Raw genomic sequence first — 72,089 nt, forward strand, 5'->3', positions numbered from 1 at the left:
AGAAGTCCCTATCATTGAACAGGTGTAAACAGCTATTCTCCGTGCCACTCGAAGAATTTGCCAAATTTGAGCCACATTGGACAGTAATACAGTTAGTATGGGAAAACCATCAAAATATAAAGTTAGTTAGTTCTAGAATTCACCACCAGGTGGCATAATACAGCAAGTGACTCTATCATGCGACGGATTTCCAAAAAAACAAAATCCCATTAGGTAGAGTTACTGGCGATTGAAATGATAAAGCAGTAAATCACAGAGAAGATTCGTGTTTCAATCTAATATTTTCAAAACGAGACATATTATAATAACTATTGGAAAGATAACAAGATATTTGAAGGCTAGAAATAAAATATATTACGTGGTGTTTCTCTTAATAGCAGTCGCATATTGTAGCAGTAACCGAATTTAATTAACATGTGATAATCTGACATTTATAGCTGCATGACGTTGTTTGAGGATGAAGAATGCTTTGGCCAAGGGAAAGAAGGGCGGGTTTATCAACCGCCATTTGAACGTTGTCTTGACAACAAAATGTATTCCGTTATGAGTTTAAGGTAGTTTTCGTTAACAAAGCGCGAAAATTTAATATATCTTGGTTACTTTTTTTATGTTTTTCACGACATTCAATTAGCAAGGGACAGGAAAATGAAGCATATTTTTCAATATTAAGAGCCATAGTACTCAAGGGATAGCAAGGGGTTGAAGGAAGAAAGTTTTAGAAAAGCGTGGAAAGGGTCATATGAGCAAGCTTTGAGTTTACGACGACTTAACCCTTTGTCTGCTACCGTAGGAGTCAGGAGCTTTTGGCATTAGAAAAGCGAATCACCTGACGGAAACGATGCTCAATACAATTCTTGGTTACTTTTGATAGTACGGTTTCCACGAAGAAATTCTACTGATCAGTGTATGACAACCACGTTGATCGCGATATAGACGTCAAGTCGAAAAATGCAGACAATAGATTTCAATGTGAAAAGTTAATTAGTTTTTATTTGATTTATAATGTTGATTAGTTTTTATTCTACGGGAGTTACAAAAGTACACAGTAACATGGTCCCGTTTTGAGTTGTTCCGAACCTTTTGACTGTGGGCAGTACATTATTCCTAATATGATGAAACTGATCAGAGTCGACATCCAACTTCGGAGAAACCCACATATTCTCTTCCAATGAACATTCCACTTCGCCGAATCTTGCCACCTTTGATATCAATCGATATGATGTTGAGTCTAAGCGAGAACAACGGCTTGAAGTTCAATCACGTTCCATCCTCGCTAAAGGAATATAAACGGTTCTTTGCAATTATTTCTCTTTGCGTGTGAATTTTTCGTTGTGGTAGGTTTTTTTTGTAAAATAATTTAATAGAAGTTTGGTACACACGTTTATTACGACCGGCTTGTAAAGACGTAAAAATGAACTAAATGATACATTTTAACTAATAACAATCTACCTACTCACATTTTAATGGTGGCTTGACTATGTATTCATCGTATGACTGTAAGCTGAGGTTTTGAATTTAACATATATAAACTACATTGTGAAATTAAAATAATTTTATTTCAGGATCACAAGATTTCTCTATAATCAGAAAAAAATTATTATTAGTGACAAAAAGAATGGCGTTGCTCCTTTTAAGCACGATAGGATGAAGTTCTGGAATGATTGAAGTTGACCTCTTTAAGGCCAATAACAACATTATTGGTTCCGTACCAGTTAAAGAGGGTCCAGGAATAGTGGAAAATCAGAATTTTGAGGGGTTTACTTTTGGGAATGTGTCCGTTGTGAAGAAAACCTGCATCATTATTCCGCATCCGCAGAACGCTTGCCAGACACAGATTTGTTGGCCATCATCTTCTGTTTGTCGCTACGGTTCGGTCTCTTCCAAACTTTGTATAGTTGCAGTCCAAAATATGTCATTAGTTTTCCTTAGACTAAATGGAAACTTTAACCAAAATGTTTGTGCGACGCTTGAATTGGTTCAATGCCATCCTGACCTTGCCGTGATGCGTTTTCTGCCGCTAGAATTATTTTGCTTGGATGTCTGATGCACTTTGAAGGTTTAATCACATGGGATACTGATCAATGTGTAATTTCGCATTGGGATTTTGAAAAAACAATGCAAGTAGAAACTTTAAATTATAAACGACTTTCAAGTCAAATTTCTGCCGTTTTAAAAACACACTGATGAGTTACGAACATTCGAGTTTACCTTTTTTCGAACACAGACGTTAGAATTTATTTATATCCATCCCTAGTGCGGGGCCCCCAAAATGCCGGCCCCCCTGGCCTAGGCCCAGTGTGCCCATGCGTAAAGACGGTACTGGCAAGAGTAGTCGCTGTTACAACGCTGTCAACCGGATTGTCAAACATCAATTGATACAGAGCGATGTTTTTGTTTACGGTGCACTTTGCAAGTTCATCAAAAATGATTTGTAACAAAAAGTGGTTAGGTTTTTAAACGCTAATAATGCATCCATGCTACGATAAATTTTCGAAGTTGTTGCACAAGTACTTCTAAGAACAGATTGATTAGCCATTGATTTAGTCTTGTTACGCTATTGTGTGTGCTAGAAATCGAAACATGTGCGCGACAGTGCGGCGCATATGTTTCGATTTCTATTCTGCCGTTTACAAGAATGTTTAAAATTGAATGATTGTTTTCATGTTGACTAAAAAGCAAATGAATCCTATTTTTGAGAGAGAAAACAAATAGACCCCAAATCTCAAATTCCTATCAATCCAAGCCAACTTCGATTCAACTCCTACCGCTGGCTTGCAACCAAACACCAACGCCGGCATACCCTCAACGAATAACTAAATGTAGATTAAAGAAGAAACGAAACACCTCAATTTTTACCCCCTTAAAAATCATTAATTGCCCCATATGCGCAATGTGAAACACCTTATGTGCTTGGCACACGATCGAATGAACTCGCTCTTGAATTCTCCCAGCTGGAGCCACCCAAAGCTATATCACACCGCTCGCTCTCTTCGCAACTTCTCCCCTCGATTGGCTTATGTACTTCAATTGCTTTTTCGTTTACCTTTCTTGTATCTGTTTCATCACTCATTACCTGAGTAAACTCACTCGGTATGACCGGCTGCAGGGCAGCATAAAAAGCCTTCTGTTTTACTACTCACAATCGTCGCGGGCTCGCGTGCTTCCATAATGTTAGCTCTCTTGCTCTTTCTCTCTGTCTCTCTTTTGTTCTATCTTTATCTTTTCCACCGCGTTTCTCTTTTGTTCTTTTGTACATACATATCTCCCCATTTGAACGAAATCCCGGGCCGTTGAATATTTCGGTCGGCCGCAGAAGAACCCTTGCTGGCTGCGATCAACGCCACTGTTGGGATCAGTCAGGTGCGAAGCACCCAATCGAGCGGACGCTTTTTGTTTACCATTCCACTTCGATCGAGTCGAGTGTTTTCCAATCTGAGGGTTGAGAGTTTTTCGAAAATCGGAACTCTACGGTCGTTTTTTTCCGTTGTTGATTGTTGATTTAAATTCTGAGAAGTATTGCGTAGAGCCGCGGTGATTTATAGACGTGCTAGTGCTGATTTCTGATTTAAGATGATTCGTGAATCTGGTAAGGAAACGAAGTGATTTTGGTTTAGTGATCTGCCGCGATTTGTGAAGCGAAACACGAATGATCGGTGAACTAAGGGGTCCTTACGGGGTAAAACCAAGTGATTGAGTGTGGGAAGTGATCCGCACGAAACGAAGATTAGGATTATCACGCAGGCAGCAGACTGACAGGAAATCGAAAAGTTGCACAACTTTTTTTAACCGGAAAGGACATCCGCAGCAATTTTCGTCTGATATTCCGTGTTAGCCGGTTCAGCTGAGAGATCCTGTTCGATCAACAGTTCCGGAGTTCAAGGTGAGGATAAATTAGAGGGTCATCTGCGGGTGGGCGAATGATTATCAGCGAATTGAGCCTAGTTTTCGTGAATAAGACTCTGAAGGGTACCGAAATTGCTTCCTTAATGGTGCGGCCAAAATCGATCGAATGCACCGTCACCTGCAGTTAAGAGTGGGAGAGACGAAGAAACCACCGAATACACCTGCCCTGTTTAGCATAAAAAATACCTGGTCTGGCAGCCACCAGTCGACCAGTGAAATAAAAAAAAAAGATTCAACCAGGCCTGGCGTCTGCTGACTCTCTTTTTTTCGGTTGTCGTTTTTTTGATTGCTTTCTTTCGCTTGGATTTTTTCGGCCGGCTTTTCGAGTTTCGGGATTGCATCGATCGATCAAGCTCAGCTGCATCGGGTTGCTGCGGCGACGGACGGACAGGCAGGCAGTGCAGTGTGGGGATGTGATTGTGATCGAAAAAAATAAAACATTAACTTCTTCCGTGATCCACCTCTGCTCGGCCCCTTCTCGACTGTCTCGGAGAGTGTCGCGTGGTAGAAGCGATTAATTTGCGAGTGAAGAGATTTCTGCTCGTTCGAGATGTAAGACACGGAAAGGAGCAGCCGGCAAGAATTGTGGTGAACACTTGAAGGAGAAGATGAATGTCGTCTCACCGCAGACGGCAGACGACCGGTTGTCTGGTGGGAATTTGCTGGGGGCACTGAGATTGTACGAGATATCCGCTTTTCGGTGATAAGTGTTTGTGTTGAAATGTCCTGTCAGCCTCGGTGACATGTTGAGAAAGTAATATGTACCGAGTTTCGGGTGTAGATCAAGGATGACGGGGACCTCGCTGGCGGGTGGAGATTAATTAGCTTTTCACGTTGATGTTGGGTGTTGGTGGGGATTTTGAGCTTTCGATCGGTTGTAATCCGATCTTTCGATCGGATCGGTTTGCGAACATTGCAGTTGAAATTGTAGTCGAAGAGATATATTTTTTATCGGTTTAAAACTTCTGACAGCAATAACATGGCCCAATTTCTTGTTTGTAATTTTTCGAATGAAACATGCAATATAAATTTCAAAAGAAGAAAAGTCTCCTGTTTTCTGGTGACGTTTGCTTCGAAACGGGTTCGTCGCTTGAATTTAACCAAAGTCTCGAAGTTTGAACCGTGCTGTCCTGGAATCGAAATATCTTTCAGCTGGAAAGAGTATATGATATTCCCTGATTAGCACGCAAGATCCCTGTCGTGACGTGAGCAAGAGAGAAATTTTGCGTGACCTTTGCTTCAGGTTAGTGCGTTAAAATATTGAGTGTGATGTAATTTATGGTAACGTAGTACGTTATAGATTATCTTGAACAACAGATTTGTTGTGTACTGGAATTTTACATGATATCAATTGCTGTTCGAGTTTTGTTCTGTTGTGGTGGATTAATTTACAGAAATGATTAACTTCACAAAATATCTTGTTTTTATCAAATGTTTCTAAAATGTTTAATAGAGATGATAACAAAATATCTAAATCCTACAAACATATTTGTGTGTTTCGCCATTAAATTTATTCGCCGAATGTCATCGCAATTGATAGGATGCTGACGGCAATACATAGTTACAGGACGTTGTTTGAGAAGGAAGAGTGCCTTGTCCGATATCTAAAATTAATAAGTTGGATTAGTTGAACTTATATCCACTATTCAAAGTCATTTATTAAGACCTTGCTTCATAATGTGTTTGGAGTTATTTTAGCGCTTTCCTATGTATAGTTACACAACTATTTCAAGTTGCGCGGTTTTCATATGTTGTATCTGCAAATTTAAAAAAAAAATTGTTCATGTGAATTATAAAATTTTTGGAGGTCTCTTCTCTTAATTCCAAAACTGATAACTGAAAACTGACGCACGATTGTAACCACAATAATATCACCCCAGTATGCAACAAAATTGCTCTCACATTACACGATGATAACCTATGAAAATCAAGAAGCAATAAGCCAATAAAATCCATGTCCTGTTTACGATTTAAACTGTTGAAGCATCTATTTTACAACATTTTGGGCACTAGTTTTTAGGCGACGGGATTTCAGTTTAGAAGTATTCTTAAAATTTTGAACATGAAATGAAACTCGACACAATCGACTTCCAACTCAGAGAAAAGCCACATTTTCTTTTTCATTTAACAGTACGTTAACAGATGGTCGAATCTTGCAATGTTTGAATTCAATAGGTAGTATGCTGATCTAAAAGATCTTCGCTTTTCGTATTGCTGGAATATAAACAACGGTTCTTTGTTGGTCTATTTATCCATATTCAACTAATTCATATTTTTACCATTAACGGTAGAATATTCAAAGCCTTTCTTTTGTAAATTTTTATTTAAAAATGCTTTCAAAGTGAAGTATCCAAATTACTCGAATCTATAAATATAAGCGGTAAAACTCATTCAAGTATTTTATGCCGTCATCCATAATTTCCGTGTAAAACTTGCATATATAACTAATACCTCAATTTACAAAACAAAACTGACGAAAGTGACGCACACATAACAAAAAAGATGCAAAAGAAATGCTATAATGGTAGCGTCTTAAGACGCCAGGTGTTCATTTGAACTAACGGATTGCAGGTACAGATTTTCCGACATCAAAAGGAATTAACAATATTATAAGAAAACGTAGTTGTCGCTACAAATTGTATTATAAAGTAGGTCTCATTCGTAATTAAAATAACATAAAATTATAACAAGTATCAACGAGAGATGCGTCTTACGTCTTAGCACGTTACGTATAGTCGAAAAAATATCTCGTCGCGCAAGCCAAATCCATATTTTATGCTTTACTCACAAGGTTTCGGTAATTTGATTTTAAGCACGTTTAGTTTACTCATACTTCGATGCTATCACAAGTGGTAAGGAAAAGTTAACTGCAGATGCCTTATTAGTAGCGATTCGAGTATGGGTGTGGCTTACGTGACAATTGAATTTTTAGGTATTCAGTAAGGTTTTCTAAACCGTACAATTTGTTTTGGACCGAATGATTTTTGTCTGTATCACAGTTTAATGTAGCAGAATTGCGCATTTACATTGGGAAATCTGGGCTGGATGGATTATTTTCTGTTATGAGGAAACCAATTAATTTAACCCGTTCTGTGTCGATAGAAGGCGACAATTGGGGTAATAAAAGAATGCAGCGTATTCTCGTATCATGGAATCAATTACTCTCAAACTAGAAAAGTGGCTTACATGGCTAGCAACTATTAATATGAAGAATATAATTTTTGAGTGAGAAAAGCGACCGGAAGATGGATATGTGGGTGCTGTTTTATGCTGCCCAACGCTTCGGCTACTGTTTTTGGGGAAACTGCCCAGTATAAAACAGCCCTTCTTATTATATAGTCCAAAATAGTCGAACATAATCATTTTTGATTGATGAAAATTATATACAAATTGTTTTTCTACCTGTATCAAAAGCGAAAAATTGAGTTTCATTCAATTTTCGAGAAGCACGTTGGATTGAAACTATCGGCCTACAGTGTATTTTACTTTTCTCGTTATATATGCTTAGAATACCCAGTACAGCACGACTTATTGAAAGTACTAATTGTGGGCCCTCAAAACTTCGGTGTCCCTGGCTCTAACCCAATGTGCCCATGCGTGAAGACGGTACTGGATAGTTCTAATTAGAATGCTAGAAATATAAAGCAAAGTGACATAAAATGGAGGACGTCGATTATCGATTTCCGCTGCACAACACACAGTAAATTGGCTATTTGTAGATCGATTGACAATCGTACTACTTTGGATCTAACAGAGCCAAATGAAAAAGCTGATCTACCAATACAAAATACTTTTGTATTACTCACCTCAAAAGCGAGGTATAGCATCAGCAGAATCCACGAACAGTCCTTCACTTTCATGTACGGTAAATAGGAGCTATGTTTTGGATACATATATCTGAATTAATGGTCCTAATCCAAACTCTTGTCTGAATCAAAGCATCAAGTTTGGATCTGGGCATGGATCGAAACTAGGTATCTGTCATTTTTTCGAATACGCTGTGTCAGGAAAATAAGTGAGCTATTGTATCATTTCGCCAGAGTTCCGTTTCGTCCCAGATTATTTCACCGAAAGTCCTTTTATCGCATGGGTCATTTCGCCGAATGCCCTTCCACCGATGGGTTACTTTCGTAGAATAGATCATTTTGCTAATCGATAATTCCGGCTTATATTAATAGTCACAAAAATTGTTCAAGTGGCAATTCTAGTTTATTGCACACTATAAGTGCATTCTTGGTTTTAAGAAGGTATTCAAGAGTATCATAAAACTTGAATTGTTACTAGGGTGAGATGGTCTGCGATCCTAAACTCATGACTCTTCTTGCTCGAGCCTTAACAAAAAAGGACGACAGTGTCAGAATCGAAGTGCCAGATTTTCAGTTACCCTGTAAGTCAACAATCAGCTGCAAAGTATGTTGAAACAATAGGTGAAATACAGCAAAGGGGCTTTAATGCAAAAACTTGGCTCTTCTAGCCTAAATTTCATCAACTTATGAAAGCACGAAAAATGGTTTTTGAGAACAATCATTCACGTTAAATCTTGATACAACGGATTGGCCGTATTGGCACGAGGACGACATGTTAGTACTGTTCGGATTATATAAAGAAACTACTATAAGAACAAGAAGCACTTAGAAGAACAAGAAACTACTATAAGAACAGAAGGTCACGAATTAATTTTTATAGCTGGTAACGGCGGAGTGTTGCAATAAAACTCAAACGTTCAATGAAATTGTAATTGATTGCATTAGTTGTTCCATTAACAATGCCTTATCTACATAAGAGCCATAAACTAAAGTGTAATAACTGTCGAGACCATACATTTCTCACCCGTATTCTGTTCAGTAAACTGCACTCGTTGATTTAATGCTTTGTCGGCCAAAGCGGGTCACGAGGAGTACGATCGGCGGCGGACCAGATGTTTACGCTGTCACAAATAAATTTTTGTAAAATGACTTACGAACTCATTATATTTTTGTGGATTTGTTGACAGCATACGATTCAGTGAAACGAAACACACTGTGCCAGATAGACCTTGAATATAACTTTCCGATAAGATTGATTCAGTTGATCCTTGTGGTCAAAATCAAGCGTCACGATAGTAGGATAGACATTCTTTAAATGGATTGAAGCGGGGCGATGTGTTCGCAGTACCCCAGTTTCGCTCTGCACTAGTAAACCCGAGAAGATTCGCTATAAATCCATAAAGCCATAGAAGCTTTCACAGTGTGATGCACTAAAAATAGACACATGAACACCACCGGACGCCACTACGAAAATACACAGGACAACCTATGTTGGACACAAACACACTTAACAGAAAAAAACGAACTGTTTCTATTCCTTGATAAAGGTGAAATAAAGTCACCGAAACTGTCGGATACAGAGACAATACGTCGTTTTCGATTATTTTTATGACTGATTTAGCCGATAACATCCCAATATTAAAATTCTACAGTCGTTAAATAGCTTAGCATCATAAGTAAAGTTCACGATAAAGCTCTGTTCCAACCTAACGTTGCGCCAGTTGACTTTAAATTTTAATCAATGCGACCGAGTTTTCATGAAGGTGAAGATGCAGCTTAGGCTTAAGAAAGTCGCCTATCGTCAGTAACATGATCTCCGCAATGCAGTATCGATATCGTCCAACACGTTAATCCAAATTGAATATTTTATTTCGCCGAACAACTTAAAACTATTGTTTGAAAGTGACAACGTTGGAATAAGGATTCCCGTGTACATAGAGAATGATTATATAGAGGTAAGGCTACATGACCTATCATCGCGTACCCGCTTCTGGGCTAATTGAAAAAAAGCATGTCGCAATACGGAGAAGTAGAATCTGTTACACCTGATACTTGGAGAAACTTCTTCCCGGGTCTTACCAACGGTATTCTTGTGGTAAAGATGCGGGGCATAAAACTTATTCCCTCCTACTTGATTATAAAGCTAACGGAAGTACTATTAAACAAACTACACTGTGCACCCATGAGGGGCAAACTCCTACATGCAAATATTATAATCAGGCAGCACACCATAGCCAGCATTGCGCGGAAGATGCAGAGGAGAAGGCATCTTAACCGAATGCCGATTAAGGAAGGGGATAACCACAATAGATCTAAATGTTGGTCGCAGTGGTTCGTCTCCAACAAAAAAAAAACCGATTGCCGACTCATCCACAGTAAATCAAACCAAAACAAAGTTATCAATATTAATAGCTGAACGACAAACAGTGGTCAATTTTTTGGCAGCTGTTCAGGCCATAATGAGAACCGCAAAAGAAGCATCCAGCACCCTAAAATCAACTGCAAGAGAACATCGGTGCGAAGGTTAAGAACAATGACGACGGTTTTACACTGTTCACCCGTAAGTGCAAGAAGCAGGGAAGAACATCTGATTGCGGGCCCAAAGACAGTTTCAACGATGATCATTTTGACGTGAAAGACATCTGGGCAAAAGTTTCTCCAAATTTCGAGCTCAACGGGCTCATACCTCTCCTTATTTCGGCATGAACATTCCAATTTCTTATCGCAAACAGGTGGGGAAAGATCGTGTAATCGAACATCGATTTTGTCATCGTCCATATAAGAGGGAAACCTTGAAACTAACAATGTCATGCTCAAAAACAAACGAAATTATGAATAATGCAACTTTTTGTCTTGAATAACGTGTGGAACTTAGATGATGGAATTGGATTAGGATGACTTCCATTAGTCTAGGCTGCATTTGCGAATGCGTGTTATGCTGAGTAAATAAAATCAGAGGATATCTTAAGAAAAGTTGTAGAGCTTGATTTTGCAATCAGCGTAGTCGAACGCGTACCTTACAAGTTATAACTCCTACTATGTTGACATAAAAACACAACATTTTGTTGAATTGTAATTTTCTATGTAGCGATTTTTTATGGTAATGAAGCAAAGTATAAAAAATGGTGCTGAATGTAATGAAAATCTACGTCTATGATCACCGCAAAAATGTTCAAAGACGTCTTAAGTTTGTATTGTATTGTTTATGGTTTTGTTTTGATTTCTCGGCGAAATATTTCTCAAAAAGTGATTTTTTTTTAAATTGAAGTTAGTCAATATTCGTTTATGGTTTAAGCGCTATCGCTGATTGGACAAGTGTTTGTGATTGAACTTGGGGTGTAGAAATGTGGGTGAATGTCTTGGTTGAAGTTTATGTTTTTCCCTTGAGAGTTGCTTGATAACAGATGCATAGAGTCACGAAGGGAAGAAAAGAGTGGTTTGGTCACATCCTTACCTTCCAAACACTATTGGTAATACCAGAAAGAAATTTCTTCAAGAGTTGACTTTAACGGAGATTATTTCAACATATGGCAACATGAATTTGTCGGATTGCGTTATCAAGATTCCACGAACACAGATCGTGTAGTTGTACCTGCATTTTTTTGCAGAATCATTTTTTTTGTGAAAAATCAACTAAAAATGAGTAATTTCACAAAAAAATACTTTTTTTTACTTTGGTTGCTCTTAACCCTAATAGTATTTAATCCAAACATGTTTTTTGGAACGGGCACATTAACACTTTTCGGATGGTGAGTCGATTGTGTTAATCGGAGATTTGTTCCTGAGATATTGATCAATAACTGTATAAAGTGCCCAAAACACGTTTTTCAAAAAATCTCGAAAACGGTTCTTTGAAAAAGAAAATGAATAAGATTTTCGTGTTCAGTGACCCAAACTTGACTTAGAAAATATCTTTTTTCTTAACTTCATGCAATCACGCCAAAATTTGTAAACTAGGGGAACTGGGGGTAAGATGGACATGTTAAGGATATACTGAAATATAACATAAAGAAAGCTTGTTTTTGTCAACAAGTAATACTCTACAATTTATGTACAAGAACAACAACAAAGTTGTTGTACTTATAGATAAATTCATCTATCGTGAATTGACATTGAAATTGTGCCAGTACCACATATCGTACATGTTGGAGCTGAATAAGGGTAACTTTGTACTTGAACATATTTACAATTTAGCATGCCCTTGACTGGTTGGCACAAACAAAGCGTGCCAACTTCAGGTGGTGCTGTATTTTTTAACTTTATAAAATAAGTCGAGTAGGTCCTAAAATAGGTCCGAAGTGTGCCATTTCTAGACAAAGGCGTTTCAATTGCACGACCTGAAAATTTCAACTGATTTCAGATTAACAAAATAGCGAACATTATTGCAATCTTTATCATTCGTTTTCTCAGTTGAACTGTTGAGTATCTAGAGGTTTTTAGTGTTTCTGGAAATGTTGGCAACTCCTCGTTTGATCACAATTTTCTAAGATCAAAGACTGTTTGCTTCGGCTTTGTGTCAGCGATTCCTCGAGCTGTCATATTTAGCGGACCCTCAAGAGAAAAATTCTAACATCCACAAGGAATCTTATCTGCCTAATGTTTCTAGGAGGATTAACAGTTGCTCCTACAACAGTTTCATCAGATTCAAATTCTTTCTGAGTGTGTCCAGTGTCATAATAAATGGCGTAGCTCTTTTTATTATTTATGTAAAAGGATGCTTAAAGCATCTTATAAGAGAACGTATCGTATTATCGGGGCGCTATTTGTGTGCAGTACATGATAATAGATCATGACGATGCTCCACTTCCTGCATTGCCAATGCAAGATTTATCCTACTAAATCTCTGCGCACTTGCTGCATCGGATATTTTGGCTACAGCAATGGTTTCATGAAACAACCAACTCCGTGGTTCAGTAGATCCACGCATGAACACTTCAAATCGTTGACCACACCGTCGATCTCTGCTGTGTGGGCGGGCATGTAGACGCGGTAATTCTTCATGCAATATATGTCGCCAGTTATGTATTTTGTGGATTATATTTTGTTCTTAGCGCACATTGTTTGAAAAAAAATTCCATGATTTTGCATGTTTACCAAGAACATTAGTTAGAAGATCGTACATGTATTGGTTGAGCCAGCGCAATCTCTGGGTCTAAATTGCAGAATGATTTGAAGTAGGTACATTTGGATGTTCTTAGTGCCTTACATTTGGTCGGTGTTAAGTCAGACCGGACTAAGTCGCAAAACATAAAAAAATGAGTTAATGATAGCATTGGATAAAGAATTTCTTCATCTACATTCCACTTTTACCAGATTTGAAATATGAAACAATAAACAAGAATTATGGCAAACATTATTTTCCAATTATAATCTAAAGGATGCTGCGATTCAAACTTTAAACGCGTTTTTCTCGAAATCAATGCACTGTCACTTAGTCCGGTCGTGTTAGGTCAAACACCGACCATTTCATAATGAAATTAAACGTCGGTACGATTACTAAGCTGTGAACCTCAGGATCTAATTATCAGAATGATTTGAAGAGTTTAGCATTTTTTGTTGTTATACTTAGCTGAATTGTTGTATGTTGCAGTTTTGCGAGGGTTAAGGCTCATCATATAAAATTTCAAGATCTAAACTTCTTGAAGCAGTATGTTCTCTGGTCTATATAAAAATATTGGTGAACATTAATTCCATTATCACCAATGATTAAAAATAACTTTATTTAGTCATAGCCGGCCCAGTATTGATTTGTCATACTGTCGAAAGATTCACACGCTTGAAATCATCAACAACGCGTCCCCAAATAACCATTTCCTTGTACGTCACGAGTGAAATAAAGAAAGAAACCCCACTTCAACACACCTATCGTTTGGAATGGTGAAACGAGCGAACAGGGTGAAAAGTATTTCCACGCTTGAAAAACCACCCCCTCGGGGCAAGTTTTCCCAAGCTCGTCTCGCTTCCCACACAGCTCAGCCAAGCACACGCTTCAGATATTATCGTCTAATTTGTTAATGGTTATCAATTATGGTGGGAATGTGTGTTTGCCGGTTTGCATGTACTCACCTACGGAGTGGACGGTTGCGTTATAATGTACATAGGGTGCTGCTGCCATCTTCAAGCTATTCTCCAAATCACCCTACGTATTTTAAGACGTTTCTTCAAAACAGTGCCTCAAATGGTAAGGTAAAAATTCGGTCACGTCACGATTTTTAGTCCACTTTCATTTGGATAATTTATTTGTAAATAAATAAATAAATAACGAGGACAAGCCATTGGCACCAATTTTTACCCTTTCATTGAATGTAGACCGAGGAATTAACGAAATAGTGCGCCACCCCTGATTCCTGAGAGCATCAAAGTAGGCTTACCACCCTATATAACTTGCGATCGTGGATTGTTTGTTCCGTTTGTTTGGACGTGTGTCAGGTAAAGTGGCTCTGCACGATTCATCGAGACGGAAGTGGTTGGATGTTCCATGCGGGGGATGGAAAGAGTGATGGGAAAAGGATTTTTTTTAATTAATTCGTTAAATAACATTGTTTCTGTTTGCTTTTTTATGTCAGTTGGGTCGTTGGTATGGGTCTGTATTAGTTATGTTCAGACTTAAAATGAACTGCTAAATATTTATGTCGAAGCGCAAAACTGGATGTCGAAATAGAGTATCGTAATTGTAGGAGGTTTTGCTTTAGAGAAGATAGATAATAGGGTGGGGCAAAATGATCGTTTTTTCAGCATGGCACTTTTTTGGTTCCATTTGGGGTCCCAAACAACTGTGCAAAATTTGGGGTCGATTGGATTTGACCCGGCGTAGCGCATTGCGTTTGAAATTTGTATGGAAATTAGTATGGAAAAACCTCCTTTTTTGCATTTTCAATTTTACAGACAACAATTCTTCTTGCAGTATACCAACAATTAGATATAAGTGTAGTCCAGGATATGCTGAACAACTTTGCCGAAGGATACATGGTGCTAGAATGTCTCTACAACAAGTTATAGCTGTTCAAAGTTCGATAGATCGAATTAATTGCAAAAAATCATTTTTTGCCAACACTGCGGGAGTACCAATGACATTTCATATAGCATACCAAAATAATATCATATACATTAGATTTACAACATTGGTATGTTTGGATGAATTAATCATAAGCCTTAGCTCAATTTCATGGACATAGATAGTTTCGCAATAGGGCGTAGTAAGAGGAGAAGGAGGGAGACTTTTAAATATGGAAATTTCAACTGAAATAACTGAAATCGTATTGAATTGGAATGTTCAGATGAATTATTTTGCAACATTTATATAATTCACAAGAGCCCCAGTTCAACAGCAATTTTTACTTCAGGTGATCGAACAACATCGAAAAGAGCATCCTATCAAATCATAGTGCGTATTAAACAGAAATATAATCAATGCATTCCTCTGACATATCAACTTGACATCAGTTGATTCAGTCTACAACTTTACTTCAATTGATATAGTCAATGTCAAGTCAATTCAGAGGGAAACAGTATGTTTCGTTTCATCGTTATTATTATGCATATTACATTGTGCAAATGTTTTAAAATAATACATCTTAACATTTCAACTCGACAAGATTTCAGATATTTCAGTTAGAATTTCTATATGTTGAAGCCTCCCCCCCCTCCCCTCTCCCCTCACTACGCCCTATTGCGAAACTACCTGCGCCCATGAAATTGAGCTAAGGCTTTTGAATAATTCATAAAAACATACCAATATGGTAAATCTAAAGTATATGATGTTATTTTGGTATGCTATATGAAAAGTCATTGGTACACCCGCAGTGTTGGCAAAAAAAAAGATTTTTGGCAATTAATTTGATGTATCGAACTTTGAACAGCTATAACTTGTTGTAGAAACATTCTAGCACCAAGCATCCTTCGGCAAAGTTGTTCAGCATATCTTGGACTATACTTCTATCTAATTGTTGGTATACTGCAAGAAGAATTGTAGTCTGTAAAATTGAAAATGAAAAAAAGTAGGTTTTCCCATACTAATTTCCATACAAATTTCAAACGCAATGCGCTACGCCGGGTCAAATCCAATCGACCCCAAATTTTGCACAGTTGTTTGGGACCCCAAATGGAACCAAAAAAGTGCTGTGCTCGGTTGATAAGGTTATGATTACGTTTTTCCATATAACAATGCCCCACCCTAATAGATAATCTATATGTAGCAGTTGTTGCTCCATCAGTCAGGTTTTGGATTCAGATCAACATTATCAATGAACATTAAAACAAAATTCAATTTTTACAACAACTTGTATTAAAATAGTATCCCGTTAGTAGTTAAGATATAACAAGTAAGTAAGCAAGGTCTGAAGTTATCAACTTTCAAGATGAAGAAAACTGCAATAAATTTTCAAAAACAGTTTTTCACGGCCAAGAATCACGGCCACAAATTTCAAAATCGTTTATTTTGGAAGTTTATTATCTTCGACGAAGTTTTACAAAATACTGCAGTGCATCTTCTGATAAAATAATTTTGGTGATTAATTCTCCTAGAAGCAATTATGGTGAATTACTTCTTCGAGAAATAAGTGGAAGATTTCGTGTCTTCAGCAAAGTTGTTGAGAATGTCATTTGAAATAACTTTGTTCGACAGTCCCAAAGATTGGTACTCTGTTTTACTCCACTTGTCACGGTACTGCACTCATACAGTTTCCTACCTAGAAAGTGCTCACAGCTTGATGTGTGAGGTTACTACAGAACTAGCAAACGCAATTATCACCCATTTGCTCCACGTGCCTGTTGATGAAATATTAAATCGAACCCTCCGTACATAGTGGTTTGCAAAGTTTGTCATGTCACTGGTTCCAACAGTGGACAATCAATATTGTCTCTATAATTACGAAGGATGTGATTCCGGTAGTGAAACTAAAATCTGACCCATTAACAATGCATCCAAGGGAAAGAAAGACTTTGATACTGTGACACTAATTGTTGTCTAAGGTTTCCCTCAAACTACCGTCGCGTTTTGTTTGATTTTCCACGATGAAAATAGCAATTATCAAGTTCCAGGAAAGGTACAACGGCTAAAGCAGAGCAGGTTCATCGTAGAGGATTGCTTTTTTGCACTTACCAATGATTAAAAATTCATAATTTGCACAGGCGGTTTCTAAAGAATTGGAGTGAGAGCACCGTTTAAGCTGGGTCGTATTTTATATTGTCATTCCGTCGTCAGCAAAGGGTGACCTGTTGCATTATTGATTAGATTGATTCGACAGCCGCGTTCCGTTCTGCTGGCTAGAGAGTGCTCTTTTTCTGATTAGTTTTCTTTTCGATCTTGTTGCAGATGGCACACTTGTCGCCACCTCCTTCGCCACCGGCTTTGGCAAGTCAAATGCCGGCTAGCCCGTTGGAGTTGAACGCTTCCTCGACGAATCTGATCCAGCGGGCGTCGGCTTTCAGTTCCGTGCTGGGACAGAAATGGAGCGCGAGAGGTAAGTTCAGCCGTGTCCCTAGTGGTGTGTCTAGCATTATTAAATATTTTGGAATCGTTTTCAAACAGATCTTCCCCTGCTTTACAACCCACTGTTCTACTCGGGGGCCGCCTTCCTATGGCCACAGTTCCTGCTGCCCCAGCAGCCAATAACACCGATCTCACCGAATCTTGCCAATTCCCGGGATTACACTCTAACTCCGGAAAAGGAAGAAATTATTGGTAAGTGTCTTCTGCGGAAACCCGCATTCTACCGTAACTAATCGCTGCCTTGTCCACCAACAGACGAGGACATGCCGCTGAATTTGTCGATGAAACCATCGGCGTCGACGCCGAACTCTCGTTCGGCGGCAGCCGCGGCCGCAGCAGCTTCCCTAGCCCATTCGATCCATATCTGGTCGCCGGCGAGTATGTGCGAGAAGGAAACTACGGACGATACCCAAAGCAATATCGACATCGAGAACGACAACGACGGCGACTCATCTAGCGGCGGAGAGCTGCAGATCGATGAGTCCTTCGAGCAGCACCGGCATCACCATCATCATCATCAGCAGCTGATGGAGAGCCAGAAGGCTCGCATCCTAACGGAGTACAACAATCTGCTGCTCAACAGTGGCGCCGCCAGTGGGAAGAACGATCGGAACTACTTCAACTACAGTAAGATTAGCAAGGGCTACTTTACCCATCTGCAGCAGCAGCAGAAGAACCTGGAAATTCTGAGACAGAACCGTACGGATGTGTTTGTGGTGAACAGTAACGATAACAATAGTAGCATCAGCAGCAATGACAACAACAATAGGGATGGTGTGAAGAATAACAATGTCAGTGCGTTCAGTGATAATAGTGGTAGTGTAGAGTTCCGGATTAAGAACGAGATTGCGCGGCCGGACTCGACCGGGCACGGTGAGGGTTATGTGTTCAAGCGAGAGCCTGGCCATGGGCTGATTGGAAGTGAGGAGAAGAAACCCGCCAGGCTGTATCAGGTGAGTGGTAGTTTGTTGAGTCGACTTTTACTGTGAAATGCAACCGGTTATTTCTTGAGATACTTTCTACTCTCACATTTTTTTCAGTTAGTTTTTGTTGGTGAAATGCTCTAGAATCCAAACTTTTTGAACAAACCCTAAAAAAGCGCTGATTTAGCAAGCAATTTGCCTCATCCAAAATTACGTATACTGCATTTCTAATGATTCTTCTGTTAAAAATCTTCGAAATTTTCCCGACTCTCGTGGAATCATGTATATTTTACGTGGTTTATCACGTTGTGGAGCCCAAAGTAGAAGCAATCATTTCAGATTGATTTGGGTTGTCTTTTTATCCGTCTATACATGAAAATGTATTACAAAAAACTTTATATCAGGTACATGACCAAATCTAGGAAAACGCAATAGAAAGCGCAATATCTCAATCTTCTCCGTTACTGGTCTGTTCCCAGATTACAAACGGATTCGTTCAGACTTGAAAAAATCGTTTTCCGCACCATCTCGGATACGATCCAATATTTGCCCAAGTGGTCCACGACATCGACAACGACGACGACGACACCGCGACAAATCCGTCGGAAATGAAACCCTGAATGCAATCGATTCTTGTTTTCCCCATCTATAGAATATCTCTTTCGATGCCACGATGTTTGTGCACAGCGCGGGGGGTGGGTACTACGTGTCCGAGTTTGACAAATGAGCTGAAAACAATCCGACACGAATCAGTTAATGAGGGGTGTTTACTGCCAGCAGCACACCTATTCGGCTGCGGTATCTGGGTCTGGTTATTGAATTAAGCGGCCGTTTTCAAGCTAGCTGGGGCCGCCGAGATGTACAATGACTTCTCTTGGAACTGTTTGCACAAGTGTGCGTCATCCTGTTTGTACCATCGACAACCGCAGCGACCCGCATATTTTACTGCTGGGTTTTTCTCGTCGCGCAAGAAATTATGCTAATAACCGCATGCCCCTGCAAACCTTCCGAATTCGGCTCTGGGAAAGAATCACGTTCTTGTCTCACCTCCACCTGAGGATTTGGGCAGCAGCGTTACAAATTGGACAAGCACAACGCACGTAACTGGAACAGGAAGTCTAATGACTGGCCGGAGCGGCCGGGAGACGAGACGACTCATAAAACCAAACAGTACTTGGTGTAAGCTGGTAGTTCTGGTAGACTCATGCATATTTGATGAGGATGGCTTTGGACGGCGGTCAGTGTTCGCTGGCATCGGTATTGATTTATAATTCGTTCTCGCTCTACTTCGCGGCTTGCTCACATGAATTTATTATGGGCGCCGATTGGTGGGCGGGTGAATTGCGTGGAAAGTGACTTTATTGCTACTGTGTTATTTTCGGTGGTATTAGATTTCGAGTAATTGAATTACCTTGAGGAGATGATGGATAGTGTTGTTTAGATAGGGGCTGAGCATAGACAAAGATATTTCGGTTTGCTCGTCGGAATTGATTTATGGGTTAACTACCGGATTTAGGTAAGTTTAGAGGACTTTCGTGTGATTTACTGTAGCAGATAAGGTTGTGTTTTTACAATGGATGTATCTGACATCCAGCTTCAATTGAGGAGATAGTTTATTTTGCATGAGCGGTTCTGAACCGTATATAAATTTATAACTCAAATAATCTACTATCTTATTACTAGATCATTGCATAGCAAACATGACGGCAAAACATTGCCAAAAACTTATTTACTAAGACTGCGTATAAGTCGTGCGATGTCGAATTGACAACCCGAGACCTTTACAGTAATCTTCGTCTTTCAAGAACATGAAATAAGATGTTCAAATCATTGAAAATATTAGTCCGAACGATTAGCTCCGTCACGATTTAAAATATTGTGTCAGCTTGAAAATAGCTTGCAAGAAAGAGAAACTCCACGAATATCCGTCAGAAAATCTTTGAAATCGTGACCGACATCCTTCGGTTTTAATAAAACTTTACATGTTTCACCGACATTGTGGACTAAACATTTTCCACAGTCAATGAATTGATTTTAACTCAAGAGTATTTTTTTAAAACGGCGTAGAAGTTTTCGTTTGCAGCATTTTTCAAAAAAAGGTTCGATTACTGTATTTTATACAGCAAAACTATCTGAGCAAGAGTTACAAAAAATTGATACATCTGCACAGACAAAATATACACTGAAAAAAAGTTGTAAAATAAAAAAAATATGTATAAAAATTAAATTACAAAAAACACCCATTTTTTAATTTTTTTTCTTTTGTCAACAAAAATGAATAAAAAGGAAACATTTTAAATGTAATTGCATTATGGAGAAACGATCAGACAAAAGTTTTTCTAAGGATAGCTTCAAACATGTTTTTAAATTATAATTCTATTATATAATATTATCAGTTAAGAATATTTTGATTTGAAATGACATTTATACATTTCAAATCAAAATATTCTTAACTGAAATTTTTCAAAAATTGGATAGTTTTAGAGATATTACAATTTTGTATCAACGAAAGCAATTAATTCGTGAAATATTGCCCTTTTTAAAAATTATTCGCTTTTCTACATCATAAACTATCAAAAAAAAAGTTTATCGTTTTAAACACGAAAAAGAATGTTTTTATTGTGATTGCATCATGCAGAAGCTATTAATAAAAAAGCTTACCTAACAACAACTTTAAATATATTTTTGTAATTCACACTATTTGCAGTCAAAAATTCAATTTTAATATTGAATTTCGAACGCGTAGTTGTTTACAAGATATTTTAACAAGAACAATCACTTTGTTTTAAATTGTAATGGAATTTGCGTTTCGATTTCGTCTCATCAGAATCTGACACTAACTTAGTGACAGGACTAAGCTAGCGCCGGATTGACGCTAGCTCCAACACGGAGACACTAATTGTGCGCCTGAGCAAACCTCTAGTCAAGCGTGATGTCCCGCAAGAAAATAAGTTCATATTTAAGCTGATGAGATCTAGTGAAATTGAAACATTTGAATTGTCTAGCAAATGCAAAATGCACTATGCGAAGTCGAAATGCAAGTTCCATAACTAGTTTAGTTATAGTGTGTGTGTGCCCTTAAGGGGGGCGTCTGGTGTAGTGGGCAAAAATAATCGACTTATTTTTTATCCTTAATTGCTTAATTGTTAGTATTGAACCTCTAGAATAGTCTCCCGCAATCTCTGTGGCCACGCTGAACTTTTTTTGTTGTAAACAGTCTTGCATTCCTCGCACGTATTTGCTACAAAATCTATCGGTAAAAAATTTCGAAAAACTGACAGCAATAAAAATTGATTGTAAGCAATATACTCTAAACTACTTCTACCCAAATTTTTTTTTTTGCGTTTTTTGGTGATGCCATTTGATGTGGGACACCCCTTAACGGACCACTTCAAAATAAACTGTGAATATTTACTTACTGCATATAACGATTTTTTTCACCGTATATACGGCGCTGACGGCATTCAAATCACTTCAATACCTAAAATAGAGCATAGAAAATATTTTAAAATGAATACAAAATTAATTAATTCATTATTAGCAAAGATATCCTGTCCAGAAAACTAAAGGCCTAGTATAGATTGCAATGCCATATTATTACATGACGCCGCAATTTTCTGGGCAGTTTATCTAAGCCTCTACCAAATAAATAGTACTCAACTCACCTTGATCCCTTTGTGACACCCAATGAAAGCTCTTCAAGTCAGCAGAATCCATCAAAAAGGCCCTTGAATCGGAATTTCCTGTCCGAAAGTTCTATGAAAGTAACCTTTTGTTTACATTCATATCGGCAACACTATGGAATTTGTCAAAGTTAGCGCGCACTGTGTGCATTTTGTTGTAATGTGGTCAGAATTCAATATTGAATCCTTTGAGACATAAATTTCGAAACATTATTAACTTTATACATGGACCAATGCATCGACAGTACATTTTGTCATGAAAAAACAATTTTGAAGCGTATTTTTTCGATTTACGTTCAACTAATGAATGAAACATGCTGACATATTTGACCATTCATGGTTGTTCGTTTGTTACAGTGTGAAAACACGTTTCATAAAAATTATATCCCATGGCCATCTACCCATAGTTTCACTTATTTGTTGACACACTTTCATCGCTGTCAAACGGTTTATCTAGTGAGCTAATTGAAAAGGGATTATATCAAATTTATGGAACCGATGCGGCAAAACATGAACAAATGCATTTGCCGGTATTTCTGGTTCTAGTAAAACTCTATATTCAATGGTGAATAAAGATACCAAAAGTAGTATATAATCGAAACTTATGCATGAGGCAGACATCATTTGTCTCTAAAGAACATTTGCAATGTAGCCAATCGTTTTTTGGAGTGCCTAAATTTGTAATAGAATATTTTTTTACATTCAGTCTAATAACTGATTGCAACCGTCGTAAGGTAATAATGATCGCATCCGGCGATGGTATGTGAAAAATATATTACAGTCTTCGGTAGAAGTGTGATGAAGAGTTATGTTACTTATTGAAGAGAAAAAGCAAGTTATTCAACTACCAACGTATATACGCCAACGAACGACAAACCCGATGATATGAAAGGGAGTTCAACAAACGTGTAGACATGATGTACGAAGAGTACATAAAACATGGTGTGAAGCTAATCAGCGGGGTGGAAAATGCAAAGGTCGGTAGGGAAGAATTTTTTCGCCTAGTTATTGGTGATGAGAGTCTCCCCAGAACCACCGACGACAGCGTAAACGTCAATATTGCAGCAGGCAGAAAAATGGCTATGTGTAATACTTAGTACAACAAAATATTCGGAAACGCATTTGTAGACATCCAAATGGTGAAACGTGTTTTCAAAACAACCAGGTTTTGACAAATGGTTATTTCGTTGATGTCGTCGATGTTAGTATCTTCCAAAAATCGTCGATTCTAACCATGATGTGCTGGGAGAGAACTATTTACATGCTTGGTCAAACAGTGACTGTTGAATCAGGATGCTGCTAAAGAATATGTTGAAAAGCTCAACGAACGAATAATTGAGCTACTAATAAGAGATAAACTAAACGCAGCAAGGTATCAGGTTCACGAGGCGGTCTACTACAGTCACAAAGTGTTAAAAATACAAAAGGGCATCTGTGGAACGGCTGGATCAACGTTGAATGACCAATAGCGACAAACGAGAAAATCCAGACTGTGAGTCGAATGCTTGCAGCGGCTACACAGGCAACTTACACATTCAAGTGAAAGCCGGTATAAAATTTTATCGATGTAAGAAGGGGTACTTCGAGAAAAAAATTTCGAAGTACGAGGTAAGCTTTTACTGGAAAGATTTGCAAAAATTTTACGGGACTATTTTCAGCACAAAAAAGAAAAGTTCTGTGGGATCAGATAGGATCAGGATGAGAAATCTGTTATCAAATTAAACAAAGATAACTGCCAGCGGTTGTCATAGAATGGGCAATCAAATAGAGAATGAAAACACAGAAAAAGGATTGTTGATGAAAAACAGTTTATGAATCTACCCTCGCTAGAAGAAGTTGAAAATATTGCGATAACATGTTTGACAATAAAATGATATCAGTTTATAAGGTATCAAATGAGTAGAACGTAGAGATAAGCATTGCGTTACAAAAGAAACGAAATCACATCTGATCATAAGCCATTTTTCAACTAGATTGCTAGTTGAATAGTTTTACAAATATCTTTTATAACAATAAATGGTTACAATTTTTTTAAATTACTAGATATATGACGGTGAAAAAACGTTTATAAAAATTAGGTAGCCAAATGATAATTTGAATACAACAGAGGCTGTATAAAACTTACCTCCTCTCTACAGCAAAGAGTGTTTCATCAGAATATTTTTTACTGTACACTCGATGGCAAATTCTACAAAAAATCCTTATCGACGCACTAAATTCACCAGACCTTTTATTTTTTAGATATTTCCTCTTCTTCAAAAAAAACTTTGCTGTCGGTTGTAATATTCTAGTCAAAGCACTGACTGGACATTGTAAACTCAAATATCACAAGTTTCCTACTCAGCGTGCTGAGTATTATTTGTATGACAGTGAATTCGATTACGGAACTTCAAATCTTTTGATATGTAATTGCTCTACAATAACGCAATTACGTAATCGGATTTTTGGTTCTATATACATACACAAACTTTTGTACAGGAAGCTAGTAAGGATATGCTATAGTTCCTAACCCAGTGTGGCAAAGAGCTATAGGCTTTGTCAGTAGGGTTAATTATTCCTCCGGGAATGAAGAATTCATGCTGTTTACTGTTTTGTGTTGATTGTATTGTGTTGTCATTTTCCATTCCCCTTCCTTTTGTCTCCTTTCCCTTCTTATTAGGAATCTTATAAGGGGACAAGGCTGGGCACAAATCTTCGAATAACATGGGGTGCTTACCAATCGAGTCAATATATACTGATTCCAATTTAACGATCAGTAATAAAATAAAGATTGTCTCATCCAAAAGGGCAGAGTTCTGCTGTTTCTTTGCGTGTACCTGTCATACCATCTATTCTGTGTACCGTTACCTTGCCTTGTATAAATCCGAAAAATCTAATATAAAACTAATGGCACTATCATAATAAATGAGCCACAAGATGTTTTTACCAGTTCCAGTTACGCAGTACTCAAATTATAGGATATAATCTTATTTTTGCACACCGATTTTGTTGTTGAGCATGTTGAGAACGTTAGTGAAAAACGACTTTTTCAAATGAAACGCTAGATTTTTGTTTGACTTGTCTTGTCAACGCAATCAAAGTAACCAACAGTGTTCCTGGAATATTTTCACTTTCAACACATTATTTTCCATTGAAGTGGTCCCTTAATGGTTTTTCTTGAAACAAAATTCCAATTTTTTCGAAAACTATCACATTTTGGTAGACTGTCATTTCGATTTGAAATGACGTTTAGAGTTATATTCTGTTATAAACCTACAGTTTTGTCGGTCAACTGGGGTAATATTTAAAAAAAAATTAAGTCATTGTTAGACAAATATATTACATGATGCTATGCCATTTAAAATATTTCCTTTCTTTTTGCCATTTTGTTTATAAAAAGCAACAAAAAAACGAAGAAATGTTTTTGTTGCAATGTATTTTTTTGACATCAATTTTTGTTTTTTGTTGAAAACATTTTGTAGCGTATATGTTTTTGTTCAGAATTATTAATTCTTTGTAACTTTTTCTCGGATAGTTCTACTCTATAAAATACGGTAGTCGAACGATTTGTTTTGAAAATAATGCATGCAAAAACTTTTACGCCCTTATGAAAAATTGCTCTTGAGTTAAAATGTTCTAATTGCCAGAGGAAATTGTAGAGATTAATAAACCGAACAAAACTGCAAAGTTTTGTTTGAATCGGCGATGGTCATATTTATGGTCGGCCGCTTTCTTGCCTTCCCCCTCGCATGTAAAAAAGCAAATTTAGAGGCCAACAAAAAAGCAATTTTTGCATATTGTTTTTGGGAAAATGAGGATAGTACATAAGAAATTTAATTGAAAATAACCAAGTAGTCTTCATTTTATTATTACTTTTTATTATATTGTAATGTTTTTCGATTTGATGGCATTTGAAGCTGACATTTCTTTGGACTGAGCGACTTAATTTCATTGTTTGTTTGAACTAATCCATAAGACAATCAACATTCGTGGGGAATATGCATGGTCTTGTTTGAGTCGAATGATGACAGTTGAATCATGTCTGAGGGTAGAGAATTGACGATTCGCGAGAAGAAACAAAAACCAGTCACCAATTTGCGTCAATCATATTAGTATGAGGAACAAACATTTGTTTGTCTTATTCATTGGATTTTAGTTTTAATTTTGCTGATTATTATTCTTATTAAACTTCGGTTGCTTGAAACCGTAATAAATTTATATTGGATCTAAACATATTGCACATTTTTGAAAAGGGTATATAATTACCTATCGAACTGTAAGTTTGTTACGTTGATCGGATGTTTATGCGAGATATTGACAAATAACTGTAAAGAGCACTCAAACATGTTTTTCAAAAGATTCTCGAAAACGCTTCTTTGGAGAAGAAAATGGATTTTTTTTCGTATTCACCGACTCAAAATTTATTTAGAAAACATCTTTAATCTTAGCTTAACCCCAACATTTGTAAAATAGTGATATTTTTGTGTCAACAATGGTCTACACATGGTTTCGTAAGCCGTAGTTTCCTTTAAAATGAATACAGAAAATCGGTTCACTAGTTTTTTCGTAACCACCTGCGCCATTTTGAAAAAAAAACATGGTTTCGATAGAGCGGTGATTAAAGTTTGTGGTGTTTTGTGGATTTTTTTTTTCCAAATTTGAGCCCAATCAAGTCAGCCATGTTGAATTTATTATTAAAAATAGTATGGGGACCAAAATATAAGGAGAAAAAACATGTATCACTAGGTGTCTTAGTAAATGTTCAAGTACTTAGCTTAGCTTAGTTGACCGCCCGTGAGTTTCCAGCAATTGATCAAAGCCTGGTAAAATTGCATATTGAACCATATGTATGATACTTGGGATCTTCGTAAATGTTCAAGTACTATCGAAAATAGCAATATTATTTGAGTGGATACTACAATTTTTTCGCATTTCTGATTGATTTGACCGATAATGGTAAACGACCTAACACACTATATACGATGGTGGGAGCTATGCTCTCCTCAGTCGCACAATGATTTCACAAAATCGTGCGACGTCGACGTTAAATTTGGGAAATGAAATATCTTCAGTGGGATTTGCGTACATCACAAGCCCTTTCATAAGGTGTTGTTATTTTTATGATTAATCTTCCAAAAAGTGAGATATATTTACCAACGTTCGTGGTAAGTGTATATATATATATATATATATATATATATATATATATATATATATATATATATATATATATATATATATATATATATATATATATATATATATATATATATATATATATATATATATATATATATATATATATATATATATATATATATATATATATATATATATATATATATATATATATATATATATATATATATATATATATATATATATATATATATATATATATATATATATATATATATATATATATATATATATATATATATATATTAAGATTATGTCTTCAGCAAAGAGTGCTTTTGCCAACAACTTCGCTGATGACACAAAGTTCTTATATTTTATGTCTTAAAATTATTGCTTGTTGTTTGTAAATGACCCCTTTAAAGTCATTTTTTAACTTAATTATCATCCTGACAAGCGATACGTTCCGTAAAAAGGTTTGTACTATCAAAAAAGATATTTTTTCATATTACAACAATGGTTATTGAAGTAATTGAATAATTTTCTTGTCAAAATTAGCAAGATCTGTCATTTTTTGCTACGGTTTTAGTGATCAATCTTCCTGTCTGTTTGTTTTTTCGATGATTTCATTTTGATAGAAGATATGAGCTGACGTCTTAGGCACGCTTTTCCAAACTTTTCTCTTTCAACTTCTTGCTCTACCTTGAGTAGTACGGCTCCTAATATTGAAAAATATTTCACATCTCCCAGTCCTTTGCTAATTAAATGTCGTTAAAACATAAAAAAGCAAAATTGACTCACTCTTAGTCGTTAATAAAAAAGGAAAAAAATATGTTAATACAGTTAATAAGGCAACCCGAAGAAATTTACCGAACAAAATGTTAGAGTTTCTAATAGAACCTCAAGGGGATTTTTAATTGCGAAATTCTGTCCCACAGCTGTGACGGTGAAATTGCCGCTTTGTTACTTATCCATTTCACAAACAGTGTAGCATAGTTGTATCCGATTGCACAGAGAAATGGATCAGCCACAGAAAATAAAAGAGACCATACTGCGGAAAATCTCAATTTCGGTTGCCCTTTAAGAAAACTCAGCTTAGAGTTACAATGCATGAGCTTGTAGTAACTGTTCTATAAATGAAAAACTACGTTCCGAATAGTGTACTGATAACTTATAGTAATTTAGTCAATACAAGAAAATTCGTTACGATGAGCAACATGCAACACGGTGTTGAATATGACAACGTTAGAATCAAGGTCCATGTATATATGGGCGATGATAAAATTGAAGTACCTCTACACGATTTAGCACCGCGCTATTAATTAAACCTCATTAGAAAAGTCATGTCGAAATACGGAAAAGTGGAATCCGTTACGAAGGATACTTGGAGAATCTATTTCCCTGGCATGCGTAAGAACGTTCAGGTGGTGAAGAGGCGACTGGTCAAATCTATCCCTTCCTATTTGAGCTTTAAAGCTCCAACAGCGGAATACCTTAACCTTTATACTGGTCAGATTCCTACGTGCTATTTCTTAAGAAAAATCAGTCTACTAGAATTAACACCAACTAACAGCCTCCAACATCCTTTACTAAAACAATCAAATAGCCACCAATAACTGATGCTAGTATCGAACCACGAAATAGCAACGATGGCGTATAGCAGCTCTAAGCCAACAACCAGCACAATAAATAATGAAATAAATGCCGGTGAAGACGAAATAACTACAGTAACCTCTAAGAACAAATACAGATCAATTGAATTTTAATTTGCAGTGGACAAAATTGAAAATATTTCGCCGTCTAGCAAAAGGATCTCGAAATTCAGCTGCAAACTGTGCCTATGTAATTAAACAAACTGAAATAATTTTTTGTTGAATTGTAAAATGAAGAACAATTTGCCTCAGCAGTTGGGCCTAAATCAATATACATAAATTTAAATAAACAGTTTTAGTCCACCTAATGGTGCAATTGTGTCTTCCTCAAATGACGTCTCGAATCTTTATGCACATAATGAAAATAAGGTATTCCCAAACTGTGATGTATTGCTGTAATTTTTCAATAGAGCAGCAATCTAATGTCTTCTTCTCGTGACACCGAAATGGATGTTACGAAATAATAATTTATGGTTTGGTTGTTAGATTTGATAATAGTCTGCTACTTTGGCTTATAACTAGTGGAGAACCTCGCCTATATTTAACACATATGATGTCTAAATTTCCTTTATAATTTATACGCGATGTATTAGCTAGTCTAAGAAGAGATAGTTCAACAGTTTGACACGTTCCAAAGTTGTCATATATTCTAAGAACCGGCTTCGAAACCTGTCTTAATAGAAAGCCCCATTAAAAACCAATAATTTTGGAATGATTATTCACCATTACTTGCTAAACTTTTTTCTTTCATTCATATGTGAACAAGTATTTTTCTTCTGTTTATATCTTTCCTTCTTTACAACATGAACTGACTTTTTCAGTTCATAGAGATTATTATTAAATATCTAATTCGAGGATGGCGTTTGCTTTGCTGGACAGTTTGAAGACTATTATACAACAAGCAATTGGGTCATTAAATGAGAGAAAAAATCTTTTTTTATTACATACATCGATAAAGCTGATTTTCGTGATTGCAACAATGTGTTTTTCCAAATCAGAAAACGTGAAAATAATATTAAAATTTAAAATAAAGACATATTTTGACAGTCTGGATTTGACACTATCAGAAGCATTTGACATATCGAATTCCACGACAAATGATGCCCTGTCAGAAAAAAATAATACATGTTTTCCCGGTTTTCCCGCAGGGTTATTTTAATTTGACATAAACACCATCCAATGCATATAGTTTTTTTCATTTTGGGTGTTGTCTTGATAGGCCAGATATAAACAACCGCAGTTTTCCTATGTTGCCAAGTTTACATAAGATTTATTTAAAAAAAAACAAAAAAATCGTTTTTAAGTATTACAACGAATTTTTTTCTGAAATAATGTTATATTATGTATATTGGACCTAAAATTTATCGAATGGAACGGAAAACTATATATAGCTTAATGACCCAATTGGACTTTTGCATTCAGGATAATGTTATCGACTGTGCTATTATCAGGTATTTCAATCAAAACAATCGTCTTTTTATAATCCGATATAGATAGGCGCAGATACAGCGCATACAAATTGGAATAACATTTTGGCATTCGGTTGAATAGCAGTAAATTCAGTAAAGTGACATTCGGCAGTGCGATCTCTCGATCTAATTGCTAAAGAGCATGCGCCATGATATTCGGTTTATTGAACCAGTCCGCTAAATGACATTCGGTCGAACGGTCTGGCGTTCGGCCAATTGACTCAAACAAAAGTTCAGTCGATTACAAGGACGGTGTGACTCTTCGTTGCTATCTATTTACGTGTGAATCTCGTCACGAAAATAGTGTATTAAATTCAAAATTTCGTCTGGATTATGACCGCTTGCCTGTCCTCTTTACTCCGCCTATGTCCAGCGGTTGCAGTGTCACCCCTGATTTGAACTTTTTCACAGTCGATTTGCCAAGCTTGCAACAACTTACATGGTTTCAAGACCAATTCCACAAACTAGGCGCCATGATCGTGTCGATTCCAATATTCCAATCAAGACTAATGTACCCCATCAACCATTCATTTACCTACGAAAATGAGGCCATCAAATTTTCATGACACAATCCCATCTAGTGAATTATGAACGAACAAAATTGATTGAAAATTGATTTCATTACACTTTCGCCTATGCTTGGCTGGTCGGGAGGGGTGATGGGGACCGTCATGACACCACTCGACTTCCGCCGACCGCGGCTAGGGTGGTAATATCTATACGGCAACTGGGTCAATGCAATCAATCCTTTCGACTCGTCCTTTTTCCTTGACCCACGGACAGAGACGGACCAGCACTTTCCCGAATGGTCAATAAATCGTGTCCGGGGTTCCTCCTTCGACACGAAGAGCCATTGTAAGTAAGTGCCTTCCTCAATTAGCGCGCTGGGCTCCAACAAAACAACAATTATTAATTATTTACACACAAAAAATGCGATCAGCAGGGAGAACCTCAGAGGGGTCCTGTTCCGGGCGCTCATCGTGGCTTTGCCACGAGTGAGTGGGTTTATCTGTAAATTACAATCACCAGTTCGTGTCGCGCGATGGTGTGTTTCATTTATTTTAGCGTTGCCGTCGTCGTCGTTCTCGTCCTCGCCTACTCCGTGAGTTTTGCCGACTCTCCGTGAGTCGCGTGAGGAAGAGTGTTTGTTTACCTTAAACATATAGGATAAGAGAAACATCGGTGGGGGTGTGAGGAAATGTTAACGGATAGTGATACTACTTTCTAATCAGTTGAGTTAAACCACAGGGGAAGGTTCGATGTCTAATCAGGTGGTAAAATTAATTGGGATGAAATCGATTCATGACATAACCTCAATCGCTCGCTCATTTTTGAGGTTCGTCTCTTGATGATTTCGTCAATTCGTGCTATTTAATCAGAAGTGGCGATTTTTTCCTAAATGTTATTTTAACTGCACTGTATGATACCGATTTTGTAACCAACAGCAAACAAGTTTTTGTCACGAAATGCTTATCTCGCCGAGTTGATCAACGCGAAGTCTGCTTCAAATTAACCCCACCAGTAGCATATTTCGAGGGGAAAGAATTTTGCTTAGGACCATAATGTAAATTCGATTATTTTAATTTTTCCCGGTTTATTAACCATTCCTTCTTTCTTCCCCACAGTGCAAGCAGTGCGGCAAAACGTTCAAACGCTCCAGCACGCTATCGACTCATCTGCTGATCCACAGCGACACCCGGCCGTACCCGTGTCAGTACTGCGGCAAACGATTCCACCAAAAGTCCGACATGAAGAAGCACACGTACATCCACACCGGTGAGTATTGTAATCGTTCTCGCTTGTTCCACGAATGACACCGCACAAACCGCATCAATCAACCATTCACACAGCTACACACAAACACACTATTCTGCGTTGCGTGCCAACTATTTCGCGCCTCACTGTGGTCTGGCAGCATCTGCCGAGCATCGATCGGGGCGAAAAGATTCTTGAACTTGACTGGCCGTGGTCGGGTGAACGAAGAAGCTTCTGCCAGGCTGTTTCCCTGCGGTTTAAATGAATAATGAAAAGCACGAGCCAACATCATTTTTTTGCCTCGGTTCGTGTGCCTTTTTTTTAGTTTTCTTTGGTTCTTGTGTCGGCTTTGGCCGGCCGCAGATATCTACAAGGGGATACAGACAGAGATTTTCAGCTGCCGTCGCCGTCGCCACCGCCACCAGTTTGCTGGTGGTGTTGGTAAACGAAATTTGCCAAATCTGCGTGGTGGTGGCGGGGAGCATTGAGCAGGAAGGGTTGGGGTTGCAAATTTTGTTCAAAATGTTGTACCCCGACAATAAAAAAGCGCTGTGGCAGATGGCGCCCCTGCTGGGATCGGTGCGGCGGCCGTGTGGAAAGCCGCACCCGATTGCCCCGCTGCTCTCGTCAGCATGGGTTTAAGCCTGTTGCGTGAAATTGTGACTGCAAATTGCTCAGCAGCTAAATAGACACGACGCATTAATTTTTTATGTAATTCTGTGTTGGCTTGTTTGGTGTTTACTATTTGGTGCATAGCGTTTCGTGCTTCGGATGGAGGTTGTACTTTTTAAATAGAATTTGTACAGGGTTGGAATGTGCAAAATATTCTAGGGGTTGATAGTTGAGATCTTTTTGAGCAAAACTGTTTCATGTGTTATACATAGAACGAAATTTGCTGTGGTGTTTAGTGTTAAACACAAAAATGGACAAATTTCAAATTCGCTTGCATAGTACCAGGCGTTTGGTTCTCAATCCAATGGACAATATTTCGGATTCCACTTTCTCATCAGCAAACTAGAATATCTGTGCGCGGAACCAGCCAGTTTTTTAACCGTTCATATAAGACGTACCACTTTTTGGATTTAGTGTTGACCTGGTGCCAATTTGGTGCTAGTTTGGACTTAACTGGGCCAAGTTGGTGCCAGTTACTGATGAAGAGAATCCGAAATACTAAAAAGCAAACTTATAAGTTAGGTCTTCTGCTCTCATGCACATTTTAATTCGAATTTAGTTTCCCATTTGGAAAAAATCTTAACTACTATTCTATTATTAAATTAAATTACTTTACCGAGTACCGAATACATTGGAAGCAGGATGTCATATCGAAAGGAATGGCTGAAAGGAAAGTGAATCATTCCGAAATGACTTTCCGAAAACGGCACACTGAGAACTTCCGACATTTAATTCAAGCGTTGATTGGATAGCAAAATGACTGCTTGTCCAGTTTCTAAACAGTTTCTAGTGGTGACAGGTTTATACCTCCGGCTATAACGTATCGTCATGTTCATATTGTTTATAAACAACATTTTTGAATAGCTAAAACTTAGTAATAATAACAAATAAGGCTAATAACTGAGACTATAACCTTTCAGTTTAGTACTAAAGTTTTCCATATAATTATTCAACATTTTCACAACATTTTCCTGAATTTTCATGGCAAAATATTGAAAATTGGGTGAGTGACCTCCAAAAAAGCGGTGTACACCATAACTCAAAATGTCCTGGACCAATAGTTCTGACATTTTTCACAGATCTTCTTCACTTCATTGCCCAGGTACCTACAGGAGATTTTAACAAAATTCATAGTATGGTTATTCTATCAATAATTTGGTAATAGATTTTTATTTAGCGCAAATCGGACTTTAAGTATCAAGGCACTATGAAAAATTAAAAAAAGATCTAAAATAGAAGCTGCTATGTTTGCCTGGAGAATGATGTGAAGACGAATTGTGCAAAATTGCAAAACGATTGGTTAAGACTCTGAGCTATGATGTACACCGCAAAACAAGTTGTACAATTAAGTTTTAAGAAAATATTGTTCGATTGTGGCATTAACATAAAGAAATTAAATTAATATGCTTACTCTCTCTGTATCACCACAAGCCACTTTTAAAGAAATGTTTTTACCGAATTATCATTGCACTCCCCTTAAATGTGAAAAATGAAATTTTTATGTATCTCTATTGGATAGATATGGTATTGAAAGCTGATAAAAATGTCGTTACCTTAGATAAACTTTTCTATGCAATTGAACTTGCAGCATCGCTTTAGTGGCAGTGGTAGGATCACTGTCGCCAATGCGATAATCATGTGTTCCTCCTGGGACGTCATCCTAGCCCTGGGATACCATAAGGGATTGTGCATTGGGCCGGAGTCCCAAGGGTTGCAGGTTCGAATTCTGCCTCTGGAGTGATTTTTTTTAAATAATTGCTTTCGTTTAACTCACTATGTCGATCTGTTTTTGCCATTGGATGCCATAAAAAAGTCTTAAATCCAGATGTCCTCGCAAAGCATCAGCAATGAACAATGTTCTTGCTGTATTCCTCCGTAGAGGTCCTAAATAAATCAACTGACACCGGAAACCTACGAACAGAGCCGTAGCGTGCGGTTGGCCAGATTGGCCCCCGCCAAGGGCGCCAACCTTGGGGGGGGGGCAAAATCTTGATCTGCTTTTTAAATGAAGTGTGGTTAAGTCATGAAATTAGTCAGGATAGGAGTGTCATTCTTAGGTACACACAAAATTATTGTTTGAAAGTCGAACTGGAAAAGACAGCAAAAAGACACATAACTGAGACTCCAAATGCGTCAAAGACTACGCTACTGTCCTGTTAGTCCAGAATAAAGCACAAGCAAGACAAAGACTGCAAATTTTAACGAAATGGCGAAAAATATTGCAAACCTTTTCCGCTAGTTTTCTCAGTTTCATAGGAACAAGGGGAATGGAAATGTGGTAATGGACAATAAAGCAGGCCGCCTTTTTAAAGTTATAACAAAGATAGTAGCGTAGGCTAGATCAATGATCATCTAGAATATACCTCTATGCCGTACCATGAGAATTGAAGTCTTCTCGATGCCAGGATGAGTTTCGTAATATCACAAAGTTGCCGGTTTTCAACCTAGGTCTAACCAATCATGCACTAAGTTAAAACTCTGGTTGAAATGTCACATGGTTTTTTATGTTCCTGGAAGTGTTGGAAACTCATTTTCTTGTAAGACTCATTTGCTTGTAAATAGTGCATTACTGCATGCATGACGCGCGGTACAAACAACCGATCATGCAGACGATCCTTGTCGAAGAATACGCAAAGCAAAAGGCCAAAGGCCAAAAGGTCAGCCGACATTAGCTTGAAGGTCCGGTGCGATTTTCACTCAAAATCTACGCTCACTGGAGCAAGGGGTCATTGAAACAGACAATCCCGCCCTTTAGAAGATCCACGCATGCCAAGTTCGAATCGATAACGACACTATCAATCTCAACTTTGTCATCGGGCATGTAAACGCGTTAGTTATACATGAACGTCTTTTCGACAGTAACGTGATTTGTTTGTTTTAAATAAAATATCTTATTCCTGAGCTTATCTAGGCGAACTTTCGAGATATGTGACATAGCTGAATATTTCTGCGTTTTGCGGATTATTAGAATAGTTCGCGGACTATCGTTGATCCGAAAGAATATCGGATACGGTCGAACTCAGTTCAATATGTTTGATTTTAACTGGAATCTCGGATCATTGGCGACGAATCACGTTCGACATCCATTTTTGGATCATTTAGGTCGATTGAGGAGTATACTTAATAGCGTGCCAATATCTATGGTTTTCCTGAAGTTTAAAATCGGACACACCTCCAAAGTATTGGTACCTCCAAAAAAGTTCCCATGCAAAATTTGAGCGCAATTGAAAAACAGTGTAATGAAGCGTCGAGATTTGGTGAAATGTTGAAAAAATGTCTTTCGGATACAAGGAATATTTTTGAAATGAGATGGGACTTGAGTTTGGAAATTTAGTTTTTATTTTTTTGTATGCCAAATGTTTTAGCAATCAATGAAATGTCGAAATCTGGTGTCAATTCGAAAAAAAACAAGTTTTTTGATTCTTATTTGAAAATCGTAGCTTAAATATTAAAAATACCAGAGAGGCAACTTTTGGCAAAACCTTTCATATACAATATCCATTGTTTCATGCAGTTCTAGGACACTTGGCATAGAAAATAAATTGAAAGCAGCCTTTTAAAACCCTGGTATCAATTCAGAATTTTCCATGTTTCATGATGGCTATTTAAAATAAAATTCAGGGTGGTAGTAGATCTCGACGTTTCATTACACCCTAAGCCATTTAGCATATAACATTCGAATTCAATTTTTTAACTATTCTAAGGATCTTTTTGTGTTTTTTCACTGGTGAAAATTTTCGCACTTTGCCCATTTTGCGCAACCCCTTAATCGCGTCTGATTGAGATAAACTTTTTTTTTATTGAGGTGCGTCCGGTTATTAAATTCGATGATCACCTGTTTTCCATACATGCCATTGGCACTCGAATATACTGCCGTTCTACGCATAATTGTCCCATGTTGCTTTTTGGTCATTTTCACTTTTTTTAACCAAACAGTCCTTTTTGATGTATATTTTCAGAAAACAGATCCAAATCATAAAGTTTGTTCGAAGACTTCATGAAAAAATACCAAGTCTGTTTGTCCCATTGTTGATATTCTACGCATAATTGTCCCACTAACAAAAATCCCAAAAAAGTGCGCAATAAAAAAATAATTACGTAGCGTTTAGTTAAGAAGTACATTACGCTAGATGTCGGGCACTGAAAAAATTGATGGAAAAATACAGGATCATTAAAAATGGCAGTGGCAATATTAATCACAGCAGTGAGAACAATCCTGTAAAGCTCTTCATTACTATCGTCGCTTGCATAACATGGCGGACGCATCTAGGATAATGAGCCTATTTTCGCAATGTTTCTATTATCACGCTACCTATTTGAAGCCGTTGGTTAGTGCAGCGTTTGCTATCTTTGTTCAACAAATTGGATCAAATGGTAGGGCGACAATTGGAGCACTCGATTGGAACTTTAGTTGCGATCAAACACTAGCATTTCATCGTTTTTAGGCCATTTGTGTTATTAGATTGGTTCTTAAGAACGAAGCAAGCTTGTGAATGCCAAATTAATGCACTCCATCGAGTGTAGGTAGAGTAATTAATGATCTTGTGAGGTACCCTTCTAAATAGTGTAAAAATAGGTACTTTACCCTATGTCCAATTTTGATAAAGCAACAAATCTCCCGAGTAACAGAAAAACTCACGACATACACTTTTGTAAAAAAAAATGAGTTATGAGCATCATTTACATAGATCGTTATGGGAATGATATGCGTAGAACTTTCCGGTTTCCGCTCGATTTCTCGGCATAACAGTCCCACTTAACATTTTTCTTAAAAACTAACGTTAATTGAATCTCTATAATAAAAAACTGGACTGATTATAATGAAAACGATTGCCATGAACGTAATTTTGGACAATAAAGCTTTATTTGTTACACCGTATCCCTCCAGATGACTAATACAATTTTCATCTTCAATCGCGTTTTTCTCAGTTGCCAGTTTTGCAACATGGGACAATTGGGCGTAGAACGGCAGTATACAGCCGTCTCAATAGATGCTTCCTCTGTCGCCTTCAAACACCTAGCGTCAACTGATTTCCTAAATATACAGTAAAAAAATGTGGCTGGAATTTACATGAAATGAACGACAGTCGAACATGAATTAAGTAGGGAGTAGATGTGCCATTTCCACGTACACAAACTATTATTTGAGGGCCGAACTGAAAAAGAAAGCAAAAGTAAACACCAAAAGGGCGCAAAACTGAGACTCCGCTAATGGCACCAGAAGACCACGCTACGGCTTTGCCTACGAAGCAAAAATGTGGAAAGCGACGTTGCACGGACTCAATTCTTACAACACCCTACTCTTATAGTTTGGTCTTAAAACATCACAGCAATATTCCAGGATTGACCGCGATAAAGAAGCTATTTGAGTCAATTGATGATTTTTTTGGCTATCCTGAAGATGCATCCCAGCATTCGAGATGCTTTGCCAACTGTATAGGAGATGTCCTGTTTAAACGTAAGATGAGAATCTAATGTCACTCCCTTGATCCTTCACGTAATCAACACGTTTAATTTCTGTATCCAGTAGATGGTAGTTTCAACTAACAGGCTTTTTTTTCGAGAAAATGTGGTCGCCGAGTATTTCTTCGGATTTGCACATATGTGCCACACCAATCAGCGTAGGTTTTAAACTGTTGTTGGAGTAATCGGCAATCTTCACTTGAGCGAATGAGAAGAAACAACTTGAGATCGTCTGCGAAGGACAGGCGGGAAGTCTTCAGCAGTAGATGGACGTCGTTGAAGTAAAGCAGAAACAACGGTCCTAAGTGACATCCCTGGGGAACTCCTGACATATAAGTCAATGTGGGTGTCTGACAATCTCAAATGACAACCACTATATCTTGAACTATGAGGTAGGATCGAAACAACGACAACAAAACTACCGTTGATTACAAAGCTTTAAATTAATTTTAAGGATAGCTATATCGTGGTTCACGTTGTCCCAAGAGGCAGATAAGTCTGTGCAAATAATACCGGTTTAGGCGCGACGTTTCAAACTCCTTGCTCTATAGGATATTAGGCACAGCAGGTTAGTCGCTGTCGATCGTCCAGACGTTGATCGTCACTTAGGTGCTGCTTGCAGTGAACCTAAAGAGGTTCCCTAGTCACCAGCTCGAATAACTTCAAGACACGATTCCACGATCGCTAGTTACATCTCGTTTTTTCTCCTTTTTGCGAACTGGAAATATGTTCGCCGATTTTCAGATAAATGAAAAAATGACACTGACAATAGATGCTCTAAAGATGTTAACAAGCGAAGTCACCAAAAAGTCCTATGGTCTATTCATATAGCTAGATCCAAAAAGCTGCAGCAAGCTGAGTTCGTCGTTCAACCATGTTTCTGACAAGATAATGACTGCGTTGGATACAGCTGAGAACAGCTCATCGATATTTGTGCGTAGCCCTCTCACATTCTAGTAGTATATTCGGAGCTGGAAATGGGAATTCATTACAACGAAAGCAGTATCTGTATGTCTAGCTTCGGAGGAACGTATACATTCCCGATTTTTACGTGGAGGAACAGCCGCGATAATTTGGATTACTCGTCATCATAATTTGGATTACGGATGACTAGATTAATATCAGCTACTGAGCCAGAAGTATGTTGCTCAACGGTAGCCTGGAACCGAAAATTACTTTGAGGGGATGCAGTATCAAAGGTAGCTTCGAGAGCAGCTACTTAAAAATAGTTGCGTTGCGTGAGCACTAGACTGCCCAGAAAAATAATGAATTTTTAAAAACTCAATCGGCCCACCCCTGAGTCGATTCCTAGTCCTACCAGGAGTACTTGTTCCAAATTTGAAGCAAATCGGACAAGTCTAGCTACCGGACCAACGTGCTTGAAGTTTGTATGGGATTTTTCGACAATTTACATGAAGACAATTTACATTTTACAAATGTTTAATTTGTTAGAACCTAATACTGATACACTACCATGCACTGCTAGGCCCCATGCAAAACTGACTCAGACATCACTTCGTTAAAAGTTTAATAACTTTTCCTATTGGAGTCGGATCGCTTTGCAGTCTTCAACAAAGTTGTAGATAATAAAATTATCTTCTTAAGTTTCACTTTTGGTTATAATCTGATGTATACAGTGTCACCTAGCGGCGAAAATGTGAGCAAGAGGGTTTTCTCCATGTAAATTGTCGAAAAATCCCATACAAACTTCAAGCACGTTGGTCCGGTAGCTAGACTTGTTCGATTTGGCTCAAATTTGGAGCAGACACTCCTGGTGGGCCTAGGAATCGACTCAGGGGTGGGCCGATGGGGGTCATTTTTTTTCTGTCACTCTAGTGAGCACGGTATACATGCGATGCATTGCAGACTGATGACTCTCATTTCCAGCCTACTCATTTCCAGACTACTTGAAGAGCATTGTTTGGGAATAACAATTAATCCAGTCCAAGCGAGAATTTCGCCTGAGAACCACCATCGTTGCGGGACACGACCATCTTTACCGTAACTTGGGATATGAGAAAGGAAGTATTGATGTGGTACTTACTTAACGGAAGGCCCTGACTCAGTGACGCTCCCATAAGTACGGATTCGCCTCAAGCAAGCGATACGACTGTGAATTTATATTCGTGCATAAAAAGTTTGAATAGTTTATTGTTCTAAATCAGTGATTCTCAACCTGGGGTGCGCGGACCCCCAGGGGGCCGTGAAGTCGTTGCTGGGGGTCCGCGAGGAAAAATGTATTTTCCGAGTGCATATTGAAATTTCAAGTTTTGTTTCCTAACAAACTGAAAATAACATATTGATAACATATAAAATTGATGTTTATTCGTGGGAGTCCGCAGCAATCTAGGGTGATTTCTAAGGGTCCGTGTACGAAAAAGGTTGCGAACCGCTGTTTTAGATGTTAAGGCGTTTAAACTCTGGGTAACCGTTTGTCGAGAGTTTGTTTCATTGAAATCAACTTGAACTCGGGCAGCCGGCTGTCAGAAGTGTTGTCGACAATATAAAATGGACCATAAACAATGTGTTTAAAAGTGGTATTGCCCAATACTAACTAACTCTCTCTCATCTAATATGAACCAAATGATTTGTTTTTCTTTTTTTTGTAGGAGCACACTAGTGCCGCTACATGCAACAGGTATCATGTTCTATGGAATTTCCTATATACATGGAACAATCGTGCGTAAAATGGCCGATTGCGTCAAAGCACGTGCTCCCCACTCCATTTATGTCACAATTTGTTGTAGTTCTTCCCCCTAATAGCGTGGCAGAATTTATAATTGGGTCTTTACAGGTATCACAAGAAACTTGATATTTTCCACTTCGTTCGAGTATACGTTGCGATATTACAACGAAGATGCGAAATAGAAAAAAAAATGTCAATGCTGCGTTCCTAAACGATTTTAATATCATGCACGAATCAAACACCCGCCGTCTCCAAATAGTACATACTTATTTTAAGCTCAGTATAATTTTGTCCATTTAATCGACTAAAAGTAAACTATCAAATATGATAATAAGAAATTTGTTCCTCATGCTGAAATGATTGCTGCAAATTGGTGATTCGTTTTGAATTGTTCTTGCGAATTGCCAATTCTCAACCCACATACATAATTCGAAAGTCATCATTCACTCAGACAAGACCATGCGTATTTCCCACGCGCAATAAAGACTCAGTGGATTCGTTTCCTAGTTGGTCATATAAACACTTAACAAACGAATACATTAGTTTCAGTCCAAAGAAAGCTCGATTGGCATCAACAGGCGGATACATGTTCCCTTACAATGCCGTCGAATCATAGAGAGTAACATAAAATTGTGTTGAAAAACGTGAAAATGGCTTGGTTAATGTGGTGTGTAATTGAAACCGATCTGATATTGTAGAGCTGGTGCGTCATGTCATCCGTCAAACTTGGAATTTGAATGGTGCGTAGCGAAAACCACACTAAATAAAAAAATTACAAGTCTGGAGTTCGAACAAGTGGTGTGCACAGAGATCAGACTAGATATAGGAAAATGCAACGTCGGGACAACCACCAGACCTGCAGTTTTCTTTAACATAAACTTTCTCGAAGAATTGAAAAGGTATTTGACGAGAAATTAAGCTGTGCTAAATTTTTCTTGAAGACATCGTCGCAATCGAACGTCAAACAATAGTGAGAGATTCGGCATTACTCGATATACAATGTAGTAGGAAGACAGCGGGAGTTTACTTATGAATTGCGAGAATAGCCATTTTGCACGTCGCAATGTAATCCAGACTAAGCGAGTGCATCAAAGGAAAAGTTTGGGTCCAAAGGCAATAGTTCACAAAGGATTTGTTCTTGTCAGTGTCCTAAACTGTTTGAATATGAACAGTGTTACTTTTCTGATGTGATGAAACTGGACACAGTCGATCTCCAACTTCGGAAACAATCCACGTTTTCTCATTCCAACAATGTTCGGGGATTGCAAATAGATGTTCCAGTAAGATAACAAAAAAACCAACAGCTTTTTACTTCATACTATAATGAAATATTTTAAACCCCTTCCAATCACAATGTATCACAATTTTTTCCAATTCATTAAATTTAAATAGTGTTGGCTCTCTCTAACAAGCGAAATCTAAATAATCAGAATCCGTACCACTCGATTATAATGGGCCCTGAAAAAACCTCTCTGGTAGCAGCAGCAACCAACCACACGGACACCCCTTAACAAAACAAAATTAATGCCCGGTTGTTGTGGACATGATAACATGCAACCGCACAGCATGGAATGGACCGAGCTGCAAAGGGCGACGTGGTTGCCGCAGAAGTTGCGGTCCGGCCAAGATTGCATGTTCGCAATTGTTCTCTTTCAAATTGAACAAAACTGTTGCTTCCTTTTTCGGTGCACTTTTATGTTGTTTCACTTATTTCACATTGGGTACCGGCGGGTGTCGCTTCGGTACTCCAACCATTCAATCGTGTGATTCATTCAAACGGGGACAACGAATCGAAAAAACAAATCCAATTCCATTTCGGGTACGGTACACACCAACCAGCACCGTGCGCCTCCACCATCAGTCACGTCATAAATTTTTAATTTCATTTCAACAATTAAAATTATATTAACCGACTCGTCGTGTAAGAGAGTGCCGACAACAGAACGCATGCCTGTAAATTACGTGCTGGTGTCCTCCGTGTGCGTTCCACCCGCTGCTGCCGGTCGGGCTCGAACTTCGAGAAGACTATCATTATTATGTAAGGAGACACATGTTCTAAATTGGAAATCAGCGAAATGTACACAGACACGCGCGCTCGTCCACCCGGCTTAAGTGATTGTTTGCCTGCTGTACGACTATACGAGTGCACATTCCGGATTGCCACGCTGCTTGGGGGGGGGGGGATGGGGAGAGCGAAGGGAAAAAAACTTTTCACGCTGTCGATAGGCTGTGGGTACGCCATCTACGGGGGCTACCACTTAAACCGTGGTTTATATCTTGATTTAATTAATTTAATTGATGTGTTTGCATGTGTGTTCGGTGGGGGCCTTCTCGCTAAATGAGTACAATTGTTGCGTTGGCCGGGGTGGTACTTTATTGGAGGTAGCAGGATTATTAAGTGTGAGGAATAGTGTAGTTGTCTGTAGGTTGAGAATTCTTTCTTATGTTTTCAACATAAGCAACAATTTGCTGAGTATGGTTTAAGATTAAAAAGCTGAAATGTTTGCCACAGAAATGATTTAATTAAATTAGTTATGGAATTGTCGCTTCATCAGAATCCAACACTAACTTGGTGACAGGACTAAGCTAGCGCCGGATTGTCGCTAGTTGCAAAAAAACAAAAGCACGATTTGTGTTTCTGAGCAAACCCCTAGTGCTGCTTGATGTCTTGCAAGAAAAGGAGTTCATTTTTAAGCTGATGAGAACTAGTGAAATTGAAACATTTGGTTTGGCTTTGCAAGCCAATACAAGATGCACGATGCTATTGCACCGTTTGTTTGCTTTTGTCGGGAGAGAATACAACAAATATGTCGTTTTGAATTTTTTGTTTTTTGTTTTTGATTGAACATTAAGGATATTCGCCTCCTTTTTAGAAAAATCTCTAACCCTCACTGATGGTGCAGGCTGTAGATTTTCAGATACTTGACGTTTCCTAAGCGTTTTCTGAGCAGAGTTGACCGGTGTTTGAGGTCTGTTCACAGAACTTGCACGTATTCAATTGTCCTTGATGTCAGTAAAAAAGTTCTCTGTATAACGGTGCTATTAGAGTCCGTGCATCGTCATGTAGGAAGGAATGAGTCGGTCTACCTGCATTTTAACCTATTGAAATACCTGGAAAGTAATTTCTTCATGTCCCCTCCGTAATGGATTCCACTGTGACATGCAATGACGACATGAATCTTTAATGATCATTTTGTAAGTAAGTGACGACAGATCATGCAGTCGAATCTCAATTTCCCCATCGTCGATAGACATGTTTTTGATTTTAGCGTTGTCACACACAACAACGAATTTTAAGTTGTTATGCAAAGTTAGTCATTTCGCCGCAGAGTTGACATTGACTTCTCACTTTTAAATTAAAGGTATAGTGTTTTTCCCGCTACTGTGCACTGCGCTGACCGTGCAAATGATCGAAAGATTGTTTTCTCCTATCCCATTATAATCCAGGATTCTCTAAAGTGAACCAAATTAGTGATATATTCAGATTAAAAAGTGTCTCAAAGATTCTGGGAACCACAACACCGTAGTTTGAAATGGTTTGAAAATTAAAATATCTCATACATAAAAATTCATACACTCAAATGAAAACAACAAACTTTACGTTGTTCACATATTTATTCGGATCTTTTGTTAGCCAACATTTCTTTTACACCTGTGGTAACGTTTTGTCATAAAATGGAATTGTTTCTTTTCAGCCACAATTTGCCAAAAATCGACAGAAGTCTAATCTCACAAACAAATACGAGATGTGATGTTCCCATTGATGTAATAATGCAGCAGTTAGATGTTGGAATACTACAGTATATACGCATTAAACGATGGATAGTGCAATAGTTGGATAGATAGTTGGATTTTTTTAAATGATTTACACACTGGTTATTATTAACTCCCAAATTTGGGTAATATTTGGCTTTGTTCTAAAGCATAATTTAGTGTCGACCAGCGTCTCGTTAAAGAAATATGGGATCAGTTCTGACTTCATGAGTTCATATTACAATGTTTGTGATTCTCAAAATAATTTCTCAAGAATAATGTAATCTTCATCGGCCTAAATCAGAAGAGTAGATCTAACAGAACATCTTTCATCGTAAAGCTAGGTATTTCGTTCTGGTGAAACAGTTTCCCATATAATATCAAGATAGTTGTACATCTCTGGATGTTTCCAATTTATTTTATTCATATCGGTTTTTGAGTACCCAAGAAAGCAATTGTTTGTAGAAGTTTCCTCACTACTTGAGTTCTTGTTTGCCCGGCTGACCCTAATTTTCAGGGCGGCCTAAGTGCTTCTATCAGAATCTCGGATTTTCGTAAACAAGTAAAAGTAAACGAAACAATAAAACTAATTTTTACCTTATTTAATCACTCCACTTCCAAAACTCCGCTGCACACTGCACTGCTCACTGAACTGCTGACGGAAACGTTACTCCGGCAGCGGCCATTACTCCTTAATAATTAGCTGCGGAGGTGAGCGTTGCTCCTTTGTCGGAACCTCCCTAGCGATGGTGGCGACGAATTGTCGAGCCCACCTACTTCCCGTGAATGGACTAGGTAGACACCACAGTGATCTACCTTAGGTGGAACCGTTGTCCAGCCTGCTTCGTTCTCCTTGGCGATTAGCAGTGAAGGAGAGCAATGATCGTTCGGAAGTGAAGGCACTATGAGAGCGGCTTGGCGTCTGTTGGGTCCGCTATGGTTAGCCAGCGAAGCGCTGCGATTAGCTTCCCTAATCGGCGACACGACACCATACACTTGTTTTCGTACCACGATCCGGCACTAAAACCGAAATCAAATTTGTCCACCGCACTCACATGCACTTATTTGCGGGCTGGAATTGCCCAACGAGAGATCGTTCGCGACGTATAAACATACGGTCCGGAACTCACTGACTTTTTGCCTTCCTTCCGCGATGTAAACAACCCTCGCCTTCCACCTTCGCTGTCGTCGTCACCCGCTAAACTGTGAATTCAGCAACCATTTTTGGCAGTGCAAGTGGAGTAAAGTGCCTATCTAATCCCTATGTCAATTATACACAATTTACGAACAAAAATTACTACACCTATCTGCACGAATAAAACAGTTCACAAACGCGAAAATGAACAAAAAATTACAATTACATGTGAACGATACGGAACAGCGGTGAGCATAATGTTGCGTAAACAAATACACTCTACGGAGTTTATACACAACATAGCTATTTTTCCACCCAGTGCTAAATTATTACCCTGACGGGTTACACGCTTTAATATGTATATTATTTATTAAAAACATATATACTTAATAATATTCCAGCTCTCTTGGGAATTAATTATTTTATTTCTAATCACTAAGACAATTTCGCTAGATTTTCAGAGCAGCTTGCACTCAGTGCACTAGCGCGACTTCCGGAAGGTTAAGAAGACTGATATTTGTTTCCTTCCCCCATACAAACGAGAAGCGACAGAGGTTACAGCACCTCTATTGTGTGAAGGTTGGAAACTTAATGAAAAAGTGTATATGTATGTGTGTGCATTACTATGGGAAGTACCACCTTTATCCGCAAATGGCGTTGCTGTTACTGTATCCAGATTCTGGAAAGAGTTGCCAGTCTTCTTGATATGCAGTCTTCGCTAGAAGGATCAGGTATCGTAACAAACAGCCCGTTCTCTATATTACTCGAAGTTTTTGTACTCTATCTCGATACGGTATTCTTGGAATTCATCACAAATCGGCAAACACGTGTAAATATCCCATCAAAACTCTGTCACAGGCATGGAAAGTGCATGCTATGATACGCACCTCCTTTTCAATCTAGTCATCATTACGTCCGTAAGACGATTGCGCCAAATACAAAGTTCACTCTCACTTTGACAGTGTACCTTTATCGGTGTACCTGGGTTATAAAATGTGTCCTCGAAAAATCATCAGAGCATTCCGTATTAACATATTTGTTTTTGATTGAGCTGTCAGGTGCATTTGTTGTGCCCTTTTGGACACAGCATGTAAGACGGGCAAGAAATGGATCGGAATGCTTTGAACAGGAGGATCACGAGTTTACTAGCTAGGATAGCTGTATTATAGAGTCCCGTACAAAGGAATGCGCAACACTGCATAAACTGATAACTACTTTTTTGTTTCTGGCAACCACAGTTTTTGTTGTAGCATTGCGTGACTTCAACCGAGTTATGCAAAAAATTCATACGCAGTGAATAAATCACTTGCTGTTTCGCGGCTTACAGAACTTTATTTATAATACTCTTGCATGTAATTTATTGTACATTGTTACAAAAGGGTATAATAAAATGAATAAAGTGTCACGTTTAGTCGATTGAAATATTTGCGTAATATTATTTCTGTCAACACTAATACTTTTCATGCTTGTTCTCCGAAAGAAGAATGTTTGTTTACTTTGCACGATGCCAATAGCGGCCCTTACACGTTCAATATTTTTGTCAATACGCGTATTGACGATATTGTTACAATATTTCAATCCCATTTGAAATCCACATCGTCAATACAAGTTTTTTCGATTACACGTACAATACTTTTGTCAATGCTGTCTAGTATTGACAAAAATATTGAACGTGTAAGGCCCGCTAATGATATGTTCGATAAGGTAGACTTGACTTCCCTGTCGGCGCACCTTTAAACTAGAGTCTGTGGTATTATAGAGTCCCGTACAGAGAAATGCGCAACACTGCCTAAAATGATGCCCTCTTCTTTGTTCCTGGCACCCACAATTTTTGCTGTAACTTTGAGTGACTTCACCCGAGTTAAACAGTAGAGTGAATTGAAAATCTACTGTTTCGTGGCTTATAGCACTTTATTCATAATACTATTTCATGTAATTTATTTTACATTGTTACAAAAAAGTATAATAAACTGAATACAGTGTCTTGTTTCGGCAATTGAAATATTTCACCATGATATTATTTCTCTCAACACTAATACTTTTCTTGCATGTTCTCCGAAAGAAGAATGTTTGTTTATTTTGCAAGATAGGTATCCATCTGACTGTTCGATAGGTAGATTTGGCTTCACTCTATGCGTGCCTTTATATAACATAAACAACGCCTTTGCTTTAAACATAAACAACGCCTTTGGTGAGGATTAGTATGTCATGGATAAGCCTGTCGGCCTCGGGATATCACGCTTGACCAATAATGTTTGCTTTGGAACATAAGTTGTGTTTTCGTTTTGGATCTAAGAGCTGTATCAGAAATAAGATATCTACTACAGGGCATTTTCGTTGTACCTACGTATTTGTGATGGTTTTAATTAGTTATCCTCCAGTAAGAGATATGCGAAGGCGCCATTTTGAACCAGCGAGACAGCCTAATTTTTGAGCCAGCCGTGCCAATCTATCTCTTTTTAGGAGCACTGCTCGATTTTAACAGTTGCCAGTTTATCTGCTTTTCTCTTCGCATATCTCTTACTAGAGAATAACAAGTTTTAATTAAAGACGCTGAATCCCTCTGGATAAAGGCTCGCCATCTCTATCTTTTTCTTATTATTTACCTGTATGTGCAATTCCAATCGAGCACGAGTCCTGTCAAAAGCGAGGGTCTGCCCCAAAGGGAAGAAGAGCGTGTCCGGATAAGAATAAGAAGAGTGGCAGATTTGACAAGCGCAAAACAGATTCAAGATAATCTGCATAAGGTGCATGCATGTGTGTACAATAATATTATTCGTGGCAAATGCCTTGAGAACCTCAAAAAAGCTGAAAGCACTAGTTTCTATATTCAAAACATTGTATTAATTAATTTAATTCTTTTTTCTGGAAGTAAAGCAGTATTTACGCAATATAGATATTGCCAATTGTAAAACCAAAACTCTCGCTTTACGTATGCCTATACCTTATCTGGTATCATCTTGGGTTTTCACGTCATTTGCAGTTTGACAAGACCAAAATTTGACAAGACCATAATTTGATGTTGGAACGGTCTATCCCTGAGAATCATCATAGGAAGGGCAATCCCTCGGTCAAAAGCGTTCAATCCGAAGAAAATCGCTTTGAATCCTTCTGGAACGAGGGCCATTGACAGGTCTCGTGCTCGATTGGAATGACACTGAAAGATAAATGGTAAACAAACGAAAGACGTGTCGAGTCTTTATCCAGAGGGATTCAGCCAGGGTGGCCAGACCTACCGATTTATCGGTAGTCCTACCGATTTCGGTCTTCCCTACCGATTCACAGACGACAAAACTACCGATATTTCGTTATTCCTACCGAAAACTACCGATTTTTATTGATTTTGGACACATCCTACTCAACATTCATTTTTTGGGTTAGATTTGGTCTGAGATTTGTGTTGTCAGTATTTTACAATTCTATGTCAATACTACGTTTTTGGGACAACAACCCGGCCTACCGATAACTACCGATAAACTTTTAGTGACCCTACCGATATTGAGGAATTCTATCTGGCCACCCTGGATTCAGCGTCGTTGGTTTTAATGTGCTCATCACAGCATGCCGTGCGTTTGATTGTCATTTTTCGTTTGTTTTCGTTTTTGTACGGTTTAAATTCTTTCGTTTCCAAAATCAAAATGTCGCACATTAAAATTAAGGTTTAGGACACATCGCAAAGTGGAGTGGGTGTAACTATGCGCGAAGCACTCAGTAAATGATCACGCGAGCGCAAATCCCTTTTAAACAAGTTCTTTGAGTGAACTTTCAGAAAAAGGTAGAAAGCTAGCACGTTCGAACCCGAAACTGAACCAAAAAGTTGCAATTCTAATTAGGAAGAATCAATCAATGCCTGTTTGTGAGAAGTAATTCTTAATTAGCATACGGAAAAGGATTGAGAAAGACTTAACCAAATCGGCTGTAGTTTCGTCCTATCGAATGTATCCATAAAATGAAATGAAACTTGTCGGTAAAGTGTTCGATCAAATATTCGAAAATTAGTGAAAAAATATTAATTTCATCTGGTTTTTACTATGTTCAAGTTCAATCTCGTAAAATTATTTGAATAAAACACATTTTTAAACAAGATTTGAAAGAGCAATATGTGAAAAACTTATTTTTGATTCTTAGCTTAGTATATGGTTCCTGCCATCCATGTCGTAAGATGCGACTGAAAACAGGAGAAACCCCCAGTAAAGGTGTTTCTCCATGTCGAAGACTGAACGGTTGGAGGGACAAAAATATGTCAGTCGTGCACGGAGTGGCATAGGGATTACCCTAGCTGTGTCAAGCGAATCTCTGACTAAGGTTCTTCGTAAATCGTAGGAATCAAACGATGGTCGTGTCCCTTGAACTCATTTCTGGATTCGCTGTAAGCTCTAGGCCAACAGGAAATACATCTATTGTTCGCCATATTTGTCGCATAATGAATCATCATCATCATCATTCCTTCTGATGATTTCAAAAGGGTTGTATCATTCTGTGGCAGAAATGGCTTTCCACTCATAATCGGCAGTGATGCAAATGTCCACCACATAATTTGGGGCTGTTCAGATATCAATTCGAAAGATACCGAATTGATGAAATACTTAAGCAGTACAAATCTGCGTATTCTTTACGATCTAGCAGGGCAGATGTGTTAGATGTAACTCTCTGCTCTGACAGTAGCGCATGAGTGGGCAAACTGGCTCGCCCGAACGATGTTATCATAAATATTTCATCTTTGATCATTTAAACGTCTTCTTTTCTATAGTTACATTTCATAATCCCAAATCTACGAACTGGGATCGCTTCGACGAGGGTTTGGCGACTGGGTCATACGGGTATTTCTATCGATTGTAGCTCCAAGTGACTTGGTTGCGGTCGTGGATGTAACAAATTCACTTATACTAGTAGCATACAAGAGACTTGTTCGCTTCGCGTTATGGGTGTTTCTAGAAGTATCCCGTGCTGGAATTCCGAAATTGTTAGACTTAAAAGTTATGTGGATAGTCGTCGGATGAAGAATTGTCAACTGTCTTTTTGACACACACTTTCCAGGCAGTACGGAGCCATTGCCGAAAACTTCCCCTGAGTTCTCTTCAGTTGGTTCTAATTCTTGGACATTTGCTCGTAGAGTTATGATAACCAGCTCGATCAAAAGGACGCTTAAAAGTTTTGCTCTGTATAAGTCTACGGGAAATATGGATAAAGCACAAGATTCGCACTTGGGCTGCATTCGAACATGCCAACCATTGGCGTAGCTTGAAAATTTGCCTTCATACACAAACTGGCACTGATTGGACAACTTAATTATCACATGGCAACTACCCTAGTAATCTCTAGCTAATTGAATGTCGTTAAAATGTAAAAAGCAATTATTCAACGTTCTGAGTATTATTCGTGTGATCTTTGTGAATTCGTTTGCGGAACTTAATATTATTTGATATGTTAATGCCCTGCAGTAATTCGATTACGTATGCGAATTTTTGATGCTATTTATATAGATGTACTATGTACAGGGAGCTAAAACTTAAGGGCATGTTTTTGTTGCTAGTTCAGTGTGGTAAAAAGCTATAGGCTTTATCAGCAGGGTTTTATTATTCCTTCGTGAGTGAAGAATCCAGGCTATTTATTGTTTTGTAATGTGGTCGCATTGTGCTGTTGTTTTCCATGTTATGCCTTTTTCTTTCGCCTCCCTTTCTTTTCCTATCCGGAAAGTTATGAGACGACAGGGCAAGGTATAAATTTCCGAATGACATGTGGAACGTGCCAATCGAGGCAATATATTATGACTCCTGATTCCGACTGACATTAGGTTATTACCCTAGCCAAATTGTATCTCATTTGATTTAACGAGAAAATTATACGAAATCAATCATCCTTAGGAAGACACTTGATCTTTCACACCAACCACCCTACGCAAGCGATCGTGTGTGGTACCCAAACCTCAGCTCGCGCGGCATGTAAGATCAACAAGCAAGCGCCACAGCCACCGGATTAGTCCGCCGTACGATCAAACAATGCAAAACCAGTAGACAGAAAAAAAACAACCGACAAATCCACCGATTCGGGAAAGCGGTCCCGTTTTACAACCGATATCCTTATTTGGGTCCCCAGTTCGATCGGTCTCTTTGTGGTAGCCCTGCTGACACATAAACTCTGCCAGGGTTGTTTGCTCTCCATGCAGTGTCCTCCGCTCACAATCAATGCCTCAACGGAACGCGCTGTAGTCGTGGCTGCAGCGCGTGGGACACCTGGGACAACACCCGTGGAAGCGGGAGAAGTGTACGCGGCGCAAAATTTATTAATCCAAGATAACCAAACCCGTCCACGGGCCGGTTCCCGTTTCCGTGCATGCGTCCGCCCGTGGTCGAAAGTGAAAACAAAGAGCTGATTTTCCTTTTTTATAGAAGTATACAACAAATTTGAACAAATTTATTACCTCATTTTCTAATTGAGAACTGCCCTCGTTGGAAGGGGAAGAGAAACCCCAAAAGTGGTTTTCCCCCACGGTCTGGATGTAAAGGGGTAGTTGATTCGATGTTTATTTTATATTTGCGTGTCAATGTCCATAGTTTTTTTGTGTCGTGCTTTGTGCTAATGAATGGCTGTATTTTTCGTCAAGTGTCTTCCATCCCCTCAGGTAATTGGAACTGGTTGAGCGTTTCCGCTTGAAAAACGAAACACATATTTCAAGATTGAAGCTACACGGAAAGGGGTAATAACAATCAGAATTTGTGGGAAAACTATACACAGATAGCAGGAAAAACTGGCGTAATTAGTCGTATGGTGTCATCCTCGTGCGAACTGATAACGCAATCTCAATCAATTATGTCTTAAAATATTTTATTACGATGGCCCGGATCGACAAATTTAAGTGGCTTCATTTTTGGGGTACGTGACTTGATGTTTTTCAAGGCTCGAATGCACGAGACAATAGACCTCATTGTTTTCGTTGTCGGTGGATCGAAAACTCGTCCAAAAATTAAAATGTTCAAGATTTGAACAAGTCGCTCGGTGGGAGGAACAATATTTAACTAGATTTGGCAGCTTCGGTTTCGGCAGAAACACAAAGGAATCGATTGTTGTTAGCCGCATCCCGCGTCGGAAGTCTGTACATACATACGATTGGTTCAATCGGTTCACTTGTGTCAACAGAACTGCCTCGGAGTGATGGGAGTGAACTACGTCGGTAAACTTGGAACTCTTTCCTGGGCACAAATATTGACGCAAAGTGACGCAAACGCGTATTGGTATCCAATGGATGCAAGAGTATTGGCCAACTCTTTTTTAAAGTCTCGTGAAAAACTTCTGGGAAAGATAAAAATGCTCGCGTGTCCAGAAGATATTCCGCAAACTATCAAGGATTTAACATGAATTGTGTTCGGTTTGAGTTCTGGGGACGTTGCTCTTTTGAAACAATGTATTGCAACCGTACCCTCATTTAGTGCATCGTAATTTTGATGGCGTTGTAATTGCTATAATTAGCCACCGCATCAATTTGTGGCAGATTTTTGAGTTCGTTTACTGTTCGTGGTCCTATTGAGGCAATTGCTTTGATTGATGATCTTTGCGATTGAGGAGATAAGAAACAGAAGCTGAATACGCCTCTTAATAATTGATTCACTCCAATTCAAGAAAAGTATAATCACATAAATGGGTTGTGGAATTAGCGTTTCGACTTCGTCTCATCAGAATCCGACACTAACTTAGTGACAGAACTAATCTAGCGCCAAATGCAACCTAGCTCCAAAAATATAATAAATTCGAAAGGCTACTATTTTGACGTTTTACTGGCAGGTTGACAAATTACAGACTGACAGTTTACAGTTTGATAGCTGATCGTTAAAATTACAGAAAAGTATTCTACCACACATTCACTAACAAATCCCTCTTCTTTCTCTCATCACCAGGTGAAAAACCGCACAAATGCGTCGTTTGTCTGAAAGCGTTCAGCCAGAGCTCGAATCTGATCACCCACATGCGCAAGCACTCCGGCTACAAACCCTTCTCATGCGGGCTCTGCGAGAAGGCCTTCCAGCGGAAGGTGGATCTACGGCGTCATCGCGAGGGACAGCACAGCGACCTCGTGGTGGGCGGAGGAGGGCAAACGCTTCTGCCATCGACGGAGGATTTCAAACCCATTATTGTTTCCAGCGATAATAGTACTGCCGTTTCCTCTGCCGCGGCGAACCTAACCGATAGCAGCAGCCCCGAACGCGATTCACCGAGTTCAGCCGCCGTTGCGGCTGTTGCAGCGGCAGCAGCAGCAGCAGCCGCTGCCGCTGTTGCTTCCACCACCAGCACTGGATTCCATCGTCACCATCAAGAGCACCAACAGCAACAACAGCATCACCACCATCAGCACCAGAACTACAGCCACCATCACCGTCATCATGCAGACATTAAAATGGAAGTTAGCAGCAGTTGTTCATGATTCGGTCCGAGCTGGTCCCTCTCAACGGTGCCGATTTAGTTTGTATTTATATATGTTACATTTTCCAAACCCCGGCCTAATGACGATTTTTTTTCGAAAAAAATAAAATAACTAAGGGCACGATTACCTATCAAACGAGCCGAAGAGGTATACACAGACAACAACAGATGTTGCCCAATTTTGACGCTTCTTCTTTATGACTGATGTTGGAAGCGAAACCAAACAACAGAAAGCCAACCGTCGCCTACTGTTGTTGTTTTTGTAGTCTTTGCTGCCACACGCGTCAGATGACGTTTCGGTTTTTTTTTCTTGGTTTCTTTTGTTGCTACTTCCCTTAACTCGTCGAAGTGAAACATTAAACATAATAACAAGCCGCAATCAAAAGAAATGCAAATGTTTGGCTTTGTTCGTGCGAAATAAGTGTGCCTCGGTGGATCAGATTGAAGTGTTCCGGAGTCCTAAAAACCTGTACAGTGTAGTAGTACCAATCAGTCGAGTTACAGACGTACTGTTCTTAGCAAGTAATTAATTTCAAGCATTTTTTTGTTTTATCTTAGAGAATGTTTCGAACTAGTTAAGCCAAAGCTATATTTTTTGGCTATTCACTACAGAAAAGCGAAGCTTCAACAACCAAAACATCTGTATTAGCATTTAATTTTTACTAGCATGTAAATACCAGTAATTTATTGCGAATGTAGTTTGCAACCTATTTTAAACTACTGTCTAGTCTTCTGCGAAGAGAATGAAAACAATCGAGAAACCCTTCAAGCAGCTAATCGCCTGGAAGGGGTTTCGGAATTGAAGGGGAAACGAGAGGCGCTTTTGTTACCGAAAACATTTCAGAAGAGGGACGTTCCTCCCAGTTCCAGCAAACGAGCGCGGTGGACATCGGCTGTGGAACGCCCCAAAACCACTTACACAAACACACACATGTTAGTCATGAATAGAGTTCTCACCTTTATTCACAAACAGCTACCGAACCAAAGACTCTATTTGTAAACAAGAAAATCGAAGGCACTTTTGTAATTGTATACTCGAACTGCTGCTATTCTGCTTTTCGTCTCCTGCTGTACTTATATCCTGTACCCTGTAGCCACCATTGTCCTTATTAGGTAGTGATTTCGTCCGATTAGTCGTACTTCTTTCCTTGTATGAAAGCAAAAAAATGTCATTTTTTTCTTCAAAATTTGTTATTTAGTCTTTAGTGAAAAAAAACACGTTAACAAAATCAGCTGATATGATGATCGTCCAAAAATTGAGTAAATTGTAGGTATTAAGTTTTAGCTTAAACTGTACGAACGTAATCAATTGTTAGCTCAATAGTAACTTATGTTAGTCAAATATATTGTGTACATAAAGTTGATTTAGTAAATATGATCTTCATTTACTAGCATAAGCAGTACTACTAGTTCTATTATATTCGTACGTGTTAGATCTTACGTTCAAAGCTGCAAACCCCCCAGTGATCGTTGTATATTTTTGATACAATGTAGCCCTATGTAAAAATGAATTAAGAATAAAAGCAACAACATCAGATGTTAGCGTTGTTATTTCGTATCCGAAAAGTAAGATATATTTTTAGATTGTGGCTGAATATTCTCTTACATGGTTTTTATTCTTCTTCTATCTTTTTGAACACGGTTCAATGCGTAAGCACAACTGAGTCGTAGATCTTTTATGTTTTAACAACGTGAAATACATAATAATACTAAACATGTTTGTCTGCCAGATTTTGTTGACGTAGTTTGCCGCCCCGTGTGAAGAGATCTTCTTCCTTCGCGGTGAAGCATTAACTGCGTTGTTTGTCGCAGCTTGGGGTTAAGCCTTCACTCGAGTTATCGTTCACGTCTATGTCGTTATCGGTACTGCTTTCTTGCTATTCTCGAGGCTTATTTGTTATTTGTTTTTAAGGATCCATCTTCATTGGCATTTGTTTCTCCATTGATGGTACTGGTTGTTGGTTTGGAAGCATTTGGCGTAATCGTTTCTTTGCTGTTGGTAATGGCAGTTAGTTTCGTTGTATTGGGTGGCGATCGTTGTTGAGTAAGTATTTGTTACTGCCCGAGCAGCAGTCATTGGTCATAGTAATCGGTTGTGGTTTAGTATAAGGCGACTGTGTATCGGTTTGGGTCGTAACAGATGAATTTTCCGTGGTGTAGCCAGAGCTGTACAATTTCAGTTTAAGTGTATCGAAATACGTGAAATACTGATATTTATACTGTATACATTATACTGAACATTCAATTGAATACAACAGTTACATATGTTGACTACCCATGAGATGATATTTCAAACGCATAGCTATCACGTTATCCACTGTGTGATAATTTCAACTACTTTTATTGAAGCTGATCGAACATACCGTTCGATATTATATTGGTAAGATGTGAGTCCAGCATTGGTTCGACGTTGATCCAACGTTGATCCGACATTTGTCCTATGTTGGCCAACTATTGGCCCGATGTTAGTCCAACATTGTCCGATATTGGTTTGACATTGCTTCATATAAAATAAGAACTGCGCGAATACATGCACGTATTCGCACTTCCAGAATAAAAAATAATATTTTTTATTCTGCCACGTATTTACAATAAGGCAAAACATATAATTGCTTTGAATTCGTTAATTGGTGGCATTTCTGCAAAGAATGCTCCTCCATCCACAATCAGTACAATCGTTGCATCAACTGGTCAAGTTCTGATGGCACTGTGGATGCTAAGTGGGAATATTTTTTGGTGGCTTGATTTGTGCACGTACATAGAAAAATAATTAGTACACTCACAACTCGGCCGTAATACCTTTACAGTAATAAGAAAAAAATGCTCTAATAGCAAGACATTTAATACTAAAACGGTCCCGGCAAAAAATTCCCCAAACGGAAATACCAATACATTCAAATCCTCTCTGCGTGGCACTCATGTCTCATCAATAAATATTAACGCGTCGGATTGTCTGGAAGTGTGTAGCACTTCGCTTGTCATTGTATTGCGCATCAAGCGAAGTGAGCACAATGTGGATAAAGACGAGTTTCGATTTTCTCTACACGACAGTTTACACGACGTCACCCGCGTTACTGGTTGGTACGGTCAAACTTATGTCGAAGGGTGTCAATCCAGATTCTCTGACGCGTTCTTGATGTCGCATCATTTTCTAGTGTGGTATGCGCACCAGTAGAAATGCTTCGACATCTCCAGTGGAGTTCTCGGAACGATTACAAACTTTTACAAATCCGCTCATGACTTGAACAGACCACACAACATTTTTACGATAGATTCCTTAAAATCGTGGAAATTAATCCGGATCAATGAACTGCCCAGCCCAGGGACAATCTGACAGAAAGTGCTTGTTTCATATATGTACCTCTGTTTAGATAATGGCGTTAGTATACCATTACCATATAAGTGACATCGTTTATAGTTTGCCTCTACTTCCCGTAGATTTCTACTTGCTTGAACCAATATCTTCCGGCAAATTTATTTTGGCTTGGTTTATTGATGATTATCATAAAAAATAAATCACAATTAGACGCGAAACATTTACCGTTTAATGCTCTCGTGTGAGTACTTGTTTAAAAAATAAAATAATTCGCACGGTTTGCGAATCTGAAGAGAAGAAAAGTTATACATGAATAAAACAATATAATATTCCGAAAATATGACGAAATCTAGCGATTCAAAGATGCTAAAATGTAGTACTGCTATATGTTTTATTCATTCGCATAACGAAGTAAAACTAAATACTATAAAATGAGACTGGGTGTTGTGTATATAGATGTAAACAGCGTCAAGAAATGGTTGGGTGTGATATGTTCAAAGCCCGAATCTGACTCGAATCCGAAAGTTTAAAATTTCAAAAACCCGGACCCGACCCGAACCCGAGAAATTCAAATTTAAAACCCCGGAATCCGACCCGAACACGAAAAGTTTAAATTTACAGAACCCGAACCCAACCCGAAACCCGTCGGGTCCGGGTTTCGGGTCCATGAACCCGAACCCGACCATCTCTATCATGCATGTAGGAATATGGAAGCAAAATACATACGTACTGCACCATCAATCTTCAAAACACCAAAAAAATAAATGGAACAGCAAGAGACAGCGTGTGCATAATGATTGTTTTGCTTTGACTTCTACCGTACGGAGAATCATAATACTCGTAATTAAAAGAAGGATGATGAATAAAAGAATTATATTCTAGGTAATAGGGTAACCAACCAATGTTGGACCCCTAGAAGAAGTGAAATTACGTTAACGTCAATAATATTGGCTTGCCTGTGTTTTTAAATGAAATACATGCACGAATCTGCTCCAAAATTACTGTTCTTAGAAGAAAACTGTCCATGGATGTTTTTTACATTGACATAGACTCGAAAATTACATTTCTTTTCAGCATGAATTTTTCACATTTCGGACCCTTCAACAATTATTTAGATAAAACATTATAAAGAAACGTGTTCAAACACGTAACATGCATAATACCAAATCAGACAGACTAATTGAATCAATAAAAAATATTACAATTGTATATGGGACATTCCACGTGAAGTGATCAAGGCACGTGTAATCGACCTTCACGGATTTGAACCAATTTTGGAGGAATTGCTCATCTAGAGCCAATATATAAAAACGCTTTTAATCCACCTAACAGTGTGATGAGACATTTCTTATAACTCTTATCACTCTCTTCGGATATTATATCGTTTGAGAACATTTAGAACTTGATGCTTCGCGATGTTTTTGATAACACATACTACAAGGGATAGTGGCATCAGTGCTGGATATCTCAAGCCAAACCGATGGGAAAGCGAAAAAATGGCCCATAAAATAGACATACCAACGAATTATTGTTAATGCTGTACAAATAGCAGGGGTCAAGCGCTAATGGAGGCGCTTGCGAAACTCGATACTGTGCTAGCTAATAATGGCTCCGCTAGTACATTCCGTAGAAACGGAGTGGAGGCGTGGATTGACCTAACATTGGCCAGCCCGAGTCTGGCTCCAGGCATGGAATGGAGGGTAGACGAAGGCTACACTCATAGCGATCATTTAGCAATCCGCTTTAAGATCAACTGGTGTGCAGCATCCGAGGGCGGGAGATCCCTGTCAGGTACGCGGGTGGAAGTCCAATCACTTCGACAGCGAAGCTTTCATCGCGGCCCTGGGACTGGAGGCCAACACCGACAGTCTAAGCGGGGATGCGCTGGTAGCTGTTGTATCACGCGCGTGCGACGCCACTATGCCGAGAAAAACACTGCCAAGAAACGGTAGATGCCCGGTATACTGGTGGAGTGCCGAGATTGCAGCTCTACGGTCAGCCTGCCTCAGAGCTAGACGTAGGATGCAAAGAGCTCGCACCGAGGATGCAAGAGAGAACCGCCGTGAAGTGTTTCGAGCTGCGAAATTGGCCCTTAACAAGGCTATTAAAAGCAGCAAGAGAGCGTGTTTCGACAACCTGTGTGAGAGTGCCAACGCGAATCCGTCGCCTACCGGATTGTGATGGCCAAGACCAAAGGGGGCTCCTCACCCCCAGAACGGTCTCCGGACCGGTTGGCAACGATTATCGAAGTACTCTTCCCGTCTCGAGCCACAAGCCCCTGGCCACCTGCACTACGAGACAGCGCGGGCACGGCCGAAATGGTGGCTCCAGTGACGAATGAAGAACTACTCGCAGTGGCTAAATCCCTAGCAATGAACAAAGCTCCAGGGCCGGATGGAGTTCCAAACAGCGCTCTCAAAGCAGCGATCATAGCGAACCCGAACATGTTCAGGCTAGCTATGCAGAGATGCCTTGACGAGTGCCGTTTCCCCGATAGATGGAAAAGGCAGAAATTGGTGCTGTTGCCGAAGCCCGGGAAGCCGCCAGGCGACCCATCGGCGTACAGACCAATCTGTCTGATCGACATGACTGGCAAACTGCTTGAGAGGATCATCCTCAACAGGCTCACCCCGTACGCGGAAGGTACGGACGGTCTGTCAAGCAACCAGTTTGGCTTTCGGAAGGGCAAGTCCACAGTGGACGCTCTCAACTCAGTGATAAATACTGCCGAGATAGCGATCCAACGAAAAAGGCGAGGTATTCGATACTGTGCGTTAGTGACACTTGACGTGAAGAACGCATTCAACAGCGCAAGCTGGGATGCCATTGCGCTCTCGTTACACCGGCTTAGCCTACCGGTGGGTCTGTACCGGATCTTGGAAAGTTACTTCCAGAACCGCGTACTGCTATACGAGACCGATGCCGGTCAGAAAAGGGTTCCGATAACCGCCGGAGTCCCGCAGGGCTCGATCCTAGGCCCGGTGCTATGGAACCTCATGTATGACGGGGTTCTGAGACTGAAGTTCCCTCCTGGAGTCAAGATCGTCGGTTTTGCTGACGACGTAACCTTGGAGGTCTACGGGGAGTCAATCCCTGAGGTAGAACTAACCGCAGAACACGCGATCAGCACGGTGGAGGAATGGATGAGCGCGAGAGGCCTGGAGCTCGCTCATCCTAAGACGGAGGTAGTTATCGTCAACAACCGCAAGTCGGCACAACATGCAGTTATCCATGTGGGAGAAGTCGCGATCACTTCACAGCGAAGTCTGAAGTCTCTCGGAGTCATTATAGACGACAAGCTGACCTTCGGCAGCCATGTCGACTATACGTGCAAGAGAGCGTCGACTGCTGTTGCGGCTCTATCGAGAATGATGTCCAACAGCTCAAAGGTGTGCGCCAGTAGACGTAGGTTACTGGCAGGCGTTGCCGTATCTATCCCCAGGTACGGCGGCCCGTCATGGTCAAGAGCACTGAGGGTAACCAGTTACCTACAGAAACTGGAGAGCACCAACCGCGTGATGTGCCTCAGAGTGATATCTGCCTACCGCACGGTATCACACGTTGCATCCTGCGTGATAGCGAGCATGATGCCAGTCGGGCTGGTCATTCGGGAAGATGAGGAGTGCTTTGAGCTACGTGGAAATAGAGGAGCCCGCGAGCGCTCCAAGGTGACCTCGGTCGCCAGATGGCAGCGTGAGTGGGACAACTCCTCGAAAGGTAGGTGGACCCACCGGCTGATACCTAGCATATCGAGCTGGGTGGGAAGACCCCATGGGGAAGTTCACTTCCACCTGACACAATTCCTGTCAGGCCGTGGCTGTTTCCGACAGTACCTCCACAGGTTCGGGCACGCGGAGGTCCCAGTCTGCCCGGACTGCCCAGGTGTAGACGAAACTGCCGAACACATACTGTTCGTATGTCATCGGTTCGACGTCGCAAGAAGAGCAATGCTTGACGTCTGTGGCTGGGACACAACCCCTGATACCCTTATTCAGCGGATGTGTCAATCGGTGGAGAAGTGGAACGCAGTCTCGGCTGCTACCATCCAGATCGCCAGTAGGCTACAGGTAATCTGGCGAACCGAGCAACAGATGACGGGCACGGCTAACTAGTGATTGGTTAGCTGGAGCGAAAAAGGCCAAGCGCAAAAAAGGGAGTGAATGGTCTGTTCATGCCGAGGCAGGTTTGGCGCAGCGACTGACAACCGCGTAAGGGGTAAACCCAGCCACCCCGAAGCAAGACAGAAGAGTGAGTGTATAGGCGTATAAGCAGGGCAGGAAATATTCGAACCGAACCTATGTTCGAATACTTTCAAAGCGCGAAGCTTTGCGTTACTGGTTCGTATTCACAAGCTTCGCATCACAATCGCTTACCATCGTAATTGCGGACATTTGGGCGATACTTTTGCATGCTCTTCGGCGAGGACAAATGAAGCTTCTTGTTCATTTCATTGATGTTCGGAAAGATATGTAAAAGCTTTTGCGTAGTTTTCGACGAACACGAGCTAAGCTCTTGGTTCGTGTGATCGATATTTTTGAAACAGTTACACGGAGCTTCGAAGCGATGTTCGCGAACATAGAAAAAAGATTACCTCGAAGTATTTCAGAATCGCGAACACCGAAGGATTATATCAATTTAGCATCGCGAGGGCCATCGCTAACATGTTCGCCGGACGATATTAGTTTTCTTTATTCAAATACCTACCTACTAGTTATGCAAAAAAAAGTATATTCTAGACAGAGGCCTTGTATTAAGGGTGGAATAGGTGAAAAATAATTGTGACAATGTGTAGCTTATGGATGCTGGGGTTAACTGAAAAGTGACGTAACAAGTTTATTTAAGATACCCTACTGATATATTACCAGTAGGGATAAAATCAAGATTTCGTGACAGGGCGGGGATAAATTTTCAAATAAAATAAATTAGGGCTAGAAAATGAAGTTAAACACAATGTACACAACGTATTGAGTGGCTCGCTTATCTTAGTCATGTTCCTATGTCAGTTTCTTGAGGATCCAGTTATGTCAGTTTCTTGAGGATAAAGATATCGATATCCATTCAAAGGAAAAAATCGATTATCAGTTAAATAAATAACGTCATGATGTGTATGATGAATCCTAGAAATAAATAGGGATCGTCAATAAACTCGACCATTCCCGATTCATATTTGACAGTTCTGGTCGTTTTGTAAATCTTGTTTTCGACTAACAGTAAAACCATTTTGATTCAGAAGTATGTTTTAGTAGGGCGCATGTTTTTTCGTGAACTTATTTTTAAAAAAAACGCTTTGAATCCATCTACCAGTGTGATGATACATTTTTTATAACTGTTTTCGAATATTATATCGGTTGAGTACTTTTAGAACATGATATTTCGAGAAATTTTGAAAGTGAAATTAAATCAGTTGTAAAGTCATAGAAAATAGCCTTTTAAAATGAACGGACAATCGAATTATTACTAATACTTTATGAATACATTATCTAAGTTCTTTATTCAATGCAATATGTTTGCAAAAAAGTTAAAAACTGGATTTCCCTCGAGAACTGGGCCAAAAAATCGAAAAAAATGTGTTGGCGATCCGAGAACTAGAACAGAAATTGTACCCCTTGGACCTTTGAAGTGCATGCGTACAAAATGCTATAGTCTAATGTTTGTTTTCATTCATTTCATTTAATAATTTTCAGTTGAGAAATTCTGTCGCAAACTGCATTGTGGAGCGAGGGTCATAACTTCCTAAATTTAAGTGTTCCTATTAATTTAGTACACTCTCTTTAACATAAACTACTCTAACGAATGAACGAATGGGAGTAGGTTCGATAAATTTTGAAAGAAGCCGTTAAATCAACCACTTAAGGGATTACACCACCGCAAAATTAAAAAAAAATCGAAATTGATCTTGATTGATTTTATTATTCCATATCAACATTTGAATAGGGCTAATAAGATTTGTGAACAAACTTTTGTTTTGCTGATTTCTCTTAATTTGTTATCATTTCAACACAGAAAACATTTGAAATCGATTCTACCAAGGGCAAAGATGTTGATTCATGTGTATTTTTCATAAAATTCAACTCTGTAGCGGAAAAATGAGCGAAATAAGTTTGTTTACAAAAGTCTCATTAGCCCTTTTGAAGAATTACTATTGTATTGATCTTAAATATGGGTCTTCAAAATAATATATCAAAATATGGAATACGACAAAAAGCGAATTATAATGGAAAGACAGTATTCGAAAAAGTTCGAGTTTAGAACGACTTTCATTCTACTTGGAGTTATTTATTTCGCTTCTCATTTTCCGAGATTTCCCTTACATAAAGCATTTCGACTATACCTGATTCAAAAAAAAAAAATACAGGGGGTCCTAAAGATTTCTTTCTTTTATTTTTTATTAGTAAAAGTCAAATAAGGGAAGATTACATCATGGATAAGATAAACCAAATTTTGTCGTTTTCAGAATTGTTTGTGGATTTCCAACAAAAAAAAATCACTAGAACATTGTTTGTAAGTTCTTTGCGTTTCTCCATCAGCAATTAGTTAACAAATACAATACAAACAAGTTGGAATATCCTTCTCATTATTTATCACAAAACACATGTACAGGAGTCAGGAAATAAATTTCATAAAAGTGGAACATGTAATAAGTTTGACACTTCATTTATTAAGTGAGCAGATTCTGTCGAAAATGTTTGAAAATAAATATTTTGTCTCTTGTGATTAGGTAATCAACCAAAAAACTTATAAAACAATATTATAAAATCATTTGGAAGCTTTCCTCTTGGTTTGGTACAGATGCCAAGAAATTATAATTCAATTAATGACAATAATAATGGATTCAAGTATGTAGGTATTTGTTAATAAATTCATTTGGTAAAATTAAAAATAACGTTTAACACACAAATCATCGCATATTATTGAGTGAATATGACTAGCCGATTTAGGAATGTTGCGCAAGAACGTTAGAAACCGCAACAAGTTGAAAACAAAGGCCAACGGACTACGCCTAACTACCCCTCAGTGGATGCAAATAACTGAAGTTCGCCGTCTAACTGAACTCGGACGTCAGCAGTGAGATTCCATCCGAAAATTGTTCTTTTTAGGAAGAATTTGTTTTAGATAGGGAGATTATTAAGAGATTATACATCTTCACCTAAACTCCTTGGCAGGGAAAATATACTCCGATTGAAGAAGAAAAGACGAGTTTGCAATCAAAGTAGCTAGTAAACATAATTGTATTCCGAAAAAAAAGAATTTGAATTTCACTACCACTACGCTCATTCAAACTCGTGGCTCATAAATTGGTAAGGTATGCGACGCACCTAATCCCTAAATCCTAAATTATAATCTTAAAATAATCCATTTTATTTATACTCAAAATAAGATTTACAGTTTATGATTTTAAGACAGATAGTCACGTAGCGAACATGTTCGCGGAGGCCTCATGATCAGCGATGCCACATGTTTTTTTGAAATGTCTGTAGAAGAATAACTAAAATGTCTGTAAAAGTCTGTAGATGGTTGTGTAAATCCTAGTTACACTAAAATTTTACTTTAAAAATAGATTGAAAGTAGAATTCTATTGTGAAGGAATCACTCGTATTCGAAAACAATTATTCTAGTGCAATTTTACTAAACACAATTATCCTTTTAAAAGTCTGTAGATCTCTGGCTACGTCTGTAGGAGACATCAAAAGTCTGTAAAATACAGACATGTCTGTAAATCTGGCATCGCTGCTCATGATGCTGATGCTTGAAGCGATATAAAACTTCGATGTTCGCGATTCTCAAATAAACGAGGCATTCGCTTTATATGTGTTCACCGAATATCGCTTCGAAACTCTGTGGAAATGTTCCAAAAACGCAAAAACCACGAGCCAAGAGCTTACCTCGTGTTCGACGATGTGTGCTTCTAAGGTTAATGTGAACTTTTTCGAACATTGTAAAGAGCGAACTAGATGCGAAGCTCGCTTCGTCCGAGCAGAGATAAGTTTTACCCCTAAATGTTCGCAGCGATTGTGTCAAACTCATCGATTGCATGTGGTATGCTTGAGAAGGTGCTTCGTGAAGCTTCGAACAGCAATCAATTCATTTTTCGAAATTTTCCTGCCCTGCGTATAAGTGGACTGCCTCATGCCAAGACGGGAGGGTCGTAGCGTAGTATGTTGGGACTTAGCTATCGATACCTCATGGCGTGGCAGAGGAGTGAAAGGGTGAGCATCCAAGTCAGTCTCACACGGCATGTTAAGGGTGAGCACAAAAGTCAGCCTCACATGGTATGGTAGAGGCTAGCACAAAAGTCAGCCTAGCAAGGAATGAAAAAGGTGAGCACACAAGTCAGCCTCGCATGGTATGTCAGAAGTGGGGCCTAAGAAAAATGTCCCACATGTGATGCCAGGGGGAGTGACAAAGGTACAATAGAGTGGCACGATTGAGAGTGAATCAGGTGATAGGGTGAGCACCCAAGTCAGCCTCACATGGTATGGGTGGGGCGAGCACAAAAGTAAGCCTAGCAAGGAATGAGTAAGGTGAGCACACAAGTCAGCCTCGCAAGGAACGAAAAAGGTGAGCACAAAAGTCAGCCTCATGTGGGAGTGTTTGAGAGTGAATCAAAGTGCGATTGAGAGAGCACCCAAGTAAGCCTCATACAGGACGTATGAACGCGTGAGTGAGAGTGAATGAGTACATTTAGTACAGCCATCCCCCCAGAAGTAATACCGAGAGGTAGTTCCTGGGAGGAATGATGGCGGAGCCCAATGGAGTTTAGTCGGTATTAATGGCTGGTCACCATTCGAGCCCGACACGCCCCCAGTGCACCCCGTGTGGTAGATTGGACCCTACTAATAGCACGTGTAGTGGGCTAGGACGTAAAGGTCTTCTCCATTGTAAAAAAAAAGAGTCGAATGGAAATCGTAATTTTTCATAAAGTTCTCTCTACGTTCGGAAAGTTTTATCCTCGTTATTAATCATATTACGTTTTCGTCTCAACTCGACGCATTCCCAAAATAAAAACCTGTTTTAATCCACCTAGTGGTGCAATTGTGCTTTTCTCATTTGTCCAGACTACGATTCCATGGCTGGTTATGTTCAATACAATGGTGGAAATGAATATTACATGTTCAGTACGACTTGCACATACATACAATGGATCGACAGCCACGATCTTGAGATACTATGTGATACTGAAACATCGCTTGAAACCAGCGGCGGATCATGGAGAAAGATCCTGGAGGTCCGGGTCCTGCCGAAAATTTTCAACTTGTTAAGAAATTTTAAACTAGTTTTAATTTTAAAGTAGCAACCCCTCACTGCATACTCCCTCCGGGCCGGTATGATCGACGATTTTTAGAGTGATTGCATAACCTTTCTGTATGAGAAAGGCAAAAATGTACCAAAGTCCAAAGAAGTCAATTTTTGTCAAACATCTCAATGTTTCATGCATTTTAAAGTCATTTGGCATTAAAAATACAAATTTGATTTTGAAAATTTTTCATTTCAGTTTATATGGGAATTTGCTGTGTGATTGCACTCTTCAACTCGTAACTCCGGAACCGGAAGTCCAATCAATAAAAAATTCAATTGCAGCCGATGAGAAGGTTGTACCTTTCATTTGAGACTAACTTTGTGCAAATCGGTCCAGCCATCTCTGAGAAACAGAGGTCACATTTTTTCCACATACACACACACATACACACAGACATTTTCCGATCTCGACGAACTGAGTCGATTGGCATATGACACTCGGCCCTCCGGGTCGGGATTAGATTGACGAATTTTGGAGTGAATGAGAAAGGCAAAAACATTTTAGCAAATGTTGAAAGTTATGCATTTTTTTGGTGAGCAGTTCTATGTTTCATAGACATTAAATCAATTTTAACTTCGCTTTCTATTAAATAAAGACCCTTATTACAGTACATCTCTACAAAAACGAGCTCAATTTGAAAATAAATCTGAGGATTATGATTGATTACAGAATTCTGGAATTTTCTATTGGAATGTTTTCAGGCAGGAATTTGATATTGATGCAATTAGACAACTGTGAAATCAAGACCAATAGATCAGTTACATATCAGGACCCCATTCCGACAATTTATCAAATGTCCTCATGATGTTTACAAAAACAGGTTATCAATCTACGGATCAGATAATTGTTATTGTAATATTGAATTAAATCAGTCTGCATCAATAAATTTTCAACATCAATCTAACATTTTTTTTGTGTGGTGGGGGGGGGGGGGGGGTTGTATGGTGTTAAACCCCAAAACCTTCTCTTGGCTACGCCTTTCACTTTTCATTTTCCGATATGTTTCAGATCGATTCGATGGTTATAAGTTAGAAAAATTGCAGTCAGAAGGTTCGTACAAATGAACATTTTTGTACTGATAAGTTATCAAGTTCCTTCCAGACAACTTGGAAGTGTTCGGTGATTATTTCTAGCGGTTGTAGATAGTAAAATGAAATACAAAATTCGTTTTATCGAAATAATGTTTAGCTTATTTCAATGGATTATTACTATATTGAACAATAAATAGGCGACAAAGAGTAATCCACAAACAACAAGCCATAACTTTTAAAGTATTCAAAATAGATATTTAAAGTCTTTAGTAAAGTTATTCGCAAAAGTAAGTGCTACAAATTTGCTGAAGACATCATTTCGATATAATCACTTCCAAGAAAATTTGTAAAAATATCTCACTCATAGGGGGATTAATCAGCAAAAGCACAATACCAAAAGAAAGGGCATATTACCTCCATTAAATTCTCCGAAGATACTATTGACCTAAAATAAGCCGTTTTGGCGTTAATATAATAGATTACATGTTTTTGGTCATATTTCTGGCAATGGGAAATGATAAAAATCTTTCGTCCGCATTTAATGTTAAATATCTCTTTTGATAATAGTCCGATTTCAACAATCTATAGCTTGTTCGAAAGGTATTCGTTAAAGCTATCTAAAAACTTATAAATTGTTTATCTATAGTGTCAATTTCGGCAGATAATTTAAAAAACTGCAAAAAACGCTATTTTTACGCATTCAAACATTCATATCTTGGAAACTAAACATCAGAATCAAAAACAAATTAATAGCGTTTATACTGTTTTTTAGTTCTTTCATTTAAAATTGGTTTGGATAAGATCGGTTCAGCCATTGCTGAGAAACACGAATGAGAATTTGTCCGTTACATACACACACACACACAGACATTGTCCCAAATCGTCGAGCTGAGTCGATTGGTATATAAGACTCGGCCCTCCGGGCTTCGGAAAAAATGTTGAAAGTTTGAGCGAATTCTATACATTTCTTTTATAAGAAATTTAAAACCCAAATTTTTGTGTCAATTGAACCACCCCTCGGGTCATGGGAGCACCCCCCCCCCCGTCTATTTGGCAAATTGCCAAAACCCTTGATTTTCTTTTGATTATACCTTCGGTTCTATAACTATGCGATCTTTTTAGTTAAATATTAAAAGATTATTTTTCCCTCAATAAATATGTTTTAATTTTGAAAACTCTAATGCCACCGTGCTCCTCAGACATTTTTGCATAAAAATCACTTATAATCTCAATATAATTTGAGCGGATCCTGAGATACACTGTTTTGAAGAGACCAAAAACGCAATTTCCCATATAAAATCGCAAGCGCACAACACTAAAAAACAACTTGAGTATTCTGTGTTCAAACACAGTAGTTCGTGAAGTAGACGAGAAATGATGAAAAACTACGTTTTTGGTTTGCTTCTAGCAGATCGGGGTCGATTTTTATGACCGTTTGAAGATTTTCTCAATTTTGGCCAATAAAAATGGATTTTTATATGAGAAAAGTATTTCCCTTCAAAACCGTATATCTCAGGATGCGCTCATAATATATTGAGATGATTAGTGTTTCTTATGTAAAAATGTCTGAGGAACGCGATGGCATTAGAATTTTCAAAATTAAAATATATGTATTGAGAGAAAAATTAACTTTTGATATTTAACTGAAAAAATCGCATAGTTTTTTTTAGATTGTGTAGAGTTTAGACAACAATTCAATATGGTTAACAACAAGAATAACATTTCAGAAACTAGTTGAAAGCTGATGTAATTTTGTCTCTAGCAGGTCAGGATCGGTTTTATGAGCATTGGATTTTTGTTGTATTATCAACTATATGAATAGCCTCTTAGCAGGATGCACTGAATGGCGTACTAAAATTTTGTGTGCTACGTACTAGTACTGCAAGTTGTGAGGTTGACTAATGAAGAAAAGTAAAATTAATGCTCGATAAATTTTTAACGGTCACGATCACATTCATTCGAAACTGCCAAATTTCGATGTTAAGTAACATTGAAGAATTTCAAAACGTAAAACTGTTCATCTGCTGATAGAATAATTTTGACGGTTAATCCTCCTAGAAGTAATTATAGACAAGAATTACTCTTCAACCAAATTTGGGTCGAGGCTTAATGTCTCCAGCAAAGTTTTCGAAAGTGCTATTTCAAACAACTTTGTCAAAGACATAAATATCGCACATATTCAGAGTATCGAAATATAGTAGTAGAAAACCTTTACAACAAGCTATTTTGAAATTACTGTATTTGATAAATCTCTTCTGCGGTAATTAAATAATAAATTCACATTGCGTTCAAGGCGCCTTTGAAGCTTACAAAAAAAAATAAGGGAACTGGATTTAAAACAAATAATTCCCAGATATTAAAAGGACTCAAAAACACAAAGAGTGATTCCATTTTCAGGAGCTAGCATCAATTCGGCGCTAGCTTAGTTCGCCCACCAAGTTAGTGTCGGATTCTGATAAGATGAAGTCGAAACGCAAGTTTCAGTTCCATCCATCCATAATTTAGTTATAGGTTTTGTGTTCTCAACTCGCAATGATTGTTTCAAACAATTTTATCCGTAGTGCAGAAAAAAATAGTTTTCACCTAAATTTTTCTTCACTAAGGAGAAATATAGCAGGCCCAGTCCATTTAAATCCCTATATGTTGAATTCATGTAGCCCTCATATTTTCAACAAAATTGTTTGAAATGACATTATCAAAAACTTTGCTGAAAGCTGGTGCCTGTCTCTTAATATTTTTGAAAAATTAATTCACCATAATTACCTCTATGAGAGTTAATCACTAAAATTTCTATAGCAAAGCAGGCGCTGTTTTATGTTGATAACTTCCCGAAGTTGTCAAACCTTCAAAGTCAAGGATTATTTTATTAGGTGATCTTGAACGTTGAAATTTTTTTAGATCATTTATCCCACTTTAAAAGATCGCAATTTTTGACTTCATTGACATATTATACAAGAAAATAATCTATAGAGGTTTGAAAACTGTTCCATGTTGATCCTTCTTGTTTGTAGACTGGAATAACATCTGTTAGACTACTTATGTTTTTGAGTTTTCAATAATTTATCAAACTCATATTAAATTTTAGCATTTTTTCAAAAAATTGCGATTTTCATCAAAACCCCCTCCAAACCAAATTTCTGGCTACGCCACTGCCTTCGACGTTAAATAACTTTGTCCGCCAACCTTTAATCAATATGCAACTTTTAACAGAGATGTTCCTAAATTAAAAAATTATGAAGAAGCTCATACTTGGCATATGGAACTAATTGCCACTTGATTTAGCAGTGTTCCGAAAAAATCAAAAGAATTGCCGGTTTAATTACTATATTAAATATATTAGATGTTTCCAACTTCTATTTCCTTAATGCGCTAATGAGAGTCAGACCACAACACACAAGTGCACAGCCGGAGAAAAAATAAATACCGTGACAAAGGCCACTCATCAAACAGTTGACTTCAAAACTGTGTCAATTACGGTGTACAGCGGGCAGCTGGATTGCCGATCGCAACCACCTTTTGTCCATCATCATCGCCGAAGATTGTAGTAGCAAAAAGTGTTTTCTTCACTCCGGCCGGCATCGTCCTTCGGCCCCTGTCGGGCGTGAGGGCTGTGAAAGAATTTTCGGAAATACACTTGATCTGTGCATGAAATGGGTTCCATCGCCGTGGTGGTGGCCAAAGACGGCAATGTTGGGGCAGGTGAAAGGGTGAACCGAACCAAGCCAAGCCAAGCCAATCTTCCTCAACAGCAGCGAAAAGAAATTGTTGCGCATGTGCGCCCGCTTAATTACAAGTTTAACAATCATTGCTAAAACGAAAGAAAGAAACAACTGGGAGAATGAGCAATGCCGGGTGACGTGTGAGTTGAGTACGCTCTGGCAGCATGCGGTTGATTAGCAGCGAAGTACTTGGCTTTTCAGTCAACCCACTCATCAGAACCATTTACCGAGGCTTAAGTAGGGGCAAGATCTGTGGTGCTGGGCCTAATTTTCCACGTCATGCGATGCCCAAAATGTGTAAAGGGCAAACACCTATTTACCTCTAATGAAAACAATTGTTATCAGATTATATGGTAAATGCTGATATGTTCTTAGGAATTACCTATAAAATTTGCAAGTTGGGGCAGACTAATTCGGTTGATCAATAAGATAAGATTTCTTAAGGCATGTACAAACCCCGTTTGAAGGAAGGATTCATATTGTTACAATAGCCATGCAATCGACCTGTTTATCGGAGTACTTGCACGAAAAACTTCCCGTCAATTTATCATCTGCAAATAACTAAACCTTCCGATGTTCCAGTTCAAAAGACTTTGGTAGGCCGGCGTAGTCCAAGTGGTGTGCAATAGGATGACCATTGACCACCTTATGCAAATCCCTATTAGCGAGAGTGGGAATGTTGCCCCTGGTTCTAAGTACCTATCGTTTTTTGAAGTTTAGGTCTTAATTTCAGCTCCGGCATTGTGTCGTTAAACTGGTCGGCAAAACAAGCGGCATGTATTTCATTTACGTTTCACTTTATAAT

At 38.7% G+C, this 72,089-nt stretch overlaps 1 protein-coding gene across 1 annotated transcript; it reads left to right on the plus strand.

Annotated features, from left to right (window-relative positions):
- Positions 1-3,387: 3,387 nt before the first annotated feature.
- LOC131690912 (zinc finger protein sens-like) lies at positions 3,388-55,411 on the plus strand. The gene is made up of 6 exons (XM_058976989.1): positions 3,388-3,880; positions 17,023-17,170; positions 17,239-17,391; positions 17,455-18,152; positions 31,667-31,817; positions 53,398-55,411. The coding sequence occupies exons 2-6, from the start codon at positions 17,023-17,025 to the stop codon at positions 53,919-53,921; spliced, it is 1,674 nt and encodes a 557-aa protein (XP_058832972.1). The 5' UTR covers positions 3,388-3,880; the 3' UTR covers positions 53,922-55,411.
- Positions 55,412-72,089: the final 16,678 nt, after the last annotated feature.

Source organism: Topomyia yanbarensis, chromosome 3, assembly GCF_030247195.1.
Source record: "Topomyia yanbarensis strain Yona2022 chromosome 3, ASM3024719v1, whole genome shotgun sequence".
Classification (NCBI taxonomy): Eukaryota; Metazoa; Arthropoda; class Insecta; order Diptera; family Culicidae; genus Topomyia; species Topomyia yanbarensis.

Excerpts from the sequence above, each read along its gene's own strand:
- LOC131690912 (XM_058976989.1), top strand. The coding sequence starts at position 17,023 with ATGGCACACTTGTCGCCACCTCCTTCGCCACCGGCTTTGGCAAGTCAA. Across the intron at positions 17,392-17,454 it reads GGAAAAGGAAGAAATTATTG|ACGAGGACATGCCGCTGAAT; the intron begins GTAAGTGTCTTC and ends GTCCACCAACAG. Across the intron at positions 31,818-53,397 it reads GCACACGTACATCCACACCG|GTGAAAAACCGCACAAATGC; the intron begins GTGAGTATTGTA and ends TCTCATCACCAG.